The 72,089-nt window shown below is 36.4% G+C and overlaps 1 protein-coding gene across 10 annotated transcripts; it reads left to right on the top strand.

Moving 5' to 3' along the window:
- Positions 1 to 36,741: 36,741 nt before the first annotated feature.
- On the top strand, positions 36,742 to 59,538 carry LOC135678314 (cell division cycle 20.2, cofactor of APC complex-like). Of its 10 annotated transcripts, none has more exons than XM_065190962.1 (8): positions 36,742 to 38,556; positions 38,927 to 39,027; positions 41,085 to 41,206; positions 42,265 to 42,317; positions 54,691 to 54,765; positions 54,844 to 54,890; positions 58,248 to 58,501; positions 58,576 to 59,538. In XM_065190962.1, the coding sequence occupies exon 1, from the start codon at positions 37,094 to 37,096 to the stop codon at positions 38,378 to 38,380; it is 1,287 nt and encodes a 428-aa protein (XP_065047034.1). In that variant the 5' UTR covers positions 36,742 to 37,093; the 3' UTR covers positions 38,381 to 38,556; positions 38,927 to 39,027; positions 41,085 to 41,206; positions 42,265 to 42,317; positions 54,691 to 54,765; positions 54,844 to 54,890; positions 58,248 to 58,501; positions 58,576 to 59,538. The 10 variants fall into 10 exon arrangements, 9 of the variants coding, with proteins under 9 accessions (XP_065047034.1, XP_065047071.1, XP_065047066.1 ...); XM_065190999.1 differs by adding an exon at positions 57,157 to 57,299 and having other exon boundaries at positions 58,312 to 59,538; XM_065190994.1 differs by adding an exon at positions 57,157 to 57,299 and having other exon boundaries at positions 58,248 to 59,538.
- Positions 59,539 to 72,089: the final 12,551 nt, after the last annotated feature.

Raw genomic sequence — 72,089 nt, 5'->3', positions numbered from 1 at the left:
CATGCTGCTTCAACTCACCAATGACTCTGACTCTAGTGTGGGGTTGGTTGAGTTGTGTTGATCCTTGTTGATTCCTGCGGATCCCCCAAATGAAGGAAAAGACCATCCTTACTGCGCCAGTCTCTCGAATTTCTCATGCTGTTAGAACTGGTTGGATACTTGTTGGAGCTTTAACGAGCATCATCTCGCAAACTTCTGAAGTTTTGGGTCCTTCCTTCACAAAATCTGCTCATTGACTCTTCTTTCACTTAGTTGTCACATCCAAGTAGGTTCGCATCACTTCCGCTTTCGATTGGCATTTCGTTAGGAAATGAAGCGGACAATCTACTCTCAGTAGCACTGATCACCGTTGGTGAGGATTTGACAACTATTGTCTTCCATTATCTTCGAAGGGTCTTTGAACTTGTGCAGAGCTCCTCTGTTGGATAGATAAGAGAATTGGGGTACTCGGTTTCGCCCATTCTCTTAAGAGTTGAGAAGGCAAAGGTTACTTAACTTCGCCCGCCTCCTCGAGGTTATACTCCATGCATCGAGCTGGTTACTAGCCTTCGCATGCTCTTTGCTCACACTTCTGAAGCACTTGAAGTGTTTGCACTCCTTGCATTGAGTTAGTTACTATGATTCACCTTCTCAATGCCATTGAACTTCTGGAATGCAGGAAGTTTTCACCCCAACTTGGAGTAATTCTCTCATAGGTTTGGTCGCCTTTGGGATTGTACCGTCTTCTCCATCAACTCTGCCGCCTACTCCTCTGAGTAGCAAAGGTACAGCACCGCGTACTGCCTGCTTCGTTCCTTGGTTATGCACTCTTGCATGACCCGAAGTCCTTCACTTTCGGCTATCTTGATGAGAAGCACATTGACATCGGTCTTACGAAGTTCTTCGGCCTCTGCCCTTCAGCCTTGTCTTAGTACTTGGAGATTGCCTCTGCATTCTCCACCTCCTCGGCCCCTTTCACGACCAAGCGCTCTCCCTCCATGAGAGCAAGGGGTCAATGACTTTCACGGAAGTCCCGCCTCTGCGGTACTATGGCGCTGAAATGCCCATGGCACTACTATCCGTCTCCTCGCATCTGCATCCCTTTTCTTCACGATCAGTAGATATGTCTCCGTGGCACTCCTCTGAGTCCACCTCCGTTCTGACTGATGCTTGATTTTGGGTAGCTGAGTCCCTCTGGACTCGTCGTCGCTTCCTCGCCCCTTTCGACCCCCTGCTTCAATACCTCTGTGTTCTCCAAGCAGTCTGTTTGGTCGATGGAAAGACAGACTGCAACTCCCATGCATGGCCTCTGCCATCACGTTGTAGGGTTTGCACCAATTCTGTTCTCCTTAGCTTCCTTGGTAGCAACGTTCGCTTACTCGGCCTTGTCCTCTGACTTGCCGGGCTCCCTTAAGCGAATATGAGCTCTGGAGCAGTCCAACTCTCCAGCTGCTTCGATCATACCTCTGCATGATCAAGTTCCTCCCATGGAACTCACTGGTACTTGCATTCGAACTTTTCCCTTGGTGGAACCCAGCCCCCATATGCTGATGACCAAGGTTTTCATCCGATGCAAAATTCGATGCACGCATGGAAGACCCGCCTCTGCGGTACCATGGCCTTCACTCCTTGAATCCATAGCCCTTCTTACCGTCGTGTTGTTCACCGAAGTGGAGCTCCCAGTAGCTCCCGATCATACCTCCATATGATCTAGTCCCTCCCGGGACTATGTCGTGTGTATCGCATTACCACGAACTATTCCACCATGATCCGCTGCACCATGTCGCCTCCTGGTGACATCTCCATTGCATTATGATCCTTGTGGAATAAACTCGAATTGTGAACCCTCCATGTGTGGCCTTTGCCAATACATCGCAGGGTCTCTTCCACCTTCGATTTTGTTCGCTCCTTTGGCAATCGACCTTCATCCACCCACTCCTGGGTCACACCTAGATGAAGCACCGCTCTAGGACAGTCCGTCGCCTAGTAGCTCCCGAAGTCCACCGACTTCACTATGATTTGTGCACCGTTGTCTGGTTCCTGGGCCTCTATCCCTACCAGCACAATCTCCGCTGCGCACCGCTTCCTTCATGGCAACTTGAATGGCAACACTGTGGCATATTCTTCAAGAGTACCCGCCTCTGCATCCTCTTGCCACGTGCTAAGGCCTTCTGTACCCAACTTCGCCTCCGCAAATTGAGTCGCCTTAGTTTCTCCTTCAAATGCTTCTCCGAGATAAGGTGCATATGCCCCGAAGCTCCCTTCGTCTTTGGCACCATGCAAGATGAGTCCGCTCCGTCAGAATGAAGGACCCATGGAACAACATGATCCTACTCTTGCCTCTGCAAGAGTTCATGTCCTTGACCTCTATCTAAGGAAAGCACCGTGCCTCTGCTCCATGTTCCAACTTCTATGCTGGCTCCCTTCATGCGGCTTGGGTACTTCGCCAAGTTACACCCAAGTTGCTCCGCTCCTCGTTTTTGCATTGAGTCGATGGTGACCCTCGCGCCCACCATTCCACGGGTCAGCCCTCCTTTGAGTCCGATCTCCACATCGACTCCAAGCGTGCCTTCATTTAAGTTGCTTTGGGTTGCTCCCCCACTTGATCTCGCAATGGATCCACCAATGCATTCTCTCAAGCGAGATCATGCGACGACTCCTCGCCGCTTGCTCAGTCCATCGAGCTTCGTGGAGTTGTTGTTTGTTGAGGTACTCCTCCTCAACATGTGAGGTCTGTCTCACATGATTCTCCCTCTGGAGAGCCGGGACTTATCCCTCCTGGATAACTATCCCGTTGGATCAACATCTCTCTTCGTTTGGGAGACCACCATCCCCTTGGACTACTCCGATTTGCTGAACAAACTATGCATTGTTCTGCCTCCTGCAAACGCACTTGCTAGATTGCGACTCCCCGTCAATACAGTCCCCGCTGCACCCCTCAAGGCCTAGCAACATGCTGAACTTGTTGCACACTTCAGCCTCCTACAGACGTATCCTTCACATGCCGAAGAGAAAGTGTCAATGCTCCATGGCGCCGAGTTTCGGTCGCCTTGGGATGGCCACGAACATTCCATCGTCCGCATACAAGCCCATGCATGCGTACCAAATTCTTTGAGTTAGCAATTCCCCTCACCTCTGTGAGCTTTGCATAACTCTTTTGGTCGTTGAGCAACTCATTCCACCTTGGATGGTCTCATCCTTTACCAAGCGCCTCGCTTGGCTTGAGCACCATCAAGTATAGTTGTCAACGTTGAGCCGTAGCTCAAACTCAGCCATCCCAACCTTTGTGCGCTCCACATTCTTCGAAGCTTGCCTGTTCTCGTGGTGCCTCTTGCGCGAAGGGTTGGCCATTCCTCTGAATGCCAATCTCAGATGCCCGCTCCTCTGAGCGACTCCTTTTCCCTACATCTCCATGCCTGTTTTCCCCCAAACGGTCGCGCGTGTGCTGACTGCCCTCAACGCAGTCCCGCTAGGTCCCCCACGTTTGCATGCTAAGTGTTTCTATGAGTGCTTGTCCCGCTCTGATACCATGTCTCACGGACTTAGCTGGTTTTGCCTAAGCCATGCGGCACCCTTGCGTGTCCGTCCGCAAAGGTCAGCCTCCTCGAAGCCTCCCATTATCCCTTAGGACCACCAAAAGAGAGAATGGGTTAGAGAGAATGCCTCAATCGGGATCCACAAGCAAACATCTCCGAAAAACACTTCATAGACAATGCAAATTACAAACATACTTTACAAGCTCTGAACAGTGGCACAACAAAGGGTAAAATGATCCATTACAGACCGAAAAGCTCTCGCACGTGTCCACATGACATAACCTTTATTTACATGCCTAAAGAGGCCACCAACCCAACTAAAATGGGATTATTAAGCATTCGGCCGCCCCTTTACATGTTGTACAAGGCATGAATATGCCAAAAGACACGGACATACATAAGCATTACATCAAACACCTTGTTTAGAAGTTTGTCCGTGACAGCAGGGCAGCAGCCGCTACTCCCGCGGGCAAAACCCCCACAGGGTCGGTTGCCCGACGAGGCAGCATCGCTTGCGGGCGGTGCCCGTGGGCAGAACCGCTCGCGGCGGTGCCCAACCATAGGAGAGTCGCTACCTGCGGGAAGGGGTGGCGCCTCCGCACCCCACAACCGCATAGGCTGCCGTCGGCACCGTGGCGGCGACGGCTGCTGCTGCAGCAGGGGAAAAGGAGAAAGGGGCTTAGGGTTTTCTGGGCAAAAGATAGTTTTGCCCCTTAGAATTTGAGAAATTCCAGTTTCTAGCCTTTATCTAAATTATAAAAATACCCCTTCTAATTCTAAAAGTTCCTTATATGTCCTTGATTTCAGAAAATATTAATTAATTAAAAGGTTTAATTGATTATTATTTTTATTATTATTTAGTGTCCTATATGATGATAATTTATATATGTGATGTATGATGTATGGTCGAATGACCATGGACCGTGTAATGTGTGTATTTGTGATTATTATTATTGGGGCCTGCGAACCTCCACTATATTTCTCATTTATTGTTAGATCTGTGCGCTTATGATTAAGTTGTAATCACGTGAGGAGGTGCTGCGGGAGCGTGAATGCGATAGCGGGACCCACGAGATGGACGATCACGATGCATGGAGATGCATCGAGATGTCGACGGAGCCGATGAGGACGAGATGGATGATCACAAGGCATGGAGATGTATCGTTGCACACATAGATCTTGATGTGAGTGATTAGGCCTACTGGCTCGGGCTTGATCACATTAAGTTGTGGTTCATAATCATCTGGTGTGTTTGCTTATACACCTACTAGATATGTATATATATTTACATGCGATATAGATATATATTAAATATGTATATGTGTGACATGTCATATTAGGAGACCAAATCATATCTCTCGATAATATTAAGTCGGTAAATGTGAGGCAATTAGATTGACCCTCATGGCCTTCTATCGTTATAGGTAGGAACCGATTCCCGATGTAGGTTGAGTTTGTCGAGTCCCTCGAGGCTCACCTATACCGCGATTCACTAACTTGCTTATGATATAGATATGTCACCAGTGACCTAAGGAAATGGTATGCTTGGTCAAGTCCCTCGAGGGTATATCATCAAATCAAACTCTTCTTGTAACGAAGGTATTGACTTAACCGAGCATCATGGTTGGTCGAGTCCCTCGAGACCATGGTGATTCGGAGACCGAACAGGACGAGAATCACAAGAAGTTATGATCGGTAAGAGTTGCCTACCTTTTGGGCTTAGTGTGATTGGTCGAGTCCCTCGAGGTTACACTAAGATGCTGATTGAATCCTAATCCCCACTAGAAGTCTACCGGAGACTTCTGTTTCACGTGTTGAGGGTATCGCATGACTCACAAGTAAAATAGTGGGAGCATATTAAGATAGAAGTAAATATTTTGATTGTTTATTTCTTATAAAATCTGCATGTTATTTATTTTTGCTGCATCTTTATTTTTAGAAAATGTCACATTTCAAATCCCTTATGTGGCATACCCGATGTCAATCGCCTCACTAGTCCAAATTATATGGATTGGCTTCGCAACTTGAGAATTGTTCTCACGGCAGAGAAAATCACGTACGTCCTTGATATAGTGATGCCTACGCCCGAGGAAGGGGTAAGCGAGGATGAGATCGCTCGCTACGTGAAGTACATTGATGACTCTACTCTTGCTTAGTGTTACATGTTGGGCTCTATGACTCCTGAGTTACAGAGACAACATGAAAAGATTGATGTCATATTCATTCTCCTATACACCCACAAATTGTTTGAGGAATAGGGAAGGACTCAGTGATATGAGATATCCAAGAGCCTCTTCTACGCTAGGATGACTAAGGGGACACCGGTTCAGAACCATATCCTAAAGATAATTGAGTAGATAGAGAAACTCACATATCTAGGAATGGTCCTAGAGAATAACTTATGTGTGGACATTGTGCTTCAGTCCCTACTAGATTCCTTTTCACAGTTCATAATGAATTTTAATATGAACAAGCTTGAGGTGACTCTCCTAGAGCTCCTCAATATGTTGAGGGAGGCAAAGAGTACTATTAAGAAAGAGAAGCCAATTCTCTACACTAGTGAGACCAGAATGAAAAAGAAAGAAAAATCCCTTAAGAAGGGCAAGGGCAAGCGCAGACCAGATAAAGCAAAGGTTGCTAAGAAAGATCCAGCAAAGGACAAAGACCAATGCTTTCACTATGGCAAAGATGGGCACTAGAAGAGGAACTGCAAAGAGTACCTTGCAGAGAGGGCGAAATAGAAGCTTAGAGAAGCTTCAAGTACATTCATGATCAATCTCCAGTTATCAGATTTTTGTAATAGTGCATTGGTATTGGATACCAGTTTTGCTTATCACATTTGCAATTTATTGTAGATTCTAGCAAAGCCGAGGGGAGATTGGCGAGAGGAATATTGCATAAAGGTTTATTTATGCTAGACATTACTCCACATATCATGAATGTAAGTATGTCTAAGAGAAAACGAGATGAGGTGAACAGTGCATACTTATGACATTGTAGGCTAGGTCACACCTATGAGGGAAGGATTCAAAAGTTGCTAAATGATAGATATCTAGATCTATTCGACTATGAGTCATATACAACTTACGAGTCTTGCCTTCGTGGAAAACCAACCAACTCTCTATTTAATGAAACTGGAGAGAGAGCCACTGAGCTGTTGGAACTCATACATCGTGATGTATGTGGACCCATGTCAACTCATGCCATTGATAGTTACTCCTACTTCATTACCTTTATTGATGATTTCTCAAGGTATGGATATGTGTACTTAATGAAGTACAAGTCTGAAGCCTTTGAAAAATTTAGAGAGTATAAAATGAAGTGGAGAACTAGACTAGAAAGAGTATCAAGACTCTTCGATCAGATCGAGGAGGTGAGTACTTAAGTACAGAGTTTACTAAATTCCTCAAGGACCATGAGATATTATCCCAATGGACACCTCCTTATACACCTCAGCTCAATGGTGTGTTTGAAAGAAAAAATCATACGCTGTTAGACATGGTACGGTCCATGATGAGTTTCGCTGACCTACCCATCTCATTCTGGGGATATACCCTAGAGACCGCAGTTTACCTTCTGAACAGAGTTCCAACTAAGTCGGTAGTGTCAACACTATATGAGATATGGAAAGGGAAGAAGCTCGATCTTAAGGTTGTTAAGATTTGGGGCTGCCCTACCCATGTTAAAAGACACAACCCCGATAAATTAGAATCAAGGACGGAGCGGTGCAAGTTAGTGGGATACCCCAAGAAAACTTGTGGGTATTATTTCTATCATCTCGAGGACCAAAAGGTTTTTGTAGTCAAGAGAGTAGTGTTCCTTGAGAAGGAACATATTCTTGGCGGAGATAGTGAGAGCATGATAGAGTTGAGCAAGGTTGGAGAACCTAACTCAAGCACCACTCTACAACCTGAGTCTGTTCAGGTACCTAATACACAAGTTCCAACTTTATTAGGTCTGACAGAGTATCTCATCCTCCTGAGAGATATGTGGGATATATTAGAGGAGAGGATGTTGAGGATATTGATCCTTAAACCTATGAGGAGGCTATTATGAGTATAGACTCCAGGAAGTGACAAGAAGCCATGAATTCTAAGATGGATTCTATGTACTCCAATAAGGTTTGAAACCTAGTTGATGCGCCCGAAGGTATTGTTGTTGAATCTCGTATTTTGATGATGAAACTACTTGATATAGGTTTATGATTTAATCTGCGTTTCGAGTGACGCAGGATGCTTCAATCAGGATGAGACAATTAAAGCAGGAAAATCATGTTGTGCTGAAGGAACATGTCAAAAGATTGGACGACGGGCCGGGGGATCGATCGACATATCGACAGAAGGCTTCGGGTCGTGGACTCGGGCATCGGGCCAAGAAGAGTGGGTATTGTGCCAAGGATATCGGAGTTGCGGAGTCAACTGGCCGATTGGGCAATAGGCTGCAGGAGAGGACGATGCGCCGAAGAATCGAACGAAGCGTCGAGGGACCAATGACATGCCGGACAACTTGGTTAATTGCTTAGGATTAATTGTCTCGATCGAAGTTTTGTTTTAAGTGTGCAGGATTAACTACGATGGAAGAAAGACATGCAGCAGGAGTTACGCCGGAGTCAAGACAATGATCACGTTGGGAGTTCGAGAGTTCGACGGAAGTTTGGACAGTCGTCGGAGGTTCTACGGGAACAAATCCGAGAAGTCCATGAGCTTGCCAAAGAAGCTCGTCGAAACTCGCCAAGTGGATCGTCGCAAGTCCAGGAGTTTGCCGGAAGTCCGCAGGAGCATCACCGAGGGTTCATCAGATGATCGACGGAAGTTCGCCGGAAGCTCACCGGAAGAAGCGATTGACGCACCGGAGCAAGATAGCAGTAAATGTCTTAGGAAATATCGTAGTTAGCACAATGATTAAGTTGAAAATGGGAGGTGATCCCATTAACTTAATCTTGGGGCAATTGGGCCCCTGAAAAATCCAAATTGGGCCGAATGGATCAACCCATTCGGACCCTGATTTCTACCAGGCGGTTGAACCGCCCAAGCCAGGAGGTGGCACCGCTTAGGCTAAGTCTCCGAGTGAGACTGGGTGGTGCAACCGCCCCAGCCAAGAGGTGGCACCGCTTGGGCTCAGTCTCCGAGCGAGACTGGGTGGTGCAACCTCCCCTGACAAGAGGTGGCACCGCTTGAGCTCGTTCTTCGAGCTCTGGCAGGAGGTGCAACTGCCTCAGTCAGGCGGTGGCACCGCTTGAGCTCGATCTTCGAGCTCTGGCAGGAGGTGCAACCGCCCCTGACAGAGGTGGCACCGCCTAGAGGCTCAGTCTTCGAGCTCTGCCAAGCGGTGCAACTGCTCCAGTCAGGAGGTGCAACCGCCATATCCCGGAATTCCAGGAATTGACAATTTTGAGCTCCAAATTCAAATTGGGTTAGGGCCTATAAATACCCCACCCATTCAGCACTGAAAGGTAAGAAACATATACACCGAAATCCTGATCTTGTTCTGTGATTTTTAGAGCTCAAAATTGTTGTAAAGGCCAAAAGTTCTTCTCCCTCTTTTCTTCCAAGTTCTGAGCTTTAAAGAGAGGAGAGAAAATTCTGTAAGGGTTGTCTCCTAAGCCCCTCAAAAGGAGTGAAACTGTAAAAGGGTGGTTGGCCTTCGCCTATTGAAGGAAGGCCTCTAGTTGACGTCGGTGACCTTGTCGGTGGAGGAAGCCAAAAGTGGAGTAGGTCAAGATTGACCGAACCACTCTAAATCTCGGTTTGCATTTACTTTGAGCATATTATCTTTACTGCAAACCTCCTCTAAAGCTTACTACTTTCTGTGCATATACGATCGGGTTTCAAGCTTTGCACTTTCCGAATCGGCGTTTAGACGTAAATCAGTTTTATCGTACAATCATCATATTTCTGTTTGCGTTTACGTTTTGATTTCTATCATAACTGCAAACTGCCTTTATATCCTTGCTTAAACTGCATCTCGCTTAATCAAGTGATTTACGAATCAACATTTAGACGTAAATCAGTTTTTTCGTACGAATATCATATTTCAGTTTGCGCCTACTATCTGATTAGAATCATAACTGCAAACTGCATTTATATCTTTGCTGCATCTCGCTTAAACAAAAGTTAAAGTGATTTACGAATCGGCTTTCTTACCAAAATCACTTTTAACGAACGAACGCAGTTTTTATTTTTTGTAGAAGGTTTTCCGCTGTACTAATTCACCCCCCCTCTTAGTACTCTTGATCCTAACAATTGTACCCATCGGTTGCAAATGGATCTTTAAGAAAAAGATTAGAGTAGATAGAAAGGTATAGACCTATAAAGCAAGGCTAGTGGCTAAGGGGTATCATCAAAGGCAAGGTGTTGACTATGACGAAACCTTCTCACCTGTAGCAATGCTAAAATCCATCCAAATTCTATTGGCTGTTGCAGCACACTATTATTATGAGATCTGGCAGATGGATGTGTAAACCATATTCCTTAATGGGAACCTCAAGGAGGAGGTGTATATGATACAACCCGAGGGATTCATGTCCAAGAACTGCCCAGATAAGGTATGCAGGTTGCTTAGATCTATTTATAGACTAAAGCAAGCTTCCCAAAGTTAGAACATAAGATTTGATGAGACAATCAGATCTTATGACTTCGTTAAGAACAAAGATGAGTCTTGTGTGTACAGGAAGGTAAGTGGGAGCACTATCACCTTTTTGGTGTTATATATGGATGACATCCTAATCATTGGGAATGACGTAGGAATGCTATCCATAGTAAAAGCTTAGTTATTTAGACACTTCTCCATGAAAGATTTAAGGGAAGCATCCTATATCTTGGGTATTCAGATCTATAGAGATAGATCCAAGAGAATGCTTGGCTTATTTTAGTTCAGGTACATAGAAACCATTGTCAAAATGTTTGGCATGAAAAATTCCAAGAGAGGTCTCATACCGATGAGACATGGGATATCGCTTTCTAGGAGTATGTCCCCAAAGACTCCTGAAAAAAGGATGAATATGGATATGATACCTTATGCCTCAGTAATAGGGTCTATCATATATGTCATACTATGTACTAGGCTTGATATAGCGCATGCTCTGAGTGTCACGAGCAGATATTAGGCGGATCAAGACTTGGAGTACTAGAAAGCAATAAAGTGTATCCTTACGTACTTGAGAAGGACTAAGGATCTTTTACTAGTATATGGATGTAGTAAACTCAAGGTTGAAGGCTACATAGACTCGAGTTTTCAGTCTGATGTCGATGATAGCAAGTTGAATTTGGGGTATGTGTACACCTTGAATGGAGGAGTAGTGTGCTGGAAGAGTTCCAAGCAAGATACTACCGCTGACTCGACTACAGAGGCGGAGTATATTGCTACAATAGAGGTAGCAAATAAGGTAGTCTGGATGAAGAAGTTCATCACAGATCTAGGAGTCGGGCTAAGTAGCGAGGAGCTGATTCCTTATATTACGATAACTACAGGGAGATTACTCAAATAAGAGAACCCGAGTCTCATCAAAAGTATTCTGAGGAGGTTCTAACTTATTGGAGAGATCATGACCTGAGGAGATATAGTAGTAGAAAGAGTTCTATCTAAAGATAACATTATAGATCCACTAACAAAGCCATTGTCTCAAATTGTCTTTGAGCATCACAGGTGTCTGATGGGGATCAGACACATAGGTGATTCGCTTTAGTTTAAGTGGGAGATTGCTAGTTATAGGTGTTGGATCTCAGATTTTGATGATGAAGTCAATTGTCATTTGTTATCTAATCCATATGTTGAGATAAGTGTGCAGGATTAACTACGATAAAAGTAAGACATGCAGCAGGAGTTACGTCGGAGTCAAGACCATGATCACATTGGGGGTTCGAGAGTTCGACGGAAGTCTGGATGGTCATCGGAGGTTCTACGAGAACAAATCCGAGAAGTCCAAGAGCTTGCCAAAGAAGCTTGTCGGAACTCACCAAGTGGATCGTCGCAAGTCTAGGAGTTTGCTGGAAGTCCGTCATAGCATCGCCGAGGGTTCATCGGATGTTTGCCGAAAGTTCGTTGAAAGCTCGCCGGAAGAAGCGATTGACGCACCGGAGTAAGCTATAGTATAATGTCTTAAAATATCGTAGTTAGTATGATGATTAAGTTAGAAATGTGAGGTGATCTCATTAACTTAATCTTGGGGCAATTGGGCCCTTGATAAACCCAAATTGGGCCGAATGGATCAGCCCATTCGGACCCAGATTTCCTAGCCGGTGGTGGCACCGCTTGGGTCGACAGTGGCACCGCCTAGGGGCTCAATCTCCGAGCGAGGCTGGGTGGTGGTACCGCCCTTGTCAAGCAGTGGTACCGCCCGAGCTCGGTCTTCGAGCTCTGCCAGGCGGTGGTACCGCCCAAGTCAGGTGGTGGTACCGCTAGAGCTCGGTCTCTGAGCTCTGTCAAGCGGTCGTACCGCTCAGTCTAGCGGTTGTACCGCCAAGACCCTGGAAATCCGGGAGATGACAATTTTGAGCTCCAAATTCAAATCTATTTGGGGCCTATATATACCCCACCCTTTCATGTATGAAAGGGCATTGAAATCTTGATCTTATTTTGTGAATTCTAGAGCTCAAAAGTGTTGTAAAGGCCAAAAGTTCTTCTCCCTCTTTTCTTCCATGTTTTGATCATTCAAGAGAGGAGTGAAAAATCTGTAAGGGTTGTCTCCTAAGCCCGTCAAAAGGAGTGAAACTGTAAAAGGGTAGTTGGCCTTCGCCTATTGAAGGAAGGTCTCTAGTGGACGTCGATGACCTCATCGGAGGATGAAGCCAAAAGTGGATGTAGGTTAAGATTGACCGAACTACTCTAAAATTGCCATGCTCTCTGGTTTACATTTATTATTGCTATTTACCTTACTGCAAACCTTCATATGTGCTTTACTTCCTCATTACTATTACTGCACTCCTTTACAAACCCTCTTTTAAGTTAAGTTTCCAAAAATGACTTTACATCGGAAATAGTTTTATCATACGAAAGTTTTTAAACTGACATTGGTTTTTCCGCTGCACTAATTCACCCACCCCCCCCCCCCCCCCCCTCCCCCCCCCCCCTCTTAGTGCTCTTGATCCTAACAATTGGTATCAGAGCAAGGTTAACTCTCAATTGGATTAAAACCCAAGAGAGATGGCATTCGCCAGAAACCAAGAGGGCCACTCTATTACGCATCCACCCATGTTCAATGGGACGAACTACACCTATTGGAAGACCCGAATGAGAATCTTTCTTATTTCCATGGATTTTAAACTTTAGAATCTTGTTGAAAATGGATTTTCAAAGTCTTCTCTTCCAATAATCGATTGGAATGAATCGAAGAAGAAGACTTTCGCTCTTAATGCAAAGGCTATGAATGTCTTATTTTGTACGCTTGATAAAAACGAGTTCAATCGTGTTTCGGTTTGTGAAACCACATTTGATATTTGGCATACACTCGAAGTGACTCACGAAGGCACAAGTCGAGTGAAAGAATCAAAAATCAATCTTTTGATACATTCTTTTGAACTTTTTCGAATGAAACCGAGCGAGACTATAGGCGATATGTACATCCATTTCACGGATGTCATCAATGATTTAAAAGGACTCTGTAAAAGTTTTTCGGATTTTGAGCTCGTAAATAAGATTCTAAGATCCCTTCCAAAGAGTTGGGTCCCTAAAGTCACTACTATTTAAGAGGCTAAAGATTTAAACAACTTTCCTCTTGAAGAATTAACCGAATCATTAATGACCTACGAAATGACTTGCAAAGCTCATGAAGAACAAGAAGACATCCTTCCAAAGAACAGGAAGGATATGACACTTAGAACTTTAGAAGACCACTTAAGAGAAAACTCAAGTGATAAGGACTATGATGATGACTTGGCACTTCTAACAACGAAATTTAAAAAATTCATTAAAAGAAACAAGTTTAAAAATGATAAAAAAAATAAATTTGAACCCAAAAAGGATCAAGTTATTTGCTATGAATGCAAGAAGCCGGGACACTACAAAAGTGATTGTCCTCAAGCCAAGAAGAGAACACCAAAGAAGAAGGCGCTCAAAGCAACGTGGGATGACTCAAGCGCGTCCGAAGAAGAGGAGTCCAACACCGAGCAAGTTGCCCATTATGCCCTAATGGCCATCGGAGAGGAGGTAATGAATTTAATTGATACAGATTTATCATTTGACGAATTATTAAATGCCTTCCATGACTTATTTGATGAATGCAAAACTATTAGTAGAAAATACAAATTACTAAAAAATGAGCATGATAGTCTTACTTGTAATTTCGATAAATTAAAATTTGAATATCATGATAGTTTAGCTCCATGTATAAAATGTCATGATCTAGAAACTCTCCAAAAGGAGAACTTGCTACTTAAGGATACCTTGAAGAAATTCGAGGTTGGTAGCAAGTCTTTGAACATGATCCTTACAAATAAGGGTCACGTTCCTAAAAGAAGTGGAACCGGGTTTGTGAGAAGTCCTTACCAAAGTCTAACCACCTTTGTTAAAGGCCCTATCTTACATGTTCGGCACCAAAGCAAATGCAACTTTTGTTACAAATATGGACATAAAACATATCATTATCCATTTAAGAAAACTAGTCCGAACAAACTGATTTTGGTTCCCAAAGGAACCATGATAAATTCTATGCAATATGATAAACAATTTAGATCAGTTTTGGAGGCACCCAAAAGTAAATGGGTGCCTAAAAATCATCCTTTCTTATAGAAACATACTGTTGAATCTCGTATTTTGATGATGAAACCACTTGATATGTGTTTATGATTTAAACTGCATTTTGAGCGATGCAGGTCTACTCGATCAGGTTTAGACAGTTGACGCAGGAGGAATTGACGTTGCGCCGGAAGAGATCACGTCAGGATATTGGATGGCTAAATGCTTCAAACGTCGGGCATCGGGCCAAGGAGAGCGAAATTGAGCCAAGGATATCGGGGTTGCGGAGGTCAATCGTCGATTGGGAAACAAGCCACAAGAGAGGACGATGCACCGAAGAATCGGATGAAGCGCCAACCAATGACGTGCCGGGCAACAGAATGTCAATTCGCGTTGTAATAATTATCTAGATCGGAGTTGAGTTTTGGTTTGTGTGTGCAGGATTAACTACGATAACGATGAAGACATAAAGCGAAACAAAGTGTTGGAGTTAAGCGCGAAAGATTCATTGGGAGTTCGAGAGTTCGACGGAAGTCCGAAGGTTCGTCGGGAATGCTGCCGGAACTAGCCGAGAATAAGTAGGGAGCTTGCCGAAGGGTTTTTCGGAAGCTCGCCGGAAGGTTCGTTGGAAGTTTGCGGAGCTCACCGAGAAAGATCGGAGCTTACCAAAGAAGCTCGCCAAGATCAAATCGTGAAGTCTAGGAGCTTGCCGGGAGTCCGCAGAATGGTTTCCGAGAGTTTAACAGAAGACCGTCGGAAGTTCGCCGGAAGCTCGTCGGAAGAAGTCTTGACTTACGGACTTTGTAATAGCTTAGAAAATGTCTTTAAATTCGTAGTTAGCACGTTAATTAGGGTTAGGATTAGGTGTTAATCCTATAACCCAAGTAGGGGCCAATTGGGCCCGAGTTCGGACTGGTTTGGGCCAAGTTTGGAGCCCAACCAGTGAGCTGAATTGGCCTAGGCGGTGGCACCGCCCAGTCCTGTCAATGTCTGACAGTGACAAGCGGTGGCACCGCCAGCATCGGGAACCCAAAGAGAATTCAAATTTTGGAGCCCAAATTTGAATCCTCTTGAGGCCTATAAATACCCCTCAAATCTCAACTGAGATTACAACTTTTTGAGCAGCAATTATTTGAGAGAAAGGTCTTAGAAAAGTCTTTGCTAGTCTTGTTTTCAATTTGCTAGTGTTCACCTCCTTCTTTCTTGCTAAAAATCTGTAAGAGAGTGAACCGCTTGTAAAAAGTTGTAAGAGGGGTATTTGCCCTTCCATTTCAAGAGATTTGCTAGTGGAAGGTGGGAGCCTCATCGAAGAGGGGCCTCGCAAGTGGATGTAGGTCATTTGACCGAACCATTGTAAAATCGGCGTGATCTCTGGTTTGCATTCACTTATTGTCATTTACATTACTGAAAACCATTTGCACTTTAATGCTCTACTTCTTTGTCTCCGTCTTACTTATCTCTTCAAGTTAAAATGCAATCGAAACGGTTTCAAACGAAAATGTTACTTTTATCATACGAATTTTCCGAAAGTGTTTAAATCGTCAAAAGTTTATCACACTTTACCGCTGCACTAATTCACCACCCCCTCTTAGTGCCACTCCGATCCTAACAATTGGTATCAGAGCCCGGTATTTCTCATTTCGGATTTACACCCGAGAGAAATAGCTCTTTATGGCTTTTAAGAGGGCTTATCGGTTTTTCGTCCACCGTTGCTTAACGGATTGGACTACACTTATTGGAAAACTCGAATGAGAGTTTTCTTGATTTCTATGAATTTGGATTTATGGAATATCATTGAAAATGGTTTTCAACTTCCCTCTAAACCGACGAACGAATGGTCGGATTTGGAGAAGAAGTATTTTTCTTTAAACGCAAAGGCTATAAATGCCTTATTTTGCGCTTTAGACAAAAATGAGTTCAATCGGATTTCTATGTGCGAAACGGCTTTTGATATTTGGCAAACACTTGAAATCACGCACGAGGGAACTAGTAGAGTCAAAGACTCGAAAGTTAACATTTTATTGCATGATTTTGAGCTTTTTCAAATGCAACCAAGCAAGACTATAGGCGACATGTACACCCGTTTCATGGATGTCGTCAATAATATAAGAGTTCTTGGTAAATCTTTTTCGAATTTTGATCTCGTAAGCAAGATCTTAAGATCCCTTCCAAAAAGGTGGGATTCTAAAATAACCATAATACAAGAAACAAAAGATTTAAATATTTTTCCACTTGAAGAACTAATTGGTTTGTTGATGACATATGAAATGGTGCACAATGCACATGATGAACAAAATCACCTTCCAAAGAACAGGAAGGATTTGGAACTCCGGACAAATGGATACCACTTGAGCAATGACTCAAGTGATGAGGACAATGATGAACTTGAATTTCGAACACTAAATCTTAATAAGTTTATTAAACAAAATTCTAAATTAAACAATGAACTTGAACGGAGGAAGAGGCCAAAGAAGAGGAAGGCAACCAAGGATGAATCAAGAACTTCCAAAGGTGAAACGGCGAATTGGGCTTTGACGGGCTTCGACTACGAGGTAAGTAACTCAACTCTCTTGAATTATTTTGAAATTACTTGATGTTTTCCATGATGCATTTTCTCTTTTCTTTTGAGTAATTATTTTTCTTGAAAATTGTATGTTTTATGTTAATAGAATAAAATGTTAGATTTAAATAATCATATATATGTGCTTGAGAAGCAAGAATGTGTATTTTGATGATTTCCATATTAACCTTCAATGATGATGCATGGTTTTTATATGGAAGGCTTGATGATTTTTTTTAAACCTTGTCTTTGGTTTTCAAACATGATGTATGTTTTTGACATAAGAACAAAACTTGAGCATGCTAATATAAAGTCAATCACATAAATTAAAACTAAAGAAGTTTTAGTTATCTATAAGAATCATTCAAAATTATGTTCAATGAAACCATTGCATAATGATGTAATGAAAATATTAAACATTTTGAAACCATGTTTTAGTGTCATGCATAATGATCATGCTTAATAAATTTCGAAATTATGCATATCAATCTTGTGATTTATGGATTATTGATTTTTACCATAATGAAAGTGCCTTATTAATCTTTGTTGTAATAAATCTTACACTTTCAGTTTTAAACATTATACATGTTTTTATTTGGTATAAGTGAAATAAAATCATATGAATTGAAACAACTAAAAAGAGAAAAATATTTTTTCCTTGAAAATTTATTTTTCTCTATCCTATTGATCTTGATGTTTATTATGATAAATCTATGTATACCATTTTGAATCTCTTGAAAGTAATGTTGATATTTTGATGATTTTGATGATTTAAATTTGAAATGAGTTTTATCAAAATCATGATATTGATTTCTTGGAATAAAATGAGATTACCTTTGATGATCATTTTGATTCATGGAATTTTGGATTCATGACTTGGTCTTACATTTGTTTATGAGATGGTTGAAATCTTTGTACGTTTGAATTCTTCCCTTCTCCTTTCAATTTATGCATGTTATATGTTAAAGATTTAAAACCATGTTTTGGTATCATACATATCTAAGAAATATTGATGTGACAAATTGAATAAGTTGAAAATGAATGATGATTTTTCTCTTGAATATAACTTGTGATATTTTTTTTATATAAATCATCATTTTGATTTCTTGACATTCGATACATGAGATTTTGTTATAAATCAAAATTTCTCATTAATCGATCTTCTACGATTTTACTTGATATTCTCTTGAAGAGAATATTTTCTAAATGAATCATGATTTTTCCTTGTGAGTTCTTGGAGTTATTACTTGATTTTTCTTTTAAAACAAGATCTCTTCTTTGTACTCCTATGATTTTTTTTGATATTTTATTTAAAGAAGATATTTACTATATGAATCATGTCTTTTGGTATTCAAATGTTTTTATCCTTCATGACATGATTTCTTTGTATTTATGGCTTGCATGGCTTGAAATGTTTTGGTATAATGCATGCAATGATGAAATATTCATAAAGTTAAAATGATGTATGCAATACTTATGATAATGATGTATATGATGTATTTATTGCATATGATGTGTATCATGAATGCTTTAAATGATGAATGTTTGGTATCATGATCAACATGTTGATAAATGCTTAAAAATTTTAATGTTTGAGTATCATGTATGATATGCTTATTAATGATTGATTTATTTTTCGGTATCGTGCATGAAAAATAAGGTTATTGAAATTGTGTATGTTTTAATTTGAATATATAATGATGCACAAATAAGAATCATACTTACCTTTGTCATAATATGAAAATTGATATAAGGGTCTTCCCTTCTTTTTGACAATGACAAAGGGGGAGCAAGAATTTCTAGCGTGGACATCATGAAAAGAGGCAAACTAACTAGCTTGCACAATTCAAGATGAAAGCAAAAATTGCACTTCTCAAAAGAGAAGATGCAAATGTAACATTTGCCAAATTGTTTGCTTGCCTCATGTAAAACATTATCTCTTGCTAGTTTGGCATTTTTGCTAGCTTGTATGTTGCAAAACTTGATCACTTTTTCAAACATTTTGCTAGCTTACACTTTGCAAAGAAAGCAAAAATGACACTTCTAGAAGAAAGAGCTTGTTATTTTGAACATCACAAGCTTGCCTATAAATTTGAATCATCTTGAGGCCTATAAATACCCCTTAAATCTCAGCTGAGATTACAACTTTTTGAGCAGCAATTGTTTGAGAGAAAGGTCTTAGAAAAGTCTTTGCTAGTCTTGTTTTCAATTTGCTAGTGTTCACCTCCTTCTTTCTTGCTGAAAATTTGTAAGAGAGTGAACCGCTTGTAAAAAGTTGTAAGAGGGGTATTTGCCCTTCCATTTCAAGAGATTTGCTAGTGGAAGGTGGGAGCCTCATCGAAGAGGGGCCTCGCAAGTGGATGTAGGTCATTTGACCGAACCACTGTAAAATCGGCGTGATCTCTAGTTTGCATTCACTTATTGTCATTTACATTACTGCAAACCATTTACACTTTAATGCTCTACTTCTTTGTCTCCGTCTTACTTATCTCTTCAAGTTAAAACGCAATCGAAACGGTTTCAAACAAAAACGTTACTTTTATCGTACGAAGTTTCCGAAAGTATTTAAATCGTCAAAAGTTTATCACACTTTACCGCTGCACTAATTCACCCCCCCCTCTTAGTGCCACTCCGATCCTAACACATACACCATCACAAGCTAGGAGCAAGAGATGGTACTTTGATAGTGGATGCTCAAGGCATATGACCGGAGATCCATCTCAATTCACTAAGCTCACTAGCATAGACAAAGGCTATGTCACATTCAAAGATAACAACAAGGGTAAAATCATTGGTAAAGGAACCATAGGTAACAAATCCAACTTCTTTATTGAAGATGTTTTGTTAGTTGATGGTTTAAAACATAACCTCTTGAGCATTAGTCAACTATGTGATAAATGATATATTGTCAAATTCGAATCTAATGCTTGCATCATTGAAAAACCACACAAAAATATATCTATGATTGCATTAAAATAAAATAACGTATATACCATTGACATCATTGATCTTTGTAATGAAATGTGTTTCTCAGTTTTGAATGAGGATGCTTGGCTATGACATAGGAGATTAGGTCATGCTAGCATGAAACTAATCACTCAAATATTATCCAAAGAACTTGTAAGAGGAATTCCTCATATCAAGTTCATCAAAGATAATGTGTGTGATGCTTGTCAATTAGGAAAATAAATTAAGGGTAATTTTAAATCTAAGAATCAAATAAGCACCTCTAGGCCTTTGTAGTTGATCCATATGGACTTGTTCAAACCAATCTCTACATCAAGCTTAGGAGGTAGCAAATATACCTTCGTCATTGTAGATGACTATAGTAGATACACATAGACTTATTTCTTAAAACACAAAAATGAATGCTTTAGATATTTCACCAAGTTTTGTAAACTTGTTCAAAATGAAAAGGGTTCTGTGATTTCATCAATTAGAAGTGATCATGGTGGTGAATTTCAAAACCATGATTTCCAAGAATTTTATGAATTTAATGGATATAATCACAACTTCTCTACTCCAAGAAATCCTCAACAAAATGGAGCAGTAGAAAGAAAAAATAGAAATTTACAAGAAATGGCGAGAACCATGTTGAATAAACATAGCCTACCCAAATATTTTTGGGCCGAAGCTGTAAACACTACATGCTATATTTTGAATAGAGTTCTAGTAAGACACTTACTCACCAAAACTCCCTATGAGTTGTGGAACAACAAAAAACCCAATGTTTCATATTTTAATTTTTTTTGGGTGTAAGTGTTTTATCTTGAATGAAAAAGATGCCTTAGGAAAATTTAATGCTAAATCCGATGAAGGATTTTTTCTTGGTTATTCTTTGGTTTCTAAAACTTTTCGTATCTTTAATAAAAGAACTTTAATTATAGAAGAACCCATTCATGTTGTTTTTAATGAGAGTTACGAAATCAAGAAAAATGATTTTGATAATGATGTTAATTTCGATTCTTTGAACTTAAATGAAACCCCTTCTCCAACTAGCAACTTGGATGCATCCACTTCCGAAACATCCTTACACAAGGATTGGAAGTACGTTGATACTCATCATAAGGAGCTAATCTTAGGAGATACATCTAAGGGGGTTCAAACACGTTCTTCTCTTAAAAATTTTTGTGCCAACGTCGCTTTTCTCTCCTAAATTGAACCAAAATGTATTAACGAAGCCATGAAAGATGATTCATGAATTATCGCAATGCAAGATGAATTAAATTAATTTAAGAGAAATAAGGTGTGAAAGCTTGTTCCTAGGCCAAATGACTATTTAGTTATTTGTATTAAATGGGTCTTTAGAAACAAGCAAGATGAATATGGTATCGTGGTTAGAAACAAGGCTAGATTAGTGGCCAAAGGTTTTAACCAAGAAGGAAGTATCGATTACGAAGAAACCTTCACTCCTATGGCTCGATTAGAAGCCATAAGGATGCTTCTTGCCTATGTTAGTAATAATAATTTCAAGTTGTTTCAAATGGATGCTAAAAGAGCTTTTCTTAATGGCTTTATTTCTGAAGAAGTTTATGTTGAACAACCTCCTAGATTTGAAAATAATAACCTCCCTAATCATGTGTTTAAACTAACTAAAGCTCTCTATGGTTTAAAGCAAGCCCCAAGGGCTTGGTATGAGAGACTTAGTTCTTTTTTTATTTAAAATAATTTCACAAAAGGCAAGGTTGGTACCATATTGTTTATCAAGAACTTTGAAAATAATTTTCTCATTGTTCATATTTATGTTGATGATATTATCTTCGGTTCTACGAATGAATCTCTTTGTGAATCTTTTGCTAAAACTATGAGTCTCGAATTTGAAATGAGTTTAATGGGAGAATTAACATTCTTCTTAGGCATACAAATTAAGCAACTAAGCAATGACATCTTTATTAGTCAAACTAAATATGCTATAGATTTGCGAAAAAGATTTAATATGGATAGCTCAAAAGTTATTAACACTCCCATGAGCATCTCCACTAAGTTAGAAGTTGATGAAAGTGAAGAAAGCTTCGATCAAAAAACTTATAGGGGTATGATAGGAAGTTTACTTTACCTCACTATAACTAGACCAGATATCATGTTCAGTGTAGGACTTTGTGCTAGGTTTCAATCAAACCTTAAGATATCTCATCTCAAAATGGTTAAAAGAATACTTAAATATATTAAAGGTACCACAAATCTAGGATTATGATATCCAAAAACCGAGAATTTTGAATTAATTACTTATGCTGATGCGGACTTTGTTGGGTGTAGACTAGATAGAAAAAATACATCATGGACATGTCAATTTTTGGGACATGCCCTTGTTTCCTGGTTATCTAAGAAACAAAATTCGGTTGCACTATCAACAACCGAAGTTGAGTATATTGCAGCTAGTGCATGCTGTGCATAAGTTGTATGGATGAAAAACACCTTAGAAGATTATAAAGTTATCTAAAAAATATTCCCATTAAATGTGATGACACAAGTGCAATATGTTTAACAAAGAATCACATTCAACACTCAAGAACAAAACATATTGATATTAGACATCACTTTATACGAGATCATATCACTAATCATGATGTAATCATAAAGTTCATTGATACTAAACATCAACTAGCTGATATTTTTATAAAACCTCTAAGTGAAGAACAATTTGATTTCATTAAAAGAAAATTAGGAATGTTGATATGTCCGAATGCTTGAACTCATTTAATTTAATTTTTGAATTTTCTTGATTCATTCAATTGCTATAATGAGAGTTTTACACTATTACATGCCTTAATAACATGTTGATGAGCATGTTTTATCTTCATGATTGTGTTTGAAAATCTATAACAAAACCTTGTCCAAATGCATGAAAGTGTTAAATTTCATTTTCGGATTCTCTTAACAATTGGTATCCTAACAATCAGATTTTCTTGATACATTATTTTCTTCCGGACTTTATGTAACTTTCAAAACCATGTGTCATATTGAGTTTGATTCATATCATTGATTTTTGACATATGGAATCAATTAGCAAATACATCTCTCATACACTTATCGTGTGAAAAATATTTTTTCGAGAAATGGATTTGATGAAATGATTCATTCTTATAAATTCCTTCTTGAAAAAGGAAGATATTGTTTTTACTTGCAAAGATTTGTTTCACATACATATCTTGATCCTTATAAAAATGAAGCGTGATTTAATCTCTTATCGATTTTAACTTCATTCGAAGTAAACTCACAAATAGCCTTCCACTTTCATGCAAAAAGATAATAACAAATAAAAAAGAAGAAGTATTCAAAGCTATCTCCATATCATGTGTTCCTTGAGATGTTTGTATAATTGGTATCCTATCACTCATTGTTGAAAAATGACATGAACCTTGTTATGACATGAATCATTGTCGCACTTATGTTTAAAATTTGTTTATATCATTCTCCTTTTTGTTGATAACAAAGGGGGAGAAATATATGAATTGATGATAGCTATGAGTGATATATTTGAATTGATAGCTATGAGTGCCATATTTAAATTTGAATTATGTTAAGATATCAAAAGAAGCTTGCATCGAAATATATGGTAAATTGATGATAAAAATGCTATGATCGCCATATTTACACTGTCATATATGCATCATATTAAGATATCAAGAACAAATTGATATGCATCATGTTAAACACTTGAAATGTTTGCATCATGTTAAGATATCAAGAATTTGCATAGTAATTTTACATGTTGATATCTTGCCATGTGATGAAATGCTATGATTGCTAAACAATTGAAATATTTGCATCACGTTAAGATATCAAGAATTTGCATCGCAATTTTACATGTTGATATCTTACCATGTGATAAAATGCTATGATCGCTAAACAATTGAAATGTTTACATTATGTTAAGATATCAAAAGCTTACATCGCAATTTAACATGTTGATATCTTAACATATGATAAATTGCTTCGATTACTATCATTCATATTTGAAATGTAAAACTTGAAAATGGATGTCAAGCCTAGACATCATTTTCAGAGAGATACATCATGATAGGAATCATGATGGGAGTATTGATAAGGTTAAGGGATATTAACTTATCAATATGTCTCTTGAATTCAAAGGCTTTGAATTCAAGAATAACTTATCTCAAGTATGGCAAATAGATAGAGGGAGTTAAGGTTAACTCCGTTATCAATTGATTGTCATCATCAAAAAGGGGGATATTGTTGGATCTCGAATTTTGATGATTAAGTCAATTGTCATTTGTTATCTAATCCATATGTTGAGATAAATGTGCAGGATTAACTATGATGAAAGTAAGACATGCAGCAGGAGTTATGTTGGAGTCAAGACCATAATCACGTTGGGGGTTCGAGAGTTTGACGGAAGTCCGGACGGTCGTCGGAGGTTCTACGAGAACAAATTCGAGAAGTCCAGGAGCTTGCCAAAGAAGCTCGTCAGAACTCGCCAAGTGGATCGTCGCAAGTCCAGGAGTTTGCCGGAAGTCCGCTGGAGCATCGTCGAGGGTTCGTCGGAAGTTCACCGAAAGTTCGCCGGAAGCTCGTCGGAAAAAGCGATTGATGCACCGGAGCAAGCTGTAGTATAATGTCTTAAAATATCGTAGTTAACATGATGATTAAATTAGAAATGGGAGATGATCCCATTAACTTAATCTTGGGACAATTGGGCCCTTGATAGACCCAAATTGGGCCGAATGGATCAGCCCATTCGGACCCAAATTTCTTGGCCGGCGGTGGTATGACTCACGGCCAGCTCGATATTAGGCTTAGAGGGTCACACATATATGGTAGGCGTTGCGATGAGTAAAAGTTCAGATATGAGATATCCGCTGGAGCCCTTGTCTTATTGAATATCCAATAAGCCCTTGAATTATTGGATCCTATGGATGAGATCTAATAAGAGCTCATAAGAGATTAATGGATAAAGATCCACTAATCCAAGAGGCTTAGGTAGTTGGATGTAGATCCAATACCCAATAGGGGAGGATCCATTAGGGTTTGACATGGGACCTCTATAAATAGGAGGGATTCAGTGGTTCATAGGCTAGAGCCTTTGTTTTCCTCTCCTATTTTCCTCCCCCTATCCACCTCAGAGCAGACCTAGAGTTTTAAGAAGCGTCATCGCAGCCCTGCTATGTGGATCACCGCTAGAGAGGAGGACGCTTGACCTCCTTCACCCTTTCCTAAAGATCTACAAGGAAATAGGGATATATGATCTCCCTAGGTAACATAATCTATTATATACGTAGTTTATTTCGCAGATTTTTACGCATAAATCTTCACACGACAACGAATATCTTTTTGGGAAATTGAGCATTTTGTTTTTTTGTTCTTCCGATGCGCATGTTATGTCGCCCCCAAGATTTCCCAATAGTACACATACCTCGAATTCGACTTGCTATCATTAATAATGGATTGGAAACTTGAGTCTATGTAGCCTTCAACCCTAAGGCTACTACCTCCATATACTAGTAAAAGATCCTTAGTCCTTCTCAAGTACTTAATGATACACTTTACTGCTTTCTACTGCTCCAAGTCTTGATCCGCTTGATACCTGCTCGTGACACTCAGAGTAAGTGCTATATTAGGTTTGGTATATAGCATGACATACATGATAGACCCTATCATTGAGACATAGGTTATCCTATCCATGTTCGCTCTTTGTTCAGGAGTATTTAGGGATATACTCCTAGAAAGCGATATCTCATATCTCATCAGTATAAGAACTCCCTTGGAATTTTTAATGTCAAACATTTTGACAATGGTGACTATGTATTTAGATTAGGATATACTAAACATCCTCTTGGATCTATTTCTATAGATCCGAATCCCCAAGATATAGGGTGCTTCCCCTAAGTCCTTCATGGAGAAGTGTCTAAATAACCAAGTATTTACTATGGATATCATTCTTACATCATTCCCAATGATTAGGATGTCATTCACATATAACACCAAGAATGTGATAGCGCTTCCACTTACCTTCCAGTACACATAAGGCTTATCTTCATTCTTAACGAAGTCATTAGATCTGATTCCCTGATCAAATCTTATGTTCCAACTTTGGGAAGCTTGCTTTAGTCCATAAATGGACCTAAGCAACCTACACACCACCTTATTTAGGTAATCCTTGGACACGAATCCCCAAGGTTGTATCATATACACCTCCTCCTCGAGGTTGCCATTAAGAAATGTTGTTTTCATATCCATCTACCAGATCTCATAATCATAGTATACTACAATAGCTAATAGAATTCAAATGGATTTTAGCTTAACTATGGGTGAGAAGGTTTCGTTATAGTCAACACCTTACTTTTGGCAATACCCCTTAGCTACTAGATAATTCAATATTAACGGAAGGATGATCTAAAACATACCACAAGGCTACTCCTCAAAGCTCGAAAAAGATATGTGACAATATTTTCTAATTTACATTATTTTGGCTAAAGCTATGCAAAATTTATATTTATATATATCTTAAAAATTCTATTCTAACTTTTTTTTTATAGATATTTTTAAAGGGATTTTAACTTATTTTAGGCATATTGGCAATATGTCCTAGCATACCATTAGTATGCATATTGTATTGTGCGAGACTCGGTACATCGGTACAGATAGAAATTATGAATCATGCTTGAATATGTGTTTTTGCTAGGTGAGATTGCTTAAATATAATCATAATATGATGAGTAAATCTTGTGAGACACTTTTAATTTTACTTTTTGTTTCTAATTCTCAGTTTGTTCTTTCTTTACGAAGAACTGTGTTAAAAGAAGAAAGTGTTATATAAATTGATCTCTAGGATTTCAGTTCACATAACTTTTGAGTATTCTCTTGATGAATCTATAAATTTGGTATCACTCTACTCACTCTATACAGTATTAGATACACGAAAATGATTTTTTATTTTTTTATGTGAATCATAAATCTCTAAAAGTCTTCTGAATGAGACCAGTGAGGGCAACATCTTGAGTTCCTTTTTGTACTTGATCAGCCCATCTTTCTCTCTGTTCCACTAGCAATAGAAAAGGTAATTTATTCTAACTCTACAACCATATTGGGCTTATATACTTTCTGTTTGTAGAAAGATAATTCATGTTTTGTGATGTTTATATGCTCTATCAAACCTTTAGCTTTTGGATAAGTTATGGCCATAACATTCCAAGTTATAGCAAGTGAAATCATGCCTGGTGCTTTGCAGACATGACATTATGGTTTATGGTCATAAGTTAGTCAGTGAATTTATGTGAGAACATTAGAGCTTTCACAAGAATAAGGCCTTTATAGGTAAGTTGTGAAGTTTTATTTTCTTATCTCTCTGCCTTAGCCTCAAACAAGTATGATCAAATTATTCAAAAATAAACATGGCTATCACATCAAGAGGCTTTAGCTACTACAAAATCTCAAGAAGTTTAAACATATATAGATATATCTCTTTAGGCCATGTGATATTCATTATATTATTCAAGTCCATAGTACTCATTTGTTACATTAATCATGTAGGAAGAGCGGTGCCTGCTAAATAACAAAAACACTCTACAGATTAGTGGGCTTCATTTATTGATTAGATTTTGACTGCTTGAATATGTTAAAAACTCATAATAATCAAGTAATATTTGAATCTTCATGAATAAAAAGTAAATAGTATTAGGTTATTTTGTGTTGAATTAGGAGGTAATATTTGACCGCTTGACTATGTTAAAAGTTAAAAATAAATAGGTAATATTTAAATTTCTTGAAGAAAAATTAAACAAGATTTTGTTATTTTCCTAGAAAATATTTTCAAGTATAGATGTTCGTGTTCAATTAGGAGGGAGTTAGTCCTATTGCAACTTTTGATGAATAAGCACATGATGACATTTATAAGAATAGAATTACAAAGAATAGCTTAAGTGGAATTTCATATTATCTTCGAGAGCAGCATTTGATATCTTTATTTGTTGGTCCCATATTGCTATGTCTTACTATAACACAAACTTAATAGCTATGCCAATAATTTGTGTTCCAGAAACGTTGCCACTAAGTTTAGTATTATTTTCCTTTATTTATTATTTGTCTATTGTATGTTTTTATCTTTGCTTGTCATAAAGATGTTTATCTAATTCAATATATTCCAAAATCATTACTAGTGAGTTTTGTGTACTTATATTTGTGCTCTTGTATATTTATTTGGTGTGTTTTTGTATGTGATAATATGTGTTAAATTATTTTTATAGGTGCACATGACTATATATATGAGGATTATTTATTTAGATACTTCAGATTATATATAAAGCTTCTAAAGGACAAATGAAGTACTCTGAAATGTCTATTTCTATTTGAATAAATTTTAGGATGTTGACTTAATTCAGCTTTGTACAATATAATGTCTTTTGATGGTTGCATGATATTTCATCTGTTAGTGATTATATACTTAGTATCATTCTTTTGGTCGACCTGCTTTAAACTATAGGTTATTTGGAGCAAGTTAGATATGGCATTGGCAATGCTATGCAATGTCTGAAAACTTAATCATTGGTGAGACATTTGCTTAACAATCCAAACTTTGCTTGTTTGACACGTTTTGATGAACCAAAGCTTTGGCAAGGTACAAAAGGGCCTGAGGTGAAGCAACAAATTTGGAAGCAAACCCAAAAACATCATGTTTACATTATGATCATTTTATTTAACTGTGTGGCCTATTAAATTTACTAAATTTATTTGCATGTTTCGTTGCATTGATATCTACAGCTATAATAATAAAATAATATATTATTATAAATCTCTAATAAAAGCTACAATATACTCCTTAGAATATTAAAAAAATGATCAAGGTGACCAAACCAATCTCTACAAGCTAGAAGACTTAGAACAAAGAGCAAAATGTATTAACCATTTAGTACTATTGTTCTCCTCCCTAAACACATGACAAAATATGCATACTTGAAGTCTCAAAATAAAAATCCAAATACATTTTAAGCAATTTAATGAACTTCATAGAAGAGATTCTTCTTTGTTAATGAACTTAATAATCAACTTTGCATCATATTCAGCTATCAACTTGGGACCCTCTCTTCAATCGCAAGGTCAATCCCATATTTGATCATAATTTATTTAGGTTTTCAACATATGATTTTCGATAAATTGATAGTCTACCATCATATGTGTCCCTGCACTGTTTGTAAGAAGGAACCCTATTCCACCATAACCATCCAGCATATTAAATGCACCATCTGAATTAAGCTGAAACCATCCATAATTGGGTTTGGACTAAGTTATAAGTAATTGATTGTTCCCCAAACATTCCTTAGACAGAATTGAGAAAGCTAATCCCTTAGACAGAATTGAGAAAGCTAATCCCTTAACTCCATTTGAAGGTGGCCTGGGCCTTCCAAATCAACCAAATGTCACAGGCAATCAAGACTCTCAATAATTAATAACTGATTTTAGTAAGGCTCTCCCCCTCTCTCAACCTCAAGTTTTTAATCATTCTTGTGAGCAAAGGATACACCAAAATCTCTAGCCCACTCCATACCCACTCCATACTTCACAAGCAAATTTGCACTTAAAAAAATAAGTGATCCTGTATATCCATGCCTTCCCCGTACAATAGCGCACACAGTTTAAAATCACAAATACCAATCTTAGCTAATCTCCCGGTGGTAAGAAGCCTATGACGAAGCAATTTTTAACAAAATAATTAAATTCTAGGGAGGATAAGAACCTTCTATAGCCTCACCAACACTCCTTACTCAAACCAGTGTCACTAGAGCAACCTCTTAAATACCTATAAGCAAATTTAGTTAATATTTGCGCCTTCCATACCCTCCTATCATCATAGAGGCTAAGGGAATACTAATCCTTATAACCGAAGGTCCACCCACTAACCCAAAAAAGGATAGTATTTTACATGTATCCCATGATTAAATATTAACCAAACCAACATTTATTGTACCACCAAAAAGGGTATAGGATGCGTGATATATACTTGTTCAGATGTGAGCCAATATGCGGACCTTCCCATTTTTAGCGATTTAGTTAACTTAATAAAAAATCTAAGATATAGTGGAGATCCTTATCCAAATTAATGTTAAAAAAAAGAGATTATGACTTACAAATGCGAGCTCTCTTCTCCTTTAAGATGTTGTCACCTAGCCATTGCTGCTTTTGTCACTATTATCGTCATGCTTCATTGTTGCATAAGAGGTCACCAACTCGTCATCACAAATGCGAGCCCTCTTCTTGTGTAAGATGCTACTGCCTTACTATTGCTACTTCATCACTGTTCTCACTACAATTTTGACATTAAGTAAGATATTGTTGTTGTTACTTTTGCCGCTTCGATAATATTATTGCTTCACCAATACTACTAATGTTGTAGCTTCCCAAGTACACTACTACTATTCTTTTTCTCCTCATCATCTTTCTTCTTCTTCCTTCTTCTTTCACCACTTCTTCCCTCTTTCTTCCTTCCTCCTTCCTTCTCTGTTTCGATATCGCCCCTTCCACTTCTCTCTCTTTTTCTTTCTCGCCAAACCCTCAGTATACACCACCAGCATACCATGTGTTAATATACTAATATAGACTGATATATACCATTCGAAATGGGTTTAATACCTGAAAAGACAAACCCTAAATCAAAGTAGAAATTATAACATTTTCAAAGTTGAAATCCATATTTATAAATGTTAGCTTCAATAAAAGAGGGACATCAAATAATCAGTTATCATGCATCACATCAATAAAAATACTATCACCGATGAAAAAAGATAAACCCTCATGGAGAAAATGTAGAGAAAAAGACTCCAACAATAATTAACAAGAGAAGAATTAACATGCTTCTAAACGAAGATAATGTCATTTAATAGTAATAACTTTGACCTAAAGATTGGACTCCTAGTTCAACACTATGGAAACTCTTTTTCATTTGAAGAGCAAGACTAGTAGTGGTCAAATGAATGCGCTAACCACCATCTTGTTTGGGGAGAGTAATAATATCCTAGGAAATTAGATAAAGCCATTAGTATTATTAAAGTTCCACTATAAGAAATCCTTAATATAATATTCTGAAAATACTTTCTAAAGCATCGAGACATTTAAAACATGAAAAAGGGTGATATTTAAAAAATAATAATGAGGGTGATCCAATTCTATATTTTGATAATAAAATCAATTGATGAGTTTACAAATTAGTATACTTTTGAGAGAAGCGGCATAGGAAATATATCGACCAAAGACTCGAACTATCAAGGGCAAATTATCGAAGTAGGAGAATAAAAAATTATGCTAAGAAAAGTATTATGTTGGACATTGGGCATAGAGTTGGACGATTGAACTTTATGGTATAAGTTTGGGCTCTTGCTAGAAGGATCAGATATTTTGCTAAAATATCAGATATCGTAGAAAAATTGACATGCCGATGGATCGAGCGATATGCCGATGGAAAGGGTGACATGCCGGAGTTTCAAATAAAGTATCCAAAGATTGGACGACTTGCCAAAATAAAGTATTATGCAGGATATGTTGTTGAATTGTTAAAGTATTGTTTGATGTCTTTTTGGTCAAACTAAGTTAGGATTGGGCCAAAACCATGCCAACTTGTTGATAAAACCAATAGGCTTTGACCAAGGTTAAATTAGGTCTATTAGAAGGCTAAAACAATGGACTTGAGTTGGCTTGGACAGTGGTACTGCTAGGCCCAAGCGATGGTACCGCTAAAGTCAACCGATAAGCACAAAACAATATTTGTCAATGCTACTGGTAGTGGTACCACCTATATTGATGGTGATACTACTTAATATTTAAAAATTATGATAGTTGTATTGTCCAAAATTCTAAAATTGTAATATCAAAAGTTATAACGGTAGTACTACCATGTGTCAACGATAGTACCGCCTATGCCTTAAAATTTCAAGGATTTAAATTTTTTGGCTCCATTTTTTAAGCCTCTTGGGGCCTATAAATAGCCCACTAAGGTTTGGTTGATGGAGCATCAATTTCTGAGTTGGTGAAGAGTTATAGCTCTCTCTTTGGATATTATTTGAGTCTCTTTCTCTGAGTTTAGAGGTGATTCTGAGTTATAGGAGATGAGAGATATTATAAAAGAGTGAGTATAGAGGTTCTCTCATAAGCCTATTAAAAGGATAAAAGCTATAATAATGATAGTTGATTTTCATCCATTGGAAAAAAGATCAGTAGTGAAAGCCAATGGCCTCGACGAAAGAGAAATCAAGAGTAGATATAGGTCGGAAAGATTAAACCACTATAAATCGATTTGTATTACTTCTCTTAATTTTGATTTGTTGTTACTTACTAATTTACTTTACTCACAACCCTTACTCACATTTTTTGTTAATTTCATTTCCAATATGGATTTATTGATGGACCTTTAAAATCGATTGAAATTTACTATAATACTAATTCACCCTCCCCTCTTAGTGTCATTATGATCCTAACACCTACTAGCCTAGGATAACTTAGACCTATTCCAAGAATCAATCTTACCATTAAGACTTCAACATAATATCAAAGGGCGATTTGAGAATTCTATGAGCGATGATCGTAGTACTAAGGTATTTAAAATAGAACTTTCTCACTTTGATATTAAAGGAATGGACATCATGTCTCTTACCAACTCTCATGCTACGAGAAAAAAAAAATCATATTTACTAAGATTAATGAGTTGATTCATAAGAGTCTCATAAGCCTTGAGATTATCCTTAATGGTTTCGCAAAATCTTTTATTCACCCTAAAGCATGTCAAAATATCATTTGCATATATAATACGAGAGAAACACATACATTTTTAAATTTAAATAGGGTGAGCAACTTATCTTCAATAGCCTTATGAAATAGGCAAGAAAGGATTTGGGCCACAATGATATATAGATATGGGGATAATAGTCCCCAATACCCCTATTGCTCTTGAAATACCTTGAGCCCTTACAATTAATAAGATATAAAAAAATATAAATAAAAATATAATTTTTAATCCAAGACAGAAATTATATAAAACAATTTAAAAGAGTATAAATGAAAAAAATGACATCCCAAGAAAGACGATTATATTCTTTTTCAAGATCAATTTTAAACATAACTAAAGGACTCTTACCCTTATTTCAAATATAGAATGAACCACTTCTTAAGCTATCAAAATATTATCATGAATACTTCTATTCGAGAGAAAAATTGATTACTCAATATCAAACAAATTATTCAAGAGAGATTTGATATGAGAAGCCAAAAGCTTAGACAAAACATTATATACCACATTACCTACAAAAAATGGGATGAAAAATATAAAATTTTTTTAGGAATTAAATATTTAGGGATGAAGACAAAGAAGGTTCTAGCCTAATCAACCAACAAAAAGGCATAAAAATATAATTAATTAAAGGCCTCAATAAGATAATCTTTTTTAGTATCTTAGTGGTATTGATAAAATTTAAAAGTATACCCATCAGTCCCAAGATTTTTACTAAAGTCGAACGACCTAGAAACTTACACATTTTATATTTGTTAAAGTATCTAATTAACTCAGAACCTTGATCATTAAGAATACTATTCATATTAGGCTAAAGGGATTTAGAATTAAAATAAAAAAAGGGCTTATTCATATCCCCACCATAAAATTGAGAATAAAAGGAGATAAATTTATGAGAGATAAGCTCAGGTTGATAAATATACTATTGGTCACTCTAAATATTATGAATGAAATTTTACTTATATCAATCAATAATTAAATTATGATAAAATTTCATATCATTATCCTCGTTCTGAATCTATTTAAACTTGATCTTAACCCAAGTCTTTAGGTAAACATACATAGTAAGAGTCTGAATGTGATTATAAAGGGATCCCAACTCTATAACATCCTTGTTTAAGATAATAGCAATGACATCTAGAAGCTCTAACTTATTAATATCAACCTTGGCATTAATATCACCCAAAGTATTCTAATTCCACTTAGACAAGACTCCTCTTAAGTAATAAATGTTATTAAATAGAGAAAACATCTAAATATACCAAATATGATGGTAATTTTGCAATGAGTTACTAATAGAAAATATATTTTTCTAATGGATTTTCTTTCGGATATTTCAAGCTATGACTATAAATAAATGGAACAATTATGTTGTTTAACCTAGTCTTTCTTAATATTTTTAAACATCTTATATATGGCCTTAATATTTTTAAATATTTTGTATATGAAAATAAAATATATAAACCTTATACTATATAAGATCATTGGACAAACACAAAATGATGGTGATTGAAGTATCCAATAATATGAGAATCCAATTTGAGAAGCCAAACTCAAAAGAGGTTATGTTGAACATAAAAGCATTTATGTAGTTGTTAATATAAGAGAATCCAATAATATGCTTTTGTCCTATATCAATTTGTGTTGGATTGCGAAGAAGGAAAAAGAGGAAGCAGTGAAGGAGAAAGAAGAAAGAAGATGGATCAAAGGAGGGAGGAGGAAAAGGAGACAAAGTATTGAGAAATGACATGAAGAAAGAAGAGAAGAATAAGAAGAGAGTATGTACCAAAGAGAGAAATGATGGCTAATGGGTAAGCACCATCCATGAAAAATATGGTGATTCTAAGGTTTTCATATATAATTTAGATTATATTACTTAAAACAAAAGCAATTCGCATACCGATCCACATCTAGACTAGTACGCACAATATATTTTATACCATTTTAGGTGGTATGATGATTTTTGCTATATATGTAATTTTGTTTGATGGATTTTACCTTCAATTATTTTATTTTAAAAAATCAAAATCTTGCCTAAAAAGAAAATCTTACTTGGATAAGCTCTGGTTAGTTTCATATGATCATTTATTTTCCTCTTTTCTAGGTATTCATATTATGATAAAAATAACATTATTTGTAATATAAAAGAATACCAATGATCACAAAATGTACTCATAGAAGCTTGCAATCAGCTTTGTACAACAAAAACTTCTACATGGCTTATTATATCTTTTCATAAGACACTCTAATTTTAGTGTTTATTATATCACTTTATAAAGCATCCTAGTTTTAATTTAATGATAATTTGTAATAAAGAATTCTGGAAATGATATTTTTTCTACTTTTATTTAATAATAATAATACTCTTATATCTATCTCCCCCAAAACCTCTTTCACAAATTATGGATCTTTTAAAGAGTATTCTAAGTGGATAATAATATAATTTTTTTTAAAGTGATCCAAAGTCTAAATAGTTCTCTTAACATATCAAGTTAAAATGTGATGAAAAGGTAAAAAAAACCAATAAATTTTTATTAAAGGTTTAAAAACAAAAACAATCTACAAAATATTTATAAAGGTTTCATGTAGAATGTTTTTGATTTGGAGTTTAATTACCTTAGCTAAATAAAATTATAATAATTTTATAAATTTATGAAGTAGTGGAATCTATTTTAAGAACAATGTATCTCATATATTTTGGTTTTACCTTTTTGTAAACTCTTTTATACTCTTTATAAATATTTTCTAATCTACTTTATGGATTTCATAACTTATAAATTTAATTTAATTTTTTTGCTCTTTTATCCGTTCTAACACATTTTAATCAAAATTATGTCAAAAATAGCAAAAATGACTTAAGGAAAATTAAATTGATATCTAATAACAACAACCTATATGATTATTTCTTGACAATACTATTATATTTTTAAGAATTCATACTATATTTATTAAGATATTAATTAAAAGTATTAATTTATTATTTAATATATCATTATAGTCGTATTTGGTTTATTGATATTTTTATATTTTCTTTTGATAAAGGGAGAGAAAAGTATCTCAGTCTTTTACATAATCTAGTGAAGTCATCATTTTCCAAGTAAAAAGAAAAAAAAATAAAAAAGTGTTTCCAATGATCTTATCTTATAAATAAATATAATTTTATTAGTATTATATTTTAAAAATTAAAATTATGTAAAGATAATCTTGATATGCATAAAAGATATTTTAATGAAAGGATGTCTCTTACAACAATATCAGTTATGACATTTAGGATGCTTTTTAGGCTCTATAAATAGAATTGTAAATGACTATAGTTTATTAATTCATATTTCAATACAATTTCTCCTCTTTATTTTTTAAAAATATTATTATTATTATTATTTTGCTACTTGATATGCTAAGAGAGGCTAGTTAACTAACTCTATGATAATATTTATTTATGTTCTCAAAGATAAGATGGATTAAATATTGAGATTAGAATCTCGATCAATCCGATATGTAAGGATGAGTTTTTCATATTAAGACATTGATTACATGTCTTTAAGTTCTTTCTAAACTTTAACTTTTTATTTTTATTATTTTAATATCTTATTTGTTTCTTCATCAAAATTTGTATATCATTGTTTTGCTCCAACAATTTAAGATGAAATTTCAATGAATTTTGGTTAGAATAATAATAATAAATTAATATAATTAAAAATGATTAATTGTCATGTTTTCTTAATAATTCAAGCATTTAACTATTTATCATCTAAATTGAGAATGGTCAGCATTTACTTCTAGTTTTGTCTAATTGTTCACTGTTTGATCTTTGTTGGATTAATTAGATGCATAATTTATGTGAATGAATATTGTACTAAATTTAAAATTAAAAATGAGATATATTATAATTTGAGACTCAAAACCTAGTGTATTAATAAAAATATTATTAGTTTATAGATATTATTTAAAAATTTTCTTTTTTAGTGACAAATAAAAGAATATCAAATCTCATTATATTAATAATAATTTTAGTAGTTTAAAAACATTGCTTCGTACCAAAAAAAAATGCCACGTCTTGTTTCTTTAACATACGAATTCTAAAAGAGTAAGGTACACGAAATTTAACGTAGATGATAGCTGTATATAACGGTGTGATGTCAAACTACCCGCTACGTAGATTGGGTAAATATAACGGAACGATTTTAGAATGTAACGCTTGGGCTGGGTGGCATCTATATAACCCGAGGGCCCACTCTGTTGCAATCACAACAACTTCTCTCCCCTCGCGCGCTCTCCTCCTCTCGGCTCTCGGCTCTCGACTCTCGACTCTCGGCGATCTCGTCGTTCTGCGAAGGTCGGAACTGCTCTCCGACGAACACGAACGGGCACAGCTGCGAGGGTCCTTCCCTTCGATTTTTATTGCGGTGATCTCATTCCTTTCTTTTTTCTCTTGTTTCGTTTCGCTTGGTTCTTCATCCGTCGAAATTTTGATTAGGGTTCAGAATTTTTGTTGGTCTTGGGGTTCTTTTAATCGATTCTTGGTTGTCGACTTTCTTGTGGGAAGATCGATCTTTCTGGTTTTCTCGATCGTTTTTTGTCACCTAGCCAGTCTCGTTCTGGTTTCGATTGGAAAATATGTCTTCTTCGCGTTCTAGGCGTGTGGAGTACGACCGCTTCATCCCGTTCCGGTCGGCGATGGACATGGACTACGCACGCTTTGCCCTAACCGGGCCTTCGAGACCGCAGCGTGATGGTTCGAGGGAATCCCCATCGAGCGTGGCGTACCAAAAGCTTCTTGATGACTGCATTTTGAAGAACAGGTCTCGTATCCTCGCTTTCAAGACTGCACCTGAAGCGCCGGCCAGCATGCTGCCCCAGTTTGACGAGCCCATTCGGCCGCAGAAGAAGCAGCAGAGGCGAATCCCTAAAGAACCAGAGAGGGTTTTGGTAATCCACGGCTTGTTGGATGATAATGTTTTGAATCTCCTCGACTGGGGAAGCAATAATGTGTTGGCGATTGGCCTTGAGGACGCAGTGTATCTCTGGGACGCTGCAAACGAGTCGACTAAGCTTCTACAACCCGTAGAAGACAGAGGACCTATCACTTGCATCCGCTGGTCGCCAGACTGTGCAGTTCTTGCTGTCGCATTTGGCAATTCAGATTTATCCCTGATTGATCCAGCAACAGGACATGTCGTGGATGGGATGGAAGATGAGAACCAGGCCCCTGTGTTGTCACTTGCGTGGAGAAGTAATTCAATCTTGACAGTCGGAAGATTTGATGGCACTGTTGTTGATTATGACTTTAGAAAGGATGACATGTTCATCTGTTTCTATAATGGGCATCGGCGTGGAGTTTGTAGTCTTAAATGGTCCGTGTTGTCAGGGCGGTATTTGGCGAGTGGAGGGCAGGACAAACTAGTGCACATATGGGATGCCTGCATGCCTGTCTCACGTGACCATCCACGTCAACGTCAATGGCTTCATAGGATCAGCAGCCACACTTCCATTGTGAAGGCCGTTGACTGGTGCCCAACTCGGAGCAACCTGCTGGCTTCTGGTGGAGGTTGCAATGATCATTGCGTTAAGTTTTGGAACACCGTTAACGGTGCTTGCTTGAACTCGATTGATGCTGGCTCTGAAGTTTGTGCATTGCTATGGGACAAAAACAAATCTGAATTACTGACCTCCCATGGTTCGCCGAACAATCAACTCACCTTGTGGAATTACCCATCCATGACGAGAGTGGCTGAGGTTTCCGGTCATTCATCCCGGGTTCTTTCCTTGGCTGGGAGTCCACTGGGAGGTGTAGTAGCTTCTGCAGCAGCAGATGAGACAGTCAAGTTTTGGAATATCTTTGAGACTCCCAAAATAACAAAACCTGAACTGCCCTTTGCCCAATTTAATGTCATCATAAGATGAAAAGGTGGATAGGTGGAAATGATTAAGATTCCAAATGGAAGACTTCTCTAGTGCTTGGCATGAAGATCTGTTGTTGGTAACATTGCGATGGGAAGTTTCGTGGTGTCAAAGAGGCAGTACATTTTCATACAAGCGCATGGATTCGAGATCTTCAAATATGAGCGCAACCGCCTAAGGTAAGTTAGAAACCTTACAGCCTTTTACAGCATTTTAGTAGGCTTATTTACAACATGACTATCATTGCAGCTACGAGTCTGATTTTTGTTTCCTATTTATTGTTTATCATTTCATAGTTATCGATATGATTATTGCCCAATTGATGAAACATGTGGTCTATAATTTTTGCCCAATTGTTATAATCTAATTATGTGGTTTAAAGTGATTTTAATTTGCTTCTCTTGTGTTTCTTTTTTGTAAGTTACTATCTTTGTCTCATTTTTGTTTGAGAATTTTTGTGCAGACTATATATTTTGTTGTGTATGCTAATCATGCATAATTAGATCAAACTGATAGCTGCTTATTGTTTTTTTTCTTTTTTGAGTTCAGATTTCTTATGATATTCAATATGGCCTTGATATCACATGAAGACATCACATTGCACACCTACAAGAGTGTTTGACAATCGAGAGATCAATGCATTATAAGAGGTAATTGCCTATGGCCTTATGTTTCTATTTTTTCTTTCCGACTATAAGTTTCCTATGATATAAGTTAAACTTAAGAATTTTATATTCTTTTAGGACTATAAAGAAACTTTGAAGATTGAACTGTGTAGCTCTATTGCCAGAACAAAGCACTTGTAATATGGCCTTAAGTATCACATGAAGATATCACATTGCCAAAACAAACTTTGAAGATTGAACCGTATAACAAACTTCAGATTTCATTTTCCATTTTTTTTTGAGTTGAGATTTCTTATAACATTCAATATGGCCTAGTTATCACATGAAGACATCACATTGCATATCTAGAAGTGTGTTTGACAATCGTGAGATCTATGCATTATAAGAGGTAATTGCTTATGACCCTATGCTTCTTTTTTCTTTTCTAACTATAGGTTTCCTATGATATAAGTTGAACTTCAGAATTTTATATTCTTTTAGGACCATTAAGAAACTTTGAAGATTGAACTGTGTAGCTCTATTGCCAGATCAAAGTACTTTCACATGATGAATTTAAAATCTTGCTATGGTGTCTTTGCTAAATCTTTATTCATAGATACAAAGATATTAAAGCATCTTTGGATTTGCTTAGAGGGTGAAAATATGGAAACTTATGGTGTTGCACAACTATAATCATATTCAACAACTAAGAGATCTATGCATAATTTTGATCTAAGATGTAACTTCTTATGTCTTTATTTTTTGGGTGACTAAAGGTTCCCTAAAATATCCATTAGCCTTCAGATTTTTTATATTCTTTTAGGACCATTCTAGAACCCGTGAAAACTTTTATTTGTTGTAGATATTATTTCACTACGGAGTACTTCATTTCACTTGAAATAGTATTTTTTTTATGTTTATTTGCATATACAAAGATACTAAAGTATCTCAGGATTTTGTTTAGAGGGTGAAATAATTTAGAAAATTGTGGAGTTGCAAAACTAGAATTGTGTTTGACAATCAAAAGACTGTTGATCAACCACTCAGATATTGTTTAAAAAACTGTTCATGAAATGAATAATTTGAAATTTGAAATTTTTCGAAAATAAAGATAAGTTCAAGAATGAAATCCAAGCCTAAAATTTTTTGTTTTTAGTAAGATGTGTCATAATTTCTGTAGAAAGCAGTTATTCAACCTAAGAGAACTGCAAACCACAGTATATACCATAATAGTAAAGAGATACCAAACAAATAAATCTATGAGCTTGATAAAGGTGAGGCATTGTAATTCTGTTTATTATGTTTTTCCCTGTGAAATAAACAAAAATATCAAATTTATATGTCTTTCCATGAATAGATTATGTCTTCTGCAACATAGATACACTTCTGATCCTAAGATAGGGCTTGAAAAATGGTGTCAAATGGGATATAATGCAGTTCTAAAGTTTGGAAGTTAGCTTACTAGACCAACAGTTCATAAATGCTTCATTATAGTGATAGTGGAGTAGTTCGGGTCCTTCCGATTAACAAGATCTTCATTAAAGGTTTCGATTTGGATTTATCTTGCTGAATCAGCTGTAGTTGTAGCAGAGTGGTAGCAATGTTCATGAGCTTGATAGACAAGCTTGCTATGTTTCATATAAATGTTCACCAATTAATGACATGGCTACTATTTCAGTATTTTTTCAATTATGCTATTGTGGTCATTTACCACAAGTTTCAGCATCCAAGCACTATATCTGAAATTTGCCTTTGTAAGTATAACACCGACCTTTGAGTTGGTATTTCTTGTTTCCAACTTCCCTATTTGTTTACTGAGATTAAGGTAGTAGTAGCGGTTGTGATTATTTATTGCGATTCCAGTAATATCACATGTGGTACCAAGTTTGAATTTGACACGATAATTCCGATTGATTTATTTAAGTCATCATTTTTTTTAATAATCTATTCATGATCTTGTTGGTTGTAATGGAGAGACAAATTGAATATTGGGTAAGCATTTGAAGTTTCCATCACCAAAGTTACCATCCCTTCTAACACCTCTACCTCTATGCCCCTTGCCATCATCATATATATCTTGTAAACTATCATTGGCCTTATAGACAAGGCTAATGCGGTGGAGATTGATGATCCTCAGAAAGCTCCAGAGCTTGATCGAGACAAACAAGAAGCTGCAGTGAAGCTCATGGCCAACGGTGCGTGCACCCTTTGCAACACGGGGAAGGTGCATATACAACCTTCTTTTTCTCTTGATTAATGGTTGTTGGTGTTTGAATTATAAAACTAGAAATCAGTTTTATGTTGTGAAATTATGCATTTTTTTATTGATGCGCATATGGTTAGCTCACCCTTATTATCCAGAATAATAATTATTCATACTGGTCAAATTTTGTTATTCTCCCCTCTGTTTCAAATGGTCTGAATATTTCGTACCTGATGTGGAGCCATCCATAAAAGATCATTCTACTAGGTGCTTGTTAGTGTTTGACTTGAAGCCTCACACTTTGAATATAAATTTGAGAGAATTTGTAACATGAATGAACAACTAGTTTACTTTTTTTTTTTTTTTCCAAAAGTGGACGACTTTATATAAAATCTCCAAGCTGATATGCTAGACATTGTTTGTCATAAATGAACTAACAAAATGGAAGAAAGCTGGAAGAACTCGCAAGACTGAATGTTACATCTTTGGACAATGTATCATTCGAACTAGAAGCTCAACTTAAACACACACTTTTCCTTCATTTGAATTAATGAATTGGTCCTCCCCTCTTTTTCTGTGCTTTCTGAACTTCTTAATTGAATATTTCAAATTGTTTTGAAGAGTTCAATTATTCCAAGAATTACTTCAATGCATTTTAGTGATATACTAAGTGAACTGGTTTTGCAAAAAACTTAGAAGTCATCTGTTATTTTTTTGTTGAGCCTGCATATGGATTTTAAGAAGGAATATAGACACCATTTTTAAGTTCCATCATATTTTTTCCTCTTTTTCCCCTTTTCCTCCATAAATTTACAGTAAGGGTCTTTCCATAATTGTCAATATTATAACAAATGTCTACTATTATTCATAACCGTCAATATTTTCAGCTTCATACAATGAGATTTTGCCTAATGTCACTGATTATAGATTAAGTTGTTTGCAAATTGTTTCATGCTTAAAGATATTTCACCTCCAACAATTTTCTCATAGATTGACATTTGTGATGCTTCAGTCATATGTTGAGGCTTACCTTTCATTCATGTTATGATCAAGGCACATTGCTTTTTTTTATCATTCAGGGACAAAGAGACTTAGATCATTGATGTTTCATTTACTGGAATTTGAGAATCAGGTTCAAGTATCCTTTCTTTGTTGAATATTTTGGTTACTCCTTTACTAGAAAGTATCTATGGTGGTTTCTCAAATTTTATCATTGAAAAGTCTACTGCACTAATTAATTCTCTTTCTTGTCTAACTTCTAGCCTGCCTCTTAACATTCTGTAATCTTTTTATCAAATTAGTTATAATTACTAACAAAGAATTGTGACTTCTATTAGTCTTTCTGTTATGTAAGAAAGAAAAAAAGAGATCTTATCAAATTCTGGATTGCATTCTAGATATTGCTCTTCTATTACAGATCATTCATCAATAATATTTTTAGACATGTTACGATTCCTTTAGACTTTGTTTTTTCTCCTTTTGTTATATTATTCATCAATAATAACATTCCATAATCTTTCGAACAAATTAGTTGTCATTACTCATTACTAACAAAGAATTGTGACTTCTATTAGTCTCTCTGTTCCGTAAGAAAGCAAAAAAAAGACCTATCAAATTTTGGAATTGCATTTTAGATACTTCTCTTTATTATAGATCATTCATTGATAATATTTTTAGACACATTTTGATTCCTTTAGACTTTGTTTTTTCTCCTTTATTTGTGTGTTTTCCACTTTGCACTATTCTGACTATATATTCTGTAGCTGATATTTAACTAATCGTTTTATCATTTAAAAACTGACAATTTATCATATTAATAATATAGGTTTTCCTACCTTGTTGGATTTGCATGTAAAGGTACTGAACATAATACCTTCGCTGTTGATGAGTCACTTAAAGACTTCGTACGATTAGCTGTCAGACTTTCAGTTGTTGGCTCCACTTTTCAAAATTGTTTTTTTTCCCACATTTGAACATGAGGCAGCAAATAGTTTCCTCATTGCTCTAAGTATGCATTTCTAGATGTCTAGAATTTAGGAGTATATTATTGCTTTGGTTGTCATGAACAAGGTTCGCAATATCGTACCGTACCGGTGTTTCGACCTGGGCTCGGTACGGTACGGTACGGTGTACCGACCGGTACCCCCAGGTGCACTGAGCGGTACACCTAATTTCAGTCCGTTAAACCCTCCGAAAATACCTGAAAATAAAAAAAAAGTTAGGATAGGGTTTTCAAGTTATAAATAAATATAGTAATAGTATAAGTTTAGCAAAATCAATGTAAATTAGGTAAGAATAGTATCACATATCTTTTTCGGGCTTTGAGGTAGTTTTGTTCGAGGTTCGTATTTCAGCCCGTTATAGATTGAAATATCTACAGAAAAATCATTTGAATTGTTAGACTATTTTATTACAATATAAACTCTAAAATTCAAATTAATTAAATAATTACATATGTAGATATACTTGATTGTTGATTTTACCACCAAAACGAACGACGGGTCTCCACCCAATCTAACATTGGCTCTGAATCTTCGTTGTAGAATTGGAGGTCAATGAGATCAATATGATTCAAATATGTAATTTTAATCCAATATTATTTAAATTATGATAAAATCATCATTTATCTACACTAATTATACGATTAACATAGTTAATTTTTCACTAATTACGTCTCTTTCAACACTATAAACATGACAAATATCCTAATAGGTATTAAAGACATTGAATTGATATAAAATCGAATAAATTTCGATTAAATCATCATTAAAATGACTAATCACAACATTAAATAACTTTAATAAAACTTAATTAAACTTATTTTACTATCATAAATATTATTCAATATTTAATATGCATGAAACACACTAATCATAATCTTAAAGATCTTAATTACTCTCTAATTAAGGAAATCGAATACATACCTCTTGATTAAAAAGCTCTTCCTTTTAATCTTCCCAAATTAGCCTCGATTGAATTTATAAATCGTTGTTTTGTAGAGTTTAGGAGAGAAAAAAAAGTTTAAGAGAGAGTTTAAGAGAGTATAATGAAATAGGGGAGAAGAATGACTTAAATAGAATGAGAAAGGGCTCCAACGGTCAAATTGACCGTTGGAGCACTATAGCACTGCTATAGTGTGGTAACGACCGTTGGAGCATTGTAGCACTGCTATAGTGTGGTAACGATCGAAATCGACCGTTACCGCTAGATATTACATCGTATCGTTCGATACGAGATTTTTTTGAATGTACCGTCCGGTAGCGGGCGGTCTGCGTACCGGTATGTACCGCCCATACCGGGCGGTATAATTCGGTATTGCAGACCTTGGTCATGAATATAGAAATTCAGAAAATAAATCTATCTGAGATATTTTTTTTCTGCTGTTATGTAGTCCATTCTCTAATCTTATATAGGAAATATTTTATTGATGTCAGTTTTCTAGTTTTACGTGACATGCCATATTTAGTAATTTGTGCATCTCTGTGTATTTGCCTCGTTCAAGATTCAGATTGTTCATTGTACCAACAACAACAAGAAGTGAAGATATCATGGGTAGCTACTATCATTTTCTAAAATGTTGTATGATTGGTTATAACCATTGAGTGTCATACAATTTCAACAATGGTGATTTTGATTTATTTACTCTTAAGTGTTGGTGCTATCAGTTTTTTTGGTTATGTTAATGTTGCTCTGAGCTAGGAACTAGGTCAGAGTTTTTTTAAAAAAAATTGAAGAGAATCTCAAGAAGTAAGAAATCATGAAGACAAATGTCCATCTTTAAATATTTTTGTGATTTTAAATGGAATATTAAATGCAAAGCTACCTTTCTTGTGATCTTAGAGTTCTCTCTTGGTGATTGTTATTTGTCATAGCTTGATAAGATTAGTAACCAGATGACACTCACTTAATATGGGTTGTTTCTCTTTTATTTTCAAAATTTGCTATCAAGTAGATGCTAATGCAGACAAATTCCAATGATTTATGACCTCTCCTCGACCTTTAGGTATTAATGTTGGTGTGTTTGTCTTAATGAAATTTGGGACTCAATTGCTGATGGTTTCAGCTTGGTCATTTCTCAGATGATGGCGATTGCAATATGTGGATATGGAATTATGGGATAGTGTCACTTGGTAGAATGTTTTTTCTTTGATTATTAGCTCTTATGTTGTCTAGATTCAACTTCCAATAGCATTTTGTAGTGCTTGTGATCAAGATTTTAGTTATGCTCACTGATCCGAAGTTTTTGTTTATGTTCACTTATCCAAATTGAGAGATTTACATGAGCTCTTAAAATGTTGCTGAAGTCAAGTCTGCAATTTTGTGCCCTTAACATTGGAACTATAAATTTTTATGATGTGTTGTTAGCAAGAAGTTCTTATGCATTTATGATGCAATTATTACTATAGTTAATAAGGTTTTATAATGTGGCATTTTATATTGTTTGCTATGCTTTAGCTAAATTGACTTTACTCAACTCGATACTCAAAGAACATCCTTGTGTAATTTTTACGGTCCTTTTTGCTTATCATGTTATTACTTCTAAAATAATTAATTTGTAATTCTATGATGGTAAATGTACAATGTGAAATATTAAGTGTAAATAAAATCTCACTCAAATTGAAATGACTAGCAAAGCAAATTATAAAGGTATCGTACAAAGCTAGTTGTTAATTGGAACATATTTGTGCAGCATTCAACTGATATCTCAATAAAAGATGCTTCTTAATCAGGTTAAAACACATGTACTTATCCATACATTTTGAAGGTACACTCAATCAGTTACGTTTTGATATGGTAATTTGAAACTTTTATTTTTAGTCTCCATAGGTTAGGCTTTGTAGAATCACTAGATTTGGGTATAAAAGTAGATGCATAACTGAATCATGACACTTTTGGCTCATATCATATTATTTTTTATCACTAAATAGGAAGCTAGCTACTTAGTTTTGATGAACATCTTCTATTGTTTATAAAGCAAATTGTCATGCCCTGTAATTCTTTATGTTGTTTTTCTTCTTTTATTTTTTCATGTAATATGGTATCAAAACTTAATCGTTGACCCGTATGCTCGTCCCTCTTGGATTTGTATGCTATGTTTGTATGTAGTTGTTTTTGCTTTTCATGTACTTTCCAACTTCGATGAATGAATTGAATATTGGTACTAATTCTAACGCAATATGATGTGATATAACACAAAAATACAAAAATTGTTAGTTGAAATCTTTAGGAATGTACAATATATTAATTAATGCTAGCAAATGATCGGATTGATGTTGTCAAATTGACTCTGTTAGAACGTCAATCCTTGTTGTCAATATATTATACCAACTCAGGCAGAACATCAATAACATCAATCCTTATTGTCAATATACCTTGGTTACTTTAATTATGGCTATCTAAAATCGAAACATGAAAAAAATATTGAGGAAAATAATTTGGAGTACATAAATTAATTTTTATGACTTTTAAACATAATATAGTTGTTTGAGGTAAAATTCCAAATTATTTTGTTCTGCGTAATGAAATTTGCCACCAAATTGAGAGTATAACTAAATTTCCTTTGTCATGAGAAAAAATAATAGATAATTTTAGAAAGAAATATTGATAACAATTAAGAAGAAGTTGACAAAACATATAACACAAACAAAACATATAAAATATTTAAAATAATTAGGAAAATATGATTTAATTGAAAGCAGTCTGAAAAATGTTTAAATAAGATTTAACACAATAAAAACATGGAAAATTAAAAATCTACTTATGTTGATAAAGATGTTAGAGAAATGTTTACAAATTTATGAAAATTAAAAATTTCACAAAAGTTGTCTTAGTCTAAGAATATATTTTCCTCAAATCTTGAAAGTCCATAATAGTTTATCACACAATCAAAATCTTCAAGGGCATTCCTATAGACTACACCTATTCGATCCAAAAGATAGTTATCTAATAAGGGACATGACGAGTGCCTACTGGGCCTCTACCTGAACTTCATTAACTCAGACAAACATAGTTCACTCGATCAAGGATCTTTGCTAATTTCCTTGTCCTCAAACACCTATTGCATCAATGATAACATATCTCCTTAGTTTTGATGTAATGCATTACTTAGCTTTTAAGGAATGAACATTTTGATTTTTTTAAAAATAGATGTAATTGAAATAAAGTTTACAAAAGGTAGAATATGGTGATTAGGAATACTTGTTAATTGGCTAAAATATGTTAATTGTTGCCATTTTGTGTGTCTTCATTAAGAATTAATTATAAAAAATACAGTTATCATTTAATAAATATAAGGCATTGTTAGAGATTACATTTTAGAGGAAGGGAGATGCATAGTTGAAAAGGTCATTTTATAAATATAAAGCAGTATTAGAGCTCAAATTTTAGCGCAAGAGAAGCATAGTTGAAATTTGAAAAGATCTACCAAGTTTTCTTTCTAGTCTAAAATATCACATTCTAAATAAAGACCTTAATGATGTTTGATGATGTCTATGATCTATTGTTTGGACTCTGGATTATAGTATCTCTTTCTCTTTCATTCAAATTTGTTAATGATAAAAAATGACTAATAACTTGTTTGTATACCAGGCGGAACATGTTGGTATACTATCTTATATACCAGTACCATACTACTATGATATATTATTGAAACCGATATTGGACTGAGATTGAAAATATTATTTTTTGGTGTGTATTTTGTTTATTTCAATTTGTTTACAAGAGTAGTTCTGATTCATTTTTATGGGCATTAACTTTATTTCTGGTAACATGTGGAATTTTACTGCAAGACAACTACGTAGTTTGCCAACATGGCAACCAATTTTAGTGACTAAGACTTTTAGTTAAAAGCAAGGGCTTTTCAATTTTAGTTATTTTGGGTTACACGAATGAACAAACAGTGTACCTTTTTTTCCCAAAAGTGGACAAATTTAAACATGCAAGATGATATGCTAAACATTGTTTGTAAAAAATGAACTAACAAAATGAAAGAATGTAGGAAGAACTTGCAAGACTCTGAACGTTTACATCTTTGGGCAATGTATCATTCGAACCAGAAGCTCAGCTTAAACACATACTTTACCTTCATTTGAATTAGTGAATTGGTCCCCCCTCTGTGTCTTTGTTAAGCCTTCTGAATTTTTTAATGAAATATTGCAAACTTGTTTAAAGAGTTCAATTATTCCACGAATTACTTCAATGCATTTCTGATTTTAGTAAGATGCGTCATAATTTCTGTAGAAAGCAGTTATTTCAACCTAAGAGAACTGTAAACCACAGTATATTTCATAATAGTAAAGAGATACCAAACAAATAAATCTATGAGCTTGATAAAGGTGAGCATTGTAATTCTGTTTATTATGTTTTTCCCTGTGAAATGAATAAAAATATCAAATTTACATGTCTTTCCATGAATAGACTAGGTCTTCTGCAACATAGATACACTTCTAATCCTAAGATAGGGCTAGAAAACTGGTGCCAAATGGGATATAATGTAGGTTCTAAATTTTGGAAGTTAGCTTACTAGATCAATAGTTCACAAATGCTTCATTATGGTGATAGTGGAGTAGTTCGGGTCCTTCCGATTAACAGGATCTTCATTGAATCTGAAGGTTCTGATTTGTGATTGTTTCAGTCTATGGGATTTATCTTGCTGAATCAGTTGTAGCTGTAGAAGAGTAGTAGCAATGTTCATGAGCTTGATAGACAAGCTTGTTATGTTTCATATAAATGTTCACCAATTAATGACATGGCTACTATTTCAGTATTTTTTCAATTCTGCTGTTGTGGTCATTTACCACAAGTTTCAGCATCCAAGCACTATATCTGAAATTTTCCTTTTGTAAGTATAACACCGACCTTTGAGTTGGTATTTCTTGTTTCCAACTTCCCTATTTGTTTACTAAGATTAAGGTAGTAGCAACGGTTGTGATTATTTATTGTGATTCCAGTAATATCACATGTGGTACCAAGTTTGAATTTGACATGATAATTCCGATTGAATTATTGAAGTCATCATTTTTTTAATAATATATTGATGGTCTTTTTGGATGTAATGGAGAAACAAAATGAATATTGGGTAAGCAAAGTCTCCATCACCAAAGTTACCATCCCTTCCAACACCTCTACCTCTGTGCCTCTTGCCATCGTCATGTACATCTTGTAAACTATCATTGGCCTTATGGACAAGGCTAATGCAGTGGAGATTGATGATCCTCAGGAAACTCCAGAGCCTGATCAAGACAAACAAGAAGCTCATGGCCAATGGTGCGTGCATCCTTTGCAAGAAGGGGATGGTGTATATACCAAGGTTCGTAATACCGTACCGGTATTTCGACCTGGGCTCGGTACCGGTATGGTACGGTATACCAAGCGGTACACCTAGGTGTACCGAGTACTGTAGCACTGCTATAGTACTACAGTACACTCGGACCGATAACAGTCGGTCCGCGTACTGACAACCTATCGGACCGGTACGTACCACCTGTACCGGGCGGTATGGCTCGGTACGATAGACCCACTATATACAACCTTCTTTTTCTCTTGATTAGTGGTTATTGGTGTTTGAATTGTAAAACTAGAAATCAGTTTTATGTTGTGAAATTATGCATTGAAGAACAAGAGAATGAATGTCTGACAAATTACCAATGAGATCATCTAGTATTTTTTTTATTAATGCACATATGCTTAGCTCACCCTTGTTATCCAGAATAATAGTTATTCATACTGGTCAGATTTTTTTTGTTTCCCTCGTGTTTCAAATGGTTTGAATATTTCGTGCTTGACGTGGAGCCATCCAGAAAAGATCCATCTACTAGGTGCTTGTTAGTGTTTGACTTGAAGCCTCCCACTTTGGATAAAAATTTGAGAGAATTTGTACATGAATGAATAACCAGTGTACTTTTTTTTTCCCAAAAGTGGACAAATTTATATATCCAAGCTGATATTCTAGATATTGTTTGTCAAAAATGAACTAACAAAATGAAAGAATGCAGGAAGAACTCGTAAGATTCTGAACGTTTACATCTTGGGGCAATGTATCATTCGAACCAGAAGCTTAGCTTAAACACACACTTTACCTTCATTTGAATTAGTGAATTGGTCCCCCATCTCTCTCTCTCTCTGTTAAGCCTTCTGAATTTGTTAATGAAATATTGCAAATTGTTTTGAAGAGTTTAATTATTTCAAGAATTACTTCAATGCATTTTATTGGTATACTAAGTGAACTGATTTTCCAAAAAATTTAGAAGTCATATGTTAATTTATAAGTAAACCAAAGGGACGTCGCTTGTTTTTTTGCCCGCGTGGGAGAAGAAACCCTCCCCCCGCACCAAAAAGGGTGACGAGGCAATCGCCCCTTTTTATGTTATATATATATATGTATATGTATATATATATGTATATATATATATATAGATATCAAATGTACCTCTCGGTATACAGTACCATATCGTACCGAGCGAATCTCAAAACTCCGATATTGTATGAAATTTCAATCCTTGTCCTCAACATTCATTTATTATTCATTATAATCCTTGTCCTGAACATATATTTGTTATTCATTATAAGTTTTTGGCTTTTGTATATTGGATCTTAAATTGCTAAACTAAAAATGTATGTATTGGAATGAAATCCTACAGAAAGAAACAAGATGTCTAATTAGTTTATGTCAACTAATCTAGACAAAAGTAAATAAATAATGGGTCGGACGGATAGTTTACATTATATGATTCAAGTTTCAAAAATTCTATATATTCTTGCAAAACTCTTAGGATATGCCGAAATAAAAGTTGTAATTGATCACAACAAGAAAAAAGATATAACTTAATTCCTCGATGGTGTGACAAAATTTGAACATTTTTTTTGTATTACAATATATGTCTCTTTAACTCAAGTCCATGATAGTGTAATTAATTTAATTGTCTTCTTTTATATAAATTATTATCTGAAAGAGTCTTCCCGTATTTTCTTAATTTCTGATTTTTTTTTATTTTAGTACACTTGTTAATGGAGCTATCTCTTGATCTTCCAAGGCATTCCCTCATTAAGATATTAGGACAAGCTACCCAGTTGATATATGGATCTGAAAATTGAATAAAAGTTACATAAAGATTGCATCTTTCATGAAACAAATAGGATAAATATTTATATAGTTGGGTTTCCTTACCACAAATGGAGTACCAATAGACTAGGTTAATTAAAAATGTTCTCACCTTGAACGTTAGGCAGGAGGCAAGGTTAGGAGGAACAAATTTAAATGGACAAATTTATCTTATATAAGTATGTGTTAGACGTAAATAAATTTTTGCTTAGTTGTAAACAAGATGAAACATGTTCAATCTAGTAGAGTTATTATGTTGATGTGAATGCCTCAATCGAGAACTTCATTTTCTCTAGGATTTTCTGCATTGGAAGTCGTTGTGTCATAGGTTAGTGATATGTTCAGAGATGGCTATGCTTAATTTCCCCCTTTCTCCACCAAAATCACAGCCATAGAGAAAACAAACTTTCTTATGTTTTTATGTGTTGGCAAAAAAATGTTTCTCATTGTTAGGTTTAAACAAACGAATAGTGCCATGATTCAAAGGCCTCTTTGTTGTCTAATTAGACATAAGTATATTTATTTTTCGGATCTACAATTGTCACTTTTAAATTCCTTCTAGGTGTTTCAATTTTGATCTTTCTCAAAGAAAATTAGTTTCTTTACTTGATTTCTTGTTATGAGTACCAATGTTTCTAACACCGCCAATGTCGGTCCCAAGCCCGAATGAAAAAGGTGGAGGGTTGCTTAAGGCCATAAAAAGCCAGTGTTGAAAACATGTTAGTACTCATAAGCATGATCCTAATTGTTTCATGGTAAGACTAGTCCGTCACAATAAATTGATGCAACATATATTGACCTCTCCAGTTATTATGAGAAATAGAGTTTTCTGTTCCTAATTCTAACATTTAAAGTGCCCATTAGTTCTTTAAATCAAGGTTCGCCGTACCGTACCGTACCGGCGTTTCGACCCGGGCTCGGTACCGGTACGGTACGGTATACCGCTCGGTACACCCAGGTGTACCGAGCGGTACACTCAGGTGTACCGAGCACTGTAGCAGTGCTACAGTGCTACAGTGCACTGCTACAGTGCTCGGTACGGGCGGACCAGTACAGGGCGGTCCGCGTACCGCTAGCCTGTCGGACCGGTACGTACCGCCCGTACCGGGCGGTACAATCCGGTATGGCAAACCTTGCTTTAAATCAAGGTCTGCAATACCGAATGATACTGCTCGTACCGGGTGGTACATACCGGTCCGTCAATAGACCAGTACACGGACCGCCGGCTACCGAGCGGTACCATCAATTAAGGCATTATCGTTATCGATTGAGGTGTTATTATCGACGGTGATCGAGGGAGAAGAAAGAAGAGGGAGAAGACGAAGAAAGAAATAGGAAAAAAAGGTAGAACCTGGATGTCACCTCTCTCCTCCTCGTCTGTCGACGACTTCTCATCTGTGCGCGGGAGAAGAGGCATCGGCTTGTGGGGCGGAGAGAAGCGAAGATTTTTTTTTTCTTCTCTTCTTGGGCAATGTCGCCTCGGGCATCATCGCAATATTTTTGTTTTTTAGATGTATTTTTTTTTTTATCTGCGACGTCGCCCCGCATAGAGGTAAACTGTGCGGTTTACCTATATATATATATATATATATATACACACACACACAGCGGTATACCAAAATATACCACTCGGTATATAGTATCATACCGTATCGAATAAGTCTTGAAATTTTGGTATGGTACAAAATTTCAATCCTTGATTTAAGTGACTTCTTTTATGGACTAACATGCAAATATCGGGACTGTGTAACTTATATATCATGAACTATCATTGTCCATAATGTAAGTTACTCATCTAAGAAACCAACAAGTATGCTTTCTGTGGATGATAATTGTTAGGACGGGAAACCACAGCATGTGGATAAGGTTCTTAATGGTGAAATTTTATAGGTTGGATCAAGGTATGCAATACCGTACCGTATTAGTATTTCGAGGTTGGCTCGGTATGGTACAGTATCGTATACCGAGCGGTACGCTAGGGTGTACCAAGCAGTACACCTAATTTAGGTGTAAGACCCTCTGAAAATACCTAAAAAAAAAAAAAAAAGTTAGGATAGGATTTTTAAGTTAGAAATAAATATAGTAATAGCATAAGTTTAGTAAAATCAATGTAAATTAGGTAAAAATAGTATCACATATTTTTTTCAGGCTTTGAAGAATATCTTATGCAAGGTTCGTATTTCAGTTCAGTACGGATTATCCTTATGTAAACATACCTCTTGATTAGAAAGTTCTTCCTTTTAATCTTCCTAAATTAGCCTCGATTCAATTCACAAATCGTTGTTTTGTAGAGTTTAGGAGAGCACAAATGTGAGAAAAAAAGAGTTTGAGATAGTTTAAGAGAATATGAGAATGTAATGGAGTGAAATAAAGGAGAAGAAGGGTTTAAATACCATAAGAAAGGGTTCCAATGGTCAATTTGACCATTGGAGCACTGTATCACTATTACCGATCGGTTTTAAATATTTCTTCCTCTTACTGTAGCATTGTAGCACTCTAGCATGTTTTGTCTGGTAGCGGGCGGTTCGCGTACCGGTATGTCGTCGGATCGGTACGTATCGCCCGTACCGGGTGGTACCATTCTAAATTGGTTGGATCAAGATTGACAATCCTTGGAACATGATGAGATAAACTACTCCACTCTATTTGACTTTGTGAACTAAAACTTGATGGTTAATTTTTTTTTTAACTTTTTATTGGCAGCTGCAATGACATATATGAATCTCCAATTGAATTGTGAGAGACACGATGGCTATGCAGGTCCATTTCTCAAAGGATTTGGACTGCCATTTACAAGGACAAGTCTCCACATTGTTAGTTACAGATGTTCTTCTGTTTCTTCTTTGCATTTTGTTCTGTAATATTTTGTGTCAAACATTGAAATAATTATAGATGATGTGTTCCATATTACTTAATAGAAATTCTTTTGCTTTTTGGCTTTCCACGTGTTCAAAAGTGTTCTTTCTTAGTTTAGAGGATTCCACAATAAGTTTATGAAGAAACTAATGTTAATTAAATTATTTTTTCATGCATATTATGTGAATGGATATGGTTTCTTATCAAATCAATTTACAACCTGATTTGGCAATTTTGTACTTGAATAGTTGGGTCTGTCTTCAATATTTGATGAAATTGTTAAAACTGAAGTAACCAGGCACATGCAACCTACTGATTACTTGAGCTTGTTTGGGGAAGAATTCAAATGAACTGAAGATTATTGGGAACAATTCATATTAATCTGTTGTTGCAGATAATAATAATGTCATTGTCATCTTCTTAATGCTTGTGCGGGCTATCTGTCTTCATTCTTATCATCTCGTGTTTGTTGGTTTCATACCAAGTTTAATTATGAATAGACAATTTACGTTTTGGCTTTCTAAGTAAGCATTTATTTTTCAATCTTCAGGCAAAAGCAGCATGTGTATTGATTGATTTATGCTTTGGACCATTATCACCATGGATATATACAATTACTGCAAAGGTTTCATCTTTTCCCATAATAAGTCTACATATTAAGTCAACAACTTGTATTTTTGTAACTGCATCGACCCTTTTTCAGGTTGATCTTGCAATTGAACTTCCGGAGGACCTCTTGGTGTTATTCAAGTAATTTCATCATTCTTCTTGTTTTTATTACTGTTATGAAGGCTTAATTCTTTATTATAATGAATGCTCGTTTGGTTGGTTGGTTGGTTATGAAGTCATGGATACAAGTGCAAGATATTGATATGATGGATATGGGCATGTATCAATGTATAATGTTTACTATTTAATGTGACAAAATTTGGTATTTATTTAATGTTAGAATAGGTAGATGTATATAAATCATGATTCGTCATAATTAACCTATTCATCATGAAAATATATAAATAATGTTTGGTGAATTATCTAACATAAGCAATTAAAACTATCTATGTTTGATGAGTACTTGATCATTTCTTGGTGCAGATCTGACCTTTTTTGTGGTCAATACATTGTGATTTATTGTGGACGATCAAAATTATCAATCATTAATTTTCTTGTGAAATAATCTTCTCATTTTGAGAAAAATGTTATTTGATTTGAACATCATAGTCCTAGCATAACAAAGACTATGAAGTTCAGAGGCAATTTGTTCTGCTGTGGTATAATATTTGATGATGATTGTTCAGATGGCAATTAGTTTCACCATTTGATGATGTATGATAATATTTCAAGTTTGCCAGCAGTGGTTGATGATTGTCGAACTATGTCATGCTAGTATAATACTAGCATGGTGTTTGGTTTTATACCAAGGATGTCCTTGAACACACAATCAAGCACAAGGCTTGTTCCAGCTATATGTTTAAACCGTGCTGATCGGCATGTATTGTACTGACATGTCCATCCTGATGAACTAAAAAAACACTTTCTATGACCTATCATAGATGTTATTTTGTGATCCATCTATTACCTTATTGTGAAGATTCCAACAATATCAGTCATTTGTACACTTGAATAAAACCTTGATCTCTTGAATTTGATCATGATCATGATAGCAGTTATTGTGAAACTGAAAATTTTGTCTGTTGGATTGTAATTTTCCTTTTTTTCTAGAGTACCAATAAAGAACCTACTGTTTTGAGTGTTCTGATGATACAACTATGACACAGCCTTGTACAGAGTTCTTTGGAGTGTTGTGCTCAACTCTTATGGGACTTTTATGGACCAATATAACTACTGTTGTGGCTTGGAAAGCTATATATTTCTTAATGGGTAGCAGATTATTTTTTACATGTTTCTTAGATACCAATATACACTTAAAATATACACTTCAAATCCTGTGAATGCAAGTCCTTTAGTTCTAGTTACTGTCATTTAGTACTTTTTAGTTCATGAACCCTGTATGTGACATCCATCTTTCATCTGTGTGTGCTCAAGAAATTATGAATTTCATCACAATGCCCCAGTTATTATCCAATTTCTCTAACAGTTATGTCCAGGATACATCTTGACTCTATGATTTCGCAGAGCTGATTTTATCAAGATTACAAAATAGGATAATAAGTTGTATCACATATTATAATTTATAGACTGGCCAAGGACCTTGCATTTGATTAGGTACTAAGATCTTACTGATACTTATTGCATTATGATCTTAATTTTTTACTGATTTCATCAGGTTTTTTTTGGATATGCACAATTGGTCAAAAAAAAATCAGTTGGGTCCTGATGCAATACCTTGTTTCTGTGGCATTTATCTAGCAACAGGTTTTAGTATGAAAATGTCTCTTTGTGAGTTCCACACATTGCAGCTACCAACATGCATGTGACAGCTCTCTTGCACACTTTCAGTATGTTGTTTCTAAGACTAATGAAGTTTTAGCTCCTGATTGTTTTTAAGGTACAATAAAACAGTTTCTTTATGGAACCATATATTCTAACTTCTAAGAACCTACAATGGAATATTTTTAGTGTCACATTTTCTGCAGGCACATTTGACGAAAAGAGCATTTCCTGTTATTTACTTATGGTGGATCATGTTTCTTATGTAGGATAAGATTTTTTTCATGCAGCTTTTTTATGCATGAAACAATAAGGATCCTACCTGTGAATTTGGAATTAGCTATGGTTGGTTTATTCAAATCCTGCAAGTCCTTTAGTTCTAGTCATTATCATTTAGTACTTTTTAGTTCATGAACCCTATATGTGACATCCATCTTTCATTTGTGTGTGCTCAAGAAACTGTGAATTTTGTCACAATGCCCCAGTTATTATCCAAATTCTATCCACTTCCTCCTGAATAAAAATTCAAGAAAAGGAAAAAAAATCTTGATACACTTTCGTATGATAGATTATGCACTTATTTTCATGCTTCATGTTTGGTTGAGTTTGTTCATAATGTCCCTACCAGGTGTTTTCATAATCTGCTAGCCATGCTTATGTTGCTTTGAAGCAAGGTATACAATTTGAATGGTACCGTTCGGTACGGGCGGTACGTACCAGTCCGACAGGTTATCGGTATGCGGATTGTCCGTTATCGCCTGGCACAGCTCGGTAACGGTCGATTTTGACCCTTTCTCATGTTTTTAAACCCTTCTCTCCTATTTCACTCCATTTTATTCTCACTCTCTTAAACTATCTCAAACTTTTTTTTTCTCATATTTGTGTTATCCTAAATTCCATTACACCTAAATTAGGCGTATCGCTTGGTATGCCATACCGTACCATACCGAACCAACCTCGAAACACCGGTATGATATGGTATTTCAATCCTTGCTTTGAAATATATCTTGCTGGCCTTGTCTGGGCATATGGATGATGTACTGTCAAAATATAAGGTTTGACCTATTGAAGTATCAAGCATAATTTTGCTTACTCTTTCCAGTCAGATAGATGATGCTTTTACCATCCGTGTAGGAATTTGAACATAGGTTTCTATTTCTTTTGGAGATGCTAGAACCCTTCCTTGATCTTGTGATTACTGGAACAAAGAATACAACTTCTGCTTATGATATACACTTGGAGAAATAGAAGAACTGTTGTATTGCATTCAATGTTATATGTACTGCATTATGAAGGCCTGCCATTCTTCCTTTTGTGGAATCTGAATGGAGATGTGGATCTATTGCACCAAGGTCTACTGTAACAGTATATGATAATATCATAGGAAAAATAAAAAAAACTTTAACATCTTTATAGTTTATACTTTATAGTGCTTATTTTTGGAGATGCAAAGAGAGAGAATGAAGTGATCGGTGAAGACTGTAGTTTAAAAAGATGTGAGAGTCAAAAAAGAAGAAATTAGTTTTTGTTTTTTTTTCCCTGCAACAAAAAGAATCTTATCAAATGCACCTTGTTGGTTGTTACATTACTTGGTTTTCATTTAGCTGACAATATACTGTCTTCATTGTCTTTCTATATTGCAGTGTACTCCTTTTTGTTTTGGGGTCACATATGTCATTTCCTTTAGATATTGACCTTTGCAAATATTCATTTCCTAAGGTGGCTGATCAAGAGTTTTAGCTGTTTCTTCTGACTTTGTGATATGTTCTCATGGGGCTTCTAGCACATCCAGTAATCCGGATGAAGCAAAGAGAAAGATTGATGCATCTAAAGCTGCCACAAGAAAAGATGTACTCCAAGATGCTAATCTGTAGTTTGCTCCTAGAGATCTGTCAAAAATTGTTCTGACAAGTGTTTCCAATTATTTTACGGGGGACTGGATCAGATTGAATTTCGGTTGTGGTGTTTCAGAGGTGAATAAGATTTCAAATAACAACTTTCAGAATATTGGTTTCTTTGCTGATTACTCAATTTGAACGTTTGGCAGCTGATTTGTGTTCCCAGCATGACATAATCCCAGAAAGCCATGAAGCTGCAATAGAAGCCATACTCTTGGCTGCAGAATGTTATGTCAACTCATTCTTTATAATCGATTTCATATGGATGCAATTCAGAGCTTATGAATCAGATGAAAATCATTGGATCCAAATTCAAGAATAAAAATGGATTAGTGGTGTTTTATGAAGACCTTAAGAGATGTAATGTCAATCTGGAGACAATAGCTTATCTTGAAAGTTAAAGAGATATAACTGTTCTACAAATTCTGCTTCTGCTAAACTGGACCTTGAATCTGGGAGAATTTTGGCTCTTGGGAAACCTTGTACATATTATTTTGAAGGTAATCAGCAGGCTTTGGAAATATCACAAGTCGACATTGAATCAGCTGATGTGGCAACATTGATTAGGCAGAATCAACCATTGCTTTGTCACTTTGTAATCCTCCTTCAGAGTCTCCCCTCTTTCTACTGCATTCTGCAACTGAGTTATCCTGTTCTGTAGAGAATGTTAATGACATTATACTGCAGTCAGCTGCAAATCTTAGTGGACAAATTACAACTTTGTACACCCAACTGAAAGCAAGCAACATACAGCTTGAAATGGAAAAGTTACATGGGCCGCAAAGGTGCTGGGCACTTCTTGAAAGATTAATAATAACATCTTCTGGAAATGATGAACGGACATATCCCATTGGCATCAAAAGTGCTGGTTTCATCTACAGAACTTTATTCCACATTTATCGTGGATGCAGAAAATATCCAGATTTTCAAGTTGCATATGTCCATTTTCTAGATTTTTAGGATGGATGTCAGTATCTTGAAATGCAAAGCAATACTTGAAGGGACACATGTTTATTACCTCTGATCTTTCACAAATTTTATCATTTTTTTATCAAATTTTGCGGATGAGTTAGCACTTACCGATAATTTAGTAAAAGAATTTTTAATCTGCATATTCATATCCATCAGTCAGATGCTAAACTATCATTTCAAGTATTTTCTCCTCACCTGCATATGTTATTCCCAAATATAAGAAAACAGTTTGGTGAGTTTGGAGAAATAATTTTGGAAGTTGTTGGTATGCAACTAAACTCTCTTCCATGCAATATTGTTGTTCTAGATATCCTCTTCTAGTTTGTTGACCTTTGTTTGTGGTCATTATCTGAACCATTTTCGTGTTACAAAAAATACTATTACTTTGATATGTCATGTCGTTAGAAATGCCAAGGCTATTATTTTTTGTGTGCTTAAATCGATTATTGTTGAGCACATGCAAGCACTGGTTAATAAAATGTCCAGGTAGCTCACATCTTGATATCTCTTTATTGGCAAGTGGCATCTGCTATGCTTGATTTTCTATTCAAGTTGCTTGAGAACATTACTTTCTCCTATGGTTTTTTCTCTATGTTCTATAATTTTAATTTTCTATTGTAATGCACCAAAAATTTCATAGTATTTGTAGACTGATAAATGGCTATCATGAAAGGAGCATTGATAACCTTAGCGGTAAACTGATAATGAGACTTTATTGGTTGGTTTATTCTATATAATGTTGGGTCATTCAAAATCAGAACAGTCATCTGTTGCATTGCATCATCTTGAGAGAATTATTGACCTACGTAGCTACAATGGTGTTAATGAACTATCTAACACGGTTAAACAAATTTTGGTTTGCTCTCGGTTACTAGGGGCTCTTCCTGAATAAGTAGCTTCCATTTGAGTTACAAAGACAAGGGATAGAGTGATGGTAGTAGCATCATCTGACCCTTCAATGCTGTAGTGAACATATGCATTGGTGTTGTTACTAGCCTTTGTCCTATATATAGAAAAAGCTCAACTACAATCCTTTCTTGTAGCCACTTATACCATCATTCAAGAAATGGGCAAAGTTACCAATTCAATGGAAGTGGGTCATTTAACAAGACTTTCATTCCATATTATGGCAAGTGCATGTCTTTATTCTCCTACTGAGGATATTACTTTGATACCTGAAAGTGTTTGAAGGAACCTGGGCTCATAAGTTAGATTTTCTGAAAGAGACAAATATGATGAGTTAGTTCTGGACACGAATTTTGAGCTAAAGCATTATTTATTTTATTATTTTATATGAGTCCTTATCTTTACATATATTATTTTGTAGGACCTTACGTCTACTTAAATACATGGTTCCAAACATGGTCTAACATTGATCTGTATTATTTATATACGATCCTTTTGGATGAAACTAGGTGGTACAGGTCTGTGTACTGCTCAATATATGATCATATTAGACCAGTAGATTATTGATACTAGTTTTTTATCAAGATTTAAATTTATAGTTTCAAATATCATAGCATATGGAGGATACTACTGATATACACTTGAATTGATTATATAAGCATACTAAGTGAGAGAGAAAGTACTAGCACCACCAATTCATCCCACCATCCGAACTGAGGAGGCCACATAAGTAAAAGTATGGGAACCCCCATCAACTCTTTGCAGCCATCAACAGGGGATCAACCCATGATCCCTTTGTCCCGACTTCCCAAAGAAAGCTCATAAGACCCACTCTTGGCTGACACCACAATTGAAGAAATGGCCACGCCCTCGCATTAATGATTGATGGCATGGTTCACCTCCCTGACACCTCCCGTTCAGATGACTAAAGGAGGGATCACTCCTTGTGTGACTCAAAGTGACTAAAAGGTTAGATAGTGACCACCCTCCGGATCGCCCAATGTTAATGTCGACCTCGAGATAACACATCGGTATGTTGCCTCCATTAATGTCCCCTAACAAGCAAGGTAGGGGGCACCCTCACCAATCCTTGTCCTTGCTGTCAGGTGCCCAGGTATAAAAACCAAATCTAGGCTAAACAGGGGCAAGCGAGTGAACACTACACTTTTATAAATACTATTAACTCTCTCTTCCCCCATCCCTCTAACTTAAGCATTGGAGGGGTCACGTTGGGACATCCCACGGGCAAGGCGACTTGTTCTCTCAGACCAATGTGGGGAAATCTCGGGGGCGACATCACATGCGCAATGAAAGAATAGAAAATAAAATCTCCAAATTTCTCAAATATATGTTCGTTGTCGTGTGAAGATTAGTGCACAAAATTCTCGAAACTTAAAACTGCATATATTAAAGATTGTGTTACCTAGAGAGATCGTATATCCTTGAATCCCTACAAATATGTAGGAGAGGATGAAGGAAGTCAAACGCCCTCTTCTCTAACAGTGATCCACATAGCAAGGCTGCAACGATACTCCTCAAATCTTCAGGCTTGTTATTTGAGGAGGAGAAGGGGAAAGGAGAATAGAAGATGACAACCCAAAGAGGCTCTAACCTACGAACCATTAGTTCTCTCCTATTTATAGAGGTCTCCTATCAACTTAACCCTATTGGATCCTGCCATATTGGGTATTGGATCTCAATCCAACTATAATCTCTCTCTTATTGGATCTCTATCCAATAATCTTTCTCTTATTGGATCTCATCCATATGATTCAATAATTCAATAGTTATTCGTGTGATATATTTCCCAACAGTTATAAAGTGATATCAGAGTCAATACCACTCTGATACCATATGATTCAATAGTTATAAAGTGATAGTTATTGGACCCCAAGATTTCCCAACAGTGTCAATACCACTCTGGTAGGCGTTGCGATGAGTAAAGGTTCAAATCCAATACCACTCTGATACCATATGATTCAATAGTTATAAAGTGATATATTTCAAAATATAATAAGCAAAATGATTATGTTAGAACTCCTTTTCGCTTAGTGAATTATTATATCGATAATAATTCTCTCGACTCAACGACTACGGACGTACTAGGCCACTATGTTGCAGTCCCTAAACGATACAGGGGAATCCAATCAATTGGACCTATCAATCCTCAGTTATCATATACCTATAGTCTCTAATTCATCTAATATCCTAGAGTCCATATATCGAGCATAGTATTGTCAAACCCATACAGTTTCTACTTGAGTCTTGCTCTAATCGGATTCTCCCAGAGAACTCTTTCTTTCTCAATCCGAATGACCCTAGCCAGGGATTTGTTTAAGCAAGAACACATTGAATATTCCTCTCATGACACTAAGATCGGATGATCCTCTATTAACACTCAATAGTCCTCGAAAGTTTGGATACCACTCTCGATGACCGGCTGTGCTAGATCTGGAACCTCCAGACTTATAAGTCTAGTATCAAAGAGTGAAGTACTTATATAAGATATTCTTGATGTCTCAATTCTAATGACCAGATATACCATTAAGACTATATAATTACTATCTGACTATAAGGCATCATCAACCATCTAGCATTTCATAAGCAGATCAATTAGTAAACTCCTTCTCCAATGAGCACATATATTGTATCCCTGGTGTCCCACATGAGCAGCTATGAGACTAGTTACATCCATCATATAGATGGGTATATAGCACACCAGTCTGTCTAGTTATCTCGATGTCCCTCTCGAGTTACTTTTGACCGGGATTATTTAGGGTATGTGTTTAAAGGTGAATCGGTTTCATTATCGTGACCTCATCACGATCCGATTCTCATTGCACATATATATATATATATAAAACAAGCAATATAAAGTGATAAAATATCAAATAATAATAATAAGCAAAATGACTGTGTGTCAAGTTACACGTGCCATCACTCACATGATTGGCTTGCAGAGCACCTATGACTAGCAATCTCCCACTTGACCTAAAGCAAATCATCTATGTGTCCCCATCAAACCCCTGTGACGCTCAAAGATAATCTGAGACAATGACTTTATCAATGGATCTGTGATGTTATCTTCGAATGGAACTCTTTCCACTACTATATCTCCTCGGGCCACGATCTATTTAATAAGTTGGAACATCCTCAGAACACTTCTGATGATACCTGAGTTCCTTCGTTTGAGCAATTACTCTGTTATTCTCACAATATAAGGGAATCAGCTCCTCGCTGCTTGGCACAACTCCCAAATCTGTGACGAACTTCTTCATCCATACTCTCTCCGTTGCTGCCTTTGTTGCGGTAATGTACTCCGCCTCTATGGTCGAGTCAGTTGTAGTATCTTGCTTGGAACTCTTCCAGCACATTGCTCCTCCATTCAGGGTATACACATATCCCGAATTTGACTTGCTATCATCGACATCAGATTGGAAACTCGAGTCCATGTAGCCTTCAACCTTGAGGCTACTATCTCTGTTGAGAAATCTTGGGGGCGACATCACATCCGCAGCGGAAGAACAAGAAGACAAAATCCCTGATTCCCAAAGAGATGTTCATCGTCGTGCAAAGATTGGTGCGCAAAATCCACGAAACTGAAAAACTACATATAGAGTAGATTGTGTTACCTAGGGAGATCGTATATCCTTGTTTCCTTGCAGATATTTAGGAGAGGGTGAAGGAGGTCAAGCGTCCTCCTCTCTAGCGGTGATCCACACAGCAGGGCTACGAAGACGCTCCTCAAAACTCCATGCCTGCTCTAAAGTGGAGAGGGGAAGGAGAATAGGAGAGGCAAGCAAAAGCTCTAGCCTATGAGGCTCTGAATCCCTCCTATTTATAGAGGTCCCCTGTCAAACCCTAATGGATCCTCCCCTAGTGGGTATTGGATCTGCATCCAATAACCCAAGCCTTTTAGATTAGTGGATCTCTATCCAATAATCTCTCATGGGCTCTTATTGGATCTCGTCCATGGGATTCAATAATTCAGGGGCTTATTGGATATCCAATAAGACAAAGGCTCCATCGGATATCTCATATCCGAACCTCTATTCATCGCAATGCCTACCATATGTGTGTGACCCTCTATGCCCAATATCGAGCTGGCCGTGAGTCATACCTGTCAGAACTCCTTCTAACTCGGTAAATTATTATCTCTGTAATAATTCACTCGACTCATCGACTACGGACGTACTAGGCCACTACGCTGTAGTCCCCAGACGATATAGGGGAATCCAATCCTTTAGACCAGTTTGTTCTTAGTAACCGTGTACCTATAGTCCCTCATCCATCTAATATCCCAGAGACTATATATCGAGCATAGTGCTGTCAGACTCATACGGTTTCTACTCGAGTCTCGCTCTAATCGGATTCTCTTGGAGAACTCTTTCCCTCTTAACCCGAATGACCCTGGCCAGGGATTTGTCTGAGCAAGAACACATGGGATATTCCTCTCATGACGCCGAGAGTTGATGATCCTCTATCGACACTCAATAGCCCTTGTAAGGTTGATTACCACTCCCAATGACCAGCTGTACTAGATCTGGGACAGCCAAACCTATAAGTCTGGTATCAAAGAGTGGAGCACTCATATAGGACATCCTTGGTGTCTCAAGTCTAAGAACCAGATATACCACTAGGACTACGGAATCGCTGTATGACAATAAGGCATCATCAACCATCCAGCATTCCGTAAGCGGATCAATTAGTGAATTCATTCTCCAATGAGCACCTGTACTGTATCCTAATGTCCCTACACGAGCAGCTATGAAACCAGCTGCATCCATCATATGGACGGGTATACAGCACACCAGTTTGTCTGGTTATCACGATGTCCCTCTCGAGTAACCTATGACCGGGATTATTTAGGATATGTGTTTAAAGGTGAATCGATCTCATTTTCGTGATCTCATCACAATCTGATTCCCATTGCATAAATCCAAGGACATCACAATATATATGTGCATATATGCAATAGTTATAAAGTGATATATGGCAAAATATAATAAGCAAAAATATTCTGTATCAAGTCACACGTGCCATCACTCACGTGATTGGCTTGCTGGGCATCTATGACTAGCAATCTCTCACTTGACCTAAAGCCAATCACCTATGTGTCTGATCCCCATCAGACCCCTGTGACGCTCAAAGACAATATGAGACAACGGCTTTGTCAGTGGATCTGCAATGTTATCTTCGGATGGAACTCTTTCCACTGCTACATCTCCTCGGGTTACAATCTCTTTGATAAGGTGGAACCTCCTCAGAACATGCTTAGATTTCTGATGAGACCTAGGTTCCTTCGCTTGAGCAATCGCCCCATTGTTGTCGCAATATAAGGAGATCGGCTCCTCGCTACCCGGCACGACTCCCAAATCTATGATAAACTTCTTCACCCCGAATTCGACTTACTATCATCGACATCAGACTGAAAACTTGAGTCTGTGTAGCCTTTAACCTTAAGGCTATTACCTCCATATACTAGTAAACCTTCTCAAGTACTTAAAAATACACTATACTGCTTTCCAGTGCTCCAAGCCTGGATCCGCCTGATACCTGCTCGTGACACTTAGAGCATGCGCTATATCAGGCCTAGTACATAGCATGACATACATGATAGACCCTATTGCTGAGGCATAAGGTATCATATCCCATGTCTCATCGGTATAAGACCTCTCTTGGAATTTTTCATGCCAAACCTTTTGACAATGGTTTCTATGTACCTAGACTAGGACAAGCCAAGCATCCTCTTGGATCTATCTCTATATATTCTAATCCCCAAGATATAGGATGCTTCCCCAAAGTCCTTCATGGAGAAGTGTCTAGATAACCAAGCCATTACTGTGGATAGCATTCCTACGTCATTCCCAATGATCAGGATATCATCCACATATAACACCAAAAAGGTGATAGCGCTGCCACTTACCTTCTTGTACACACAAGGCTCATCTTCATTCTTAACGAAGTTATAAGATCTGATTGCCTCATCAAATCTTATGTTCCAAATTCGAGAAGCTTGCTTTAGTCCAAAATGGATCTAAGCAACCTACACACCTTATCTAGGCAGTTCTTGGACACGAATCCCTCAGGTTGCATCATATACACCTCCTCCTCGAGATTCCCATTGAGGAATTCGGTTTTCACATCCATCTGCCAGATCTCATACTCATAGTATGCTGCAATAGCCAATAGAATTCTGATGGATTTCAGCATTGCTACGGGTGAGAAGGTTTCGTCGTAGTCAACACCTTGCCTTTGACGATACCCCTTAGCCACTAGCCTTGCTTTATAGGTCTCTACCTTTGTAACACCCCTCATTTTTTTAAAAATTTATAAATATTTATTTGTAAATATGAGGATTTTTTTAAAAATAATTCTTTAGCACTAAATATTTTTTTTATATATTGAAAATATTGTGAGGGACTAAAATGTGAATCTCACTAATTGAAGGTGATTGTGAAAGATTCACACTAAAAAAAAATAAAAAAATAAAAAAAAATAAAATGGAGGACATGTGTCATTAGCAAGGATGAGCCACTTATATTTATTCTTAAGATAACACCTAAACCTCTATGCATGCTTGCCACCTCACTATTTTAGCATGAGCCAAACTTAAGTAATTTAAGGCACAATTGAGGGAAACTTTGCAGCCAACGTAACTTGAGAAGAGAAGAAGGAATTGAAGGAGAAGAGAAAGAAAAAGAATTGAAGAAGAAGAAGTTTTATCTTGGCTTAAGGCTTTGCATCAAATCCACCACATTTAGAAATCAAAACTTTTTAAAGCAAGTGTTCTAACCCATCCTAGAGATAAATTTTGATCCTTGTTTTCACCTTGATTTTGAGAAAATTGGGAGATTGTGGCTGCATGTAAGATATCTATGTCGTTTATACATCAAATGTTGAATATGAAATTTTTTAGATTTTGACCTTTCAGTCCTCGTGTGACCATAACTTTTTGCACCAATTTTGGATTGAGGAAAAACCTCTTTCATACGAAAGGAGACTTATAGAGCTTTCTTTGACAAAAAAATTGAAAGATTTAGAGTAAATTTACCTATCCAAACAATTGAATGAAAAGACCTCATGTATTTGGTAAAACAAATACTATGAATTTTGACCTTCTATTACTAAATTGCTCATAACTCTCTAGTGAAAATTATGAATTATGTTAAACTTAGTTCTTTGAGACTAGATTTGCATATCTTTCTTTTGACACCTAATTTGGAAATTTTGAAGTATGTTTTCCTTCTGAAACATCTATTTAAATTGATTATATCAATTCTGCAAAATAGAGATGATCAATTCTGACCTTCTGTTACTGAATTGCTCATAACTCTCTAGTGAAAAATTCTGAATTATGCAAAACTTAGTTCTTTGGAAACTAGATTTGCATATCTTTCTTTTGACATATAATATAGAAATTTTGAAGTACGTTTGCCTTTTGAAAAATTTGATTAAATTGATTCTATCAATTCTGCAAAACAGATATAATTAATTCTGACCTTCTATTTCTAAATTACTCATAACTCTCTAGTGAAAATTTTAAATTATATAAAACTTAGTTCTTTGGAAACTAGATTCGCATATCTATCTTTTGACATATAATTTGGAAATTTTGAAGTATGTTTGCCTTCTGAAACATCTATTTAAATTGATCCTATCAATTCTGCAAAACAGAGATGATCAATTCTAACCTTCCTTTACTCTATTTGTTGTAACTTCCTGTTTTTAGTTCATCTAAAAATAGATTGATACAGCTTTCCAATGACACCCATTTTTAGTGAATTGGAGCATGCTTGGTTACTCAAACAATTCAGGAAATGTACCATTCAAATTCTATCAGAATTGAAAACTTTGTTAGGTTTTGCCTATTCAATTTTTATCCTATTGGAAATTTGATTTCTGCTAAATTCTTCTTCAATTGAGCTTTATATTAGTCTTTTGAAATTCTTGTATTGTTCATCCTGAAATTGTTATATGTTTGAAATTTATTATGTAATTCTTTGTTTGCATTTCCTTATTTGATAAAGGCACATGCATTTCTTCGTTGTTCCGCATGTGCTTCTGATATGTGCCAATGTTATTGTTCATATTACCCTTTTGTACTATGGTGTCTTGTGGGATATTGTGAACCTTTGCTAGAAATGGTAAAAGGAGTTATGCTTAGAGCCCGCGATTGCTCTGCCGGCCCCATTGACTTCACTCAGACGTGGGTGGATGGAGCTCCCAAACGTGGGAGACTTATGCTTGGTGGTCATCCAGAAATGGATGAATCACATTATGTATGTGGTCCCACAACGCCCTCTATGTTGTTGATATGATATCCAAAGCTTTGCTTATGAGTTTATATTTATGCTTTGGATAAAAAAAAAAATGGAATGCATGCTACATCAAAAATGACATACAAGCTTGTGTTTATTATTCAGTTCACTTGTTATACTCTGAAGTATTTCGTATGTCATTGTTATGCTCCCAAACACTCTTACACCTTTGATATGCTCCTAAATGCTTTATGTGCCATTTGATACATGTCTAAATGCTTCTTTTGCCAATGAAATGCTCCAATTTCCTTTCTCCTATTGTTATGTCTAATGCCTATTTTCGAATGAAGTAACCCTTTATGATTTTTTTATATCTAATGAGATGATTCCAAATAAATGCTTGTATTTCTGCTTTTGTTATCTTGATACTAAGCCTGCTTGAACTTCTCCTATCGCCATGGATACGTTAGTCGCTTGCTGAGCTCTTTATGCTCACCCCGTTGCTATATAAATTTTTTAGGGTAGCTTGTCACGCACTGAAAGCTAGAATTGGGTTGAAGCAGTGAAAGGCTAGAAGATTTTTGAGCTAATCTTTGTTGGATGATAGTTTTTTTTTGTTGTATAGTATACTTTACTGCTGATGTAATGTTAAGGATATGTTGATACTTATGTGTTGTAAAAGTTTAAAGGACCGCTCATGTTTATGGAATGATACGTTTAAGTTGTATAAGGATAAGAACTCATGGTAAATAATTATCTTTTTGTGATTTTATATATTTCTACGATTATGGATTTGTGTTGTGGTTGATATTTAGTTGAGTTGTCTTTAGATTTTGTGAATCTCTGAGTGAAGTGGATTATGATTTATGTAACGTACATGTTTATGAATTGTGAATATCAATTTTGAATGATTCTTAGTATCCTCAAATTGTTAGATTGGATCCTAGATTGAATTGATGATGAATTATCATATTATTGATTTTAGATAGGGTCACACCTCATAAATGTGATAATTCGGGGGGGCGTGACAACCTTTTCATCTACTCCGATCTTTTTCTTAAAGATCCACTTGCAACCGATGGGTACAATACCTTCGGGCGTATCAACTAGGTTCCAAACCTTGTTGGAGTACATAGAATCCATCTCAGAATTCATGGCTTCCTAGAGTCTATACTCATAATAGCCTCCTCGTAGGTCTGAGGATCAATATCCTCAACATCCTCTCCTCTAATATGTCCCACATATATCTCAGGAGGATGGGATACTTTATCAAACTCAACCAACTCGACCAACTCAACCTACACCGGGAATCGATTCCTACTTATAACGATGGAAGGCCACGTGGGTCAATCTAATTGCCTCACGTTTACCGACTTAATATTATCGAAAGAGATATTTCTATGATTTGGTCTCCTAATATGACATGTCACATATATACATATTTAATATATATCTACATCGCATGCAAATATATATACATATCTAGTATGTGTATAAGCAATCACACCAGATGATCATGGACCACAACCTAATATGATTAGGCCCGAGCCACTAGGCCTAATTACTCACATCAATATCTGTGTACAATGGTGCATCTCCATGCCCTGTGATCGTCCATCTCGTCCTCGTCGGTTCCGTCGACATCTCGATGCATCTTCATGCATCGCGATCGTTTGTCTCATGGGTCCCGCTACCGCATCCACGCTTCCGCTGCACCTCCTCATGTGATTACAACTTAATCATAGGCACACATGCCCAACAATAAATGAGAAATATAATAGAGGCTCGCAGACCTCAATAATAATAATCACAAGTACACACATCACACGGTCCATGATCATCCGTCCACACATCATACAACACATGTATAAATAATCATCATCATGTAGGACTACTAGATAATGATAAAAATAATAATCAACTAAACTTTTTAATTAATTAGTATTTTATGAAATCAGGGACATATAGGGAATTTTTGAATTCATAAGGGTATTTTTGTAATTTGGATAAAAGATAGAAACTTGAATTTCTCAAATTCACAAGGGCAAAACTATCTTTTTGGCCCAAAAACCCTAAGCCCCTCTCCCTCTTTTGCTGCTGCTGCTGCCACCACTGTCGCCATCCTGCCGGCGGTGGGCTGTGCGACGGAGGGCGGGGTCGCTGCCCTCGCCTGCAAGCGGCACGGCCGCTGGCTGCACTGGCCCTGCAGTTGGGCGCCCCCGCGGGCGCTGCCGCTTCCGCGGGCGGGCGCCGCCCCCTCCGCGGGCGATTCTGCCTCGCCAAGCGGCCGCCCTTGCGAGGTTTTTGCCCGCGGGAGCAGCGGCCACAAGCGTCGCTGCCCTACGGCGCATCACCAAGCTAGAGTAGTGGCCGCAGGCATAGTGCCCGCGCAGGTGGCCGCCGTGCCTGCGGCCCTACTTGCGGGCGCCGCCGTAGGGGGCTGCTTGCACGCACGCGGCCTTGCGGCTGTTGCTGCAGGCTGGCTGCCTGCACGCAGTTGGCAGTGGTGCCATCTGCGACGGTAGCGAGGGCAGCAACAATTGCTGCCCTTTTTCGTTTTTGCATCAACAATTTTGACGTCAAAAAGCTTCTCCAAAACACAACACATGTAGTTCAAAACCAATCTATCACACGAACAACCTGACTCTGATACCACTATTGGGAAATCTTGGGGTCCAATAACTATCACTTTATAACTATTGAATCATATGGTATCAGAGTGGTATTGACTCTGATATCACTTTATAACTGTTGGGAAATATATCACACGAATAACTATTGAATTATTGAATCATATGGATGAGATCCAATAAGAGAAAGATTATTGGATAGAGATCCAATAAGAGAGAGATTATTGGATAGAGTCAATACCACTCTGGTAGGCATTGCGATGAGTAAAGGTTCAAATCCAATACCACTCTGATACCATATGATTCAATAGTTATAAAGTGATATATTTCAAAATATAATAAGCAAAAAGATTATGTATCAAGTCACACGTGCCATCACTCACGTGATTGGCTTGCTGGGCACCTATGACTAGCAATCTCCATATACTAGTAAAAGATCCTTAGTCCTTCTCAAGTACTTAAGGATATACTTTACTGCTTTTCAATGCTCCAAGCCTGGATTCGCTTGATACCTGCTTGTGACACTGAAAGCCAGCGCTATATCAGACCCGGTACATAGCATCACATACATGATAGACTCTATTGTTGAGGCATAGGGTATCCTATCTATGTTCACCCTTTCTTCAGAAGTATTTGGGGACATACTCCTAAAAAGCGATATCTCATGTCTCTTTGCTTGTCCCTTCCTCGGGCGTAGGCATCACTGTATCAAAGACGTATACGATTTTCTCCACTGTGAGAACAATTCTCAAGTTACAGAGCCAATTCGTATAATTCGGACTAGTGGTGCGGTTGACATCAAGTATGCTACGTAAGGTATTTAAAAGCGATATTTTTCTAAAAATAAAAATGCAGTAGAAATAAATAATATGTAGATTTTGTAGAAAAATAAAC

This window comes from Musa acuminata, chromosome BXJ1-1 (genome assembly GCF_036884655.1).
Source record: "Musa acuminata AAA Group cultivar baxijiao chromosome BXJ1-1, Cavendish_Baxijiao_AAA, whole genome shotgun sequence".
Taxonomy (NCBI): Eukaryota; Viridiplantae; Streptophyta; class Magnoliopsida; order Zingiberales; family Musaceae; genus Musa; species Musa acuminata.
Note: the sequence above shows the minus strand (reverse complement) of the source record. Positions and strands in the feature narration are given on the sequence as shown.

Bases quoted from the DNA above. Each gene is read 5' to 3' on its own strand.
- LOC135678314 (XM_065190969.1), top strand. From the start codon at position 37,094: ATGTCTTCTTCGCGTTCTAGGCGTGTGGAGTACGACCGCTTCATCCCG.